The following is a 70,640-nucleotide window of genomic DNA, read 5'->3' as shown; positions in this document are numbered from 1 at the left end:
GTACAGTATACAGGCTCAACGGCCCCTGGGGACTGCCACTGAAAGTAAATCCTGCTGGGGGTTTCTAACCTCCTGGCAGTGTAAAATTGCTTTATTATTAATATTCTTACTTAGTCAGTGATGGGCGAGTGAAAGCAGAGTGCAGTTCACTGTGACCGTACTTCTCACCGATAGAGCTGTGGCAGCGCCGTGAGATGACCTGACAGACGTTGTAACAGTTCCTCAGTGTTAATTAGTGTTATCTGGCCTTGTGTGTCTGTCCCTGTGTGGACAAAATGTACCGACACTAGTATCCATCGACCTGTCCAACAGTGTGGCCACAAGCTATGCAGTTCATGCCCGGCGGTATGGAAGGACCGGAGCTTTGATGAACTCTCTCGCCATCGGGGTTGGGTACTGTTCACACTAGCTGCCAGTACCCTGTACTTTACTCTGTGTAATAAAAAGTATAGCACTCATGGCCGCCGTCAGCCCTCTGTCGCCCTGACCGAGCTGCAGGGGTGACGTTCTCTCAGCTGACCTCCAGCCAAATGAGCTGTTTGGATTTTCATGTAAGGTTTGCTGTCTTTTAGGATGGAGATGGGCAGACACGCTTTAGATTCAAGGAACTTCATTTGTCATACCGTCACACGTTTACACATGGGGAGGTACGAAATTACTTTCTCAGGTCCCGTTTTCAGCCAAGATGGATATCAATATAACAAATGTTGTTGTTGTTGTCCCTTTTGGGGGGGGGGCATGGGATCTACAGAGCACCACCAGAGTTCAGCAGTCTCAGCCTGGTGGTCTTGCTCCGGATGCTCCGGAGAGGGTGAGGAGAGGGTCGAAGAGAGTGTGTGCAGGGTGGGTGGGCTCCTTCATGATGCAGATTTTCTTGCTTCTGCTGGTGTACATGTCCGTGGCGGCGGTGGACAAGTGTCTCCTGTTCACCTGTTGAACAGCTTTGTGTTTGCTTTGACACTCAAACATATGTTAATGTGTGAACGCTGTTGGTTCCTGTGCACGGATGAGTAATTCGTGAACAAAAATCATGAACGTGTGCATGCTGACTATTTATTCAGAGCCACAGTTTACTTATTTGTTGTTGCTGTTTTTGAGAGTCTGGAAGAATAATCAAGCTACTATGTTTAGTTAGCTCTGTACACTGCTGGACTAACAGGATATTTGTCCTGAGGCACTCTAACCGCCTTTGTAGCTGCGTCAGAGCTATCAAGTTCCTGCTCTACTGTGGTCGACGTTAATTATTCTACTGATTTATTAAAATGTTGCACAATCTCACTTTAAATATTAATGGGTGTCATTTCAGTGTGGGTGTCATGTTTGTGTGTGTGTACACAAGGTGGGGTTCCTCTGACTCTCCCGCTGTCACACAGGGAGCCTGGGGTGAATTTAGAGCCGCCGGCAGGTCAGCCCGAGCGGCAACCTGAGCTTTCGTGAACATGTCCTCCTGTGCTGATCCCTCACTTCCTCTTCCTCTCTGAGTTACCTTTGCCACTGCTCCAGAACATTACAGCGCTCCTGATTTAGCCCCCCCCCCCTCAGTGATGTCCACATAAGAGGCTTCCTCTTTCTCGCTGTATTTCCTCTGTGAGATGAAATGAGGTTATTTGAGTTCACTGAACTTCAATAACCTCAGTCTCAGTGACTGTTAAGCAAAATCTGTTTTTTGCTGAAGAGCAGTTGATCTGCCCTCAGGTGTTAAAAGTAAAGAACAGCACTCTGTGTGGACAGAAAGATAAGAAGCGAATCAGAGGCTGGCTTGTGATCACAGCAATAACTCAAATGTGCAGTATCATACCGATGTGAGTACACCCATAGATAGACACCCATAGGTGCCTATATTGTGTTGTAAAGGCTAGCTTCTGTTCCACTAGGCCCTGTTTATCTTTTCCTTTTCAGAAACATTCACTGTGATATAGTTTTAACATAGAGTAGGAATTATGGAAAATAGTAACAAAATTGTTTGCAAAAAAAAAAAAAAAACTCCATTATTGGTATATTTTTATCAAAATAACAAAAAACTGGCTGTTCCTCCGGGGGGAGGGGGACTAAAATTACAATCCACATTTATATCCCTGCCAAATAATCTGGTGTCTGTGCGTAGTGCTGACAAAATGTTCTCTCTGTTTTATGTCGCAGTTCTGTGTGGAGTTAAACCAAGGAACCCTGGCCAGCGTACGGAGGTGGAAGTGGCCACGAGGGCTGTGGAAAAGTGCTGTGTCTGAAAAACCCGCCGGACGCTCCAGCAAGGTACAGCAGCTATCTTTGATGGTGCTTCGTCTGAAACGTACATTTACACTGAATGTGGTGGGACAGACATCTGCTGCTGTGTTTACCTTTGGACACTTGGTTCAGAGTTATTAGTGTGAAGTCCCCAAAGATTTAGTCACAAATAACACTAACAAAAATAACATAAACGGTACATATTTCCATATCTGGGGATGACATAATATGTCCAACCCTGGCCACCAATCCAGGCTCGCCATGGGAGTGACATGTCATGACCAAAAGAGGTGATGTCGTTCCCTCCGATAGCTGTGTTTGTTCACAGTGACAACCTGAGCTGGGTCAGCTGCATGTTAGTGGCCTCTGTCTCGTAAGATTACGACAAGATTACAACAGCTGTCTATCTGCCAGCATGAAAGCGTGTCATGTTAGTACTTAAGGGTTATCGTGGTTTTCATTCAGCCAGTCAAACATTTCTCCATAGTGTTCTTGAAAAGGGAACGAATTAATGACCTGCGTTATTTAAATCTGTATTCTAATTCTGCATCCTAAGTGTTGAGTTTCCCCCACAGAGATCTCTTCAGGATAGTCTCACCTCAGTGAATGTTTTCTATCACCAAACTGTCGTCTTTAATAGCAGTTTGATAACTGTGGCTTAGCTGATCTTTCACCTCCGTGTCTGAAATGAGGCCCTCCTACACAGCGTGCTCCCACAGCGCTGTAGAAAAGACTCCATGAAACATTTGCATTGACAGTGGTTGTAGCTCGTCTCTGTGGCCGACTGATACTCACCACTCAGCTCAGAATTTAGTAGGTCACATACTGTCATAACATTTATTGGTGCTGCTTATGGGGCTATAAACAGCATCCCCTGCACTCCTGAGTGATACAGTGAACTGCACGTTAATAAGTGGTCATTCAGCAGTAATGGTTTTGAGGCTATTTAAGTAGGGCAGTGTGAAGAGTTTGAAAAAAATAAATAAATAAAAATATCTGACTCAATTTCTCATGATCCGCTTTTCCCAGGGAGTGAGCTACTCCGGCTTTCTGTGGGACAGTTCATCTGGTATTGACCTGAGGGATGCTGCAGTCCTGAATTCTCCTGTTGTCAATGGCAACGGGAATCATGCACACCCTCAACTCTACCTGGCTCACTTTACTGTAAGTGAAAAATAAGACCCAGATTATGACCATCTGTTTTATTCTAAACTGTTCACCAAACGCTCATGCGCACATATTTCCCCCGACGCTGACTGGCTTTTCCCATCAGGTTGGTTCATACGAGCTGACGGTGGTGAACGTCCACATGCAGGGCACAGCTGCATCAGGAGAGTCCAACGGAAAGAGCCACAGCACAGACGAAGCCAAGTGTCAGCGCCTCTCTCCCAGCATCCAGGAAACACTCAAAGGTCAGTCTGTCAGGTCAGACCAGCCGCCTCCCACACATCACACCACACGTCAGACGCTGAAGTGACAGACAGATCGTAACCTCCGGTGCCCCCCCCCCCCCCCCGTATGTCTCTCCGTAGGTGAGAAGGAGCTGGTGGTGCTGGGAGACTTTGGCTGTCCTCCTCAGAGCTCAGAGCTGGACATGCTGAGAAAGGAGAAGCTCTGTGCCCTGGTACCATCCACCCAGTTCACCAACATCAGCACCCGCTCCCCGCAGGGCACCCGCTGCCTGGACAACATCTGGGTGAGCCGCTCCCTCAAGAAGATCTATTCCGGTAGGTGCACACGTGGCTGCTCTCAGACAGTCGTAATCACTTGTGGAATCAAGTCCCAGATGAACATTTCACACTTCACACGCACAGTCATGGAAATCTTTTGTTCAATTCACACAGATGCGTCTGTGTAACAGATGCACACGTGTGTCCGTTGGACCACCTGGCATGAATTTGCATTGACTTTGTTTCGTCTACGATTGGTCTGAATGCACCTCATCCCATTTGTCCAAGTCAGTTATCACAAGTTAGAGTCGAGTCTATCAGATATTCAAGTCAAGTTTAAGTAAAGTCTGCAAACTAAGTGCAAGTCAATTGTAGATTCAAGATATTCAAGATAAGTCCAAGCCAACTAAAACACATCTCATCCAAGTCCTCAGCCATTTGAGATGACTCAGCCAAGTCTCAAGTCAGTCAGTGCAGTTATTTGAGACGTCAAGTCAGACGTCTTTAAAAATCAAATTACAAATCCCAAATGAAGAAGTGAGACTTTCAGGATTGTGAGAGTTAAGATGACGGGGCATGAGAATGATTTCAAAGCCAAGTACTTTTGATGCACAGGCCTGATAATTAAATATTCAAGCCCTGCTATTTATTTTTCTATCGTCCATGTGTGATGACTTTTAGACTTTTGTCTGACTCGACTCGATTGTTCTGCAATGACCAGTGACTGTTCAGTTTTAACCCACATGTAGTGATACGAGGCACCTGGTTCCCCCTTTTTTTTTTTTTTAAATCTAAGATGAGTGAAGTCCAGTGGCCATTTCAAGCAGAGCTCAATCAGACTTCTTCTTGCTACGATCTTACATTCAGTCTGTGTTCAGTGCATCCGGTCCCACGTGTCTGCTGACATACCGTCTCTCCGCGCCTTTTCCTCCGACAGGCCACTGCATGGTGGTGCGGGAGGGCTTGACCAACCCCTGGATCCCGGACAACTGGTCGTGGGGCGGCGTGGCATCGGACCACTGCCCCGTGGTGGCTGAGTTTTATGCAGACGTAACCCAGAAGGAGCTGAGCAGGCCTGGTATGGCAGTGGTGGACAGAGGAGACATTATGCCCAAACACGAGCGGTGACGACATCCACCGTCACAGCGAAGATGAGCACGGATGACATCAGACTCTCAGTCATGCCTGGATCCTTCTGGGTGTTGGTCAGTTGTGGAGCAAAGTTTCCTGATGAATGTGAAGAAGTGCCAAGATTGCCTTTTTGGGTTTTAGTTTATCAATGTATGATAGTAACCGGTAAGTGATAGAGCCATAAAAATGTTTCAAAATATGTATAATGTACTTTAAAAAGAAATGTGCCAAACATTTTCTATATGTATATAAAATAAAGAGAAATTGACAGATGTTCCTGCCGTGTGTGAATTTTCATCAATGCAAATAAGTGCAGCATCCGCTCCCCCTGTCCAAATGACCCAGCTCTTCAGAGGCTGTGCTGTAACGCTCATCTGCTCTGACAGCTGAGAGGATGATAAGATCTCAGCTGTAAAGCTCATGAAGGCTGCGCTCTTGAATTATGTAAGCCAGGCCTCTGTGTTGCTCGTATGAGCTGCCATCTTCCTCTACTGATGGACATGAGGTGCCGGGGCACGGTGCTGCTGCCTCGGCTGCTCCACAGTGACGCTTTTAAAAGGGGGCTGAAACAGAACGGAGTCCTTGTTTGGTGTAGTAATCAGATCAGATCCACATTACAACGCCAACGTCATGTGGAAAAAAACGTACTTCCTGTCACAGATCGAGTTTGTTGGTCATTTTGTGGAGAATAGAGATCCATCGAGAGCCACAACAAGAGACCGTGAGCTGGTGACTTCACGTTTGGTTGAAAGAAAATTAATCACTGCATTCAGCTGCACATGCATAACTATACAAACCTCTATTATTCCCTTGGTTGGAAGATCATGCACTACATAATCGGGGGAGTTAACACTGGATTTGGGGGGGGCCATGGGACCAACTACCTGACTGTAAGTAAGTCATGTTCACCCACCTTTTTAACTCTGTTTTGGTCTTCACCAGTTCTACCACTTGTTCGAGCTTTTTCACTAAAACCAGGTGACTGCTGCTGCCGGGGGAAGTGAAAGTGCAGTCTGTGGGTCATAAAAAACAAAACAAGGAGCTGATAGAGGCTAAAATGCTCTGTGCGGTGGGAGGGGAGGGGAGGGGAGGGGAGACCGTGGGTGCGACGCCACGAGCAAAACCGTTCACATTAAACCCGACCTCACAGAAACATTTGAGATGGCCGAGACACTGCATGACATGGTGGAGGCATGTCACGCGGTTTGGTTAGGTATAGGTTTAAATGAACATCTCACCTAAGTTAAGTTGCATTATGAACATAACTTATGTCACATTCCATACGTGATGTAAGTCTGTTGCTCTTTATACTGCGTCACCTGTCTACCCCCACCCAGTGCGTGATGTTGTTGAACCAGGGATCCTAATTGACTTCCTATGGTGCCGGCAGAATCACAATCAGAATTCCTTTAATAATAATCCCCAGGGGGAAATTGCTTTTGTTACACACAGCTCCAAAAAGAATAAGAATAAACTAGTAAAAATATAAATATATAAAAGAATAATGACACCAGTGGAGCAGCTGTCAGCATCTTGATTTTGGGTCCAGAAGTAGCCCACGAGGTTTCCCCCTGCCTGATTGGTTAGGCTGAGGCCTGGCCCATCTCTGATTGGTTAGTCACCAGGTAGTCGCGGTCATTTCATGTATTTCAGTGCGATCAGTCTGTTTGTGTGAATCACTGTCAGTTTCAGCTCTGAGGTCACGATTATTTCTGTCACGGTGACACCTGCCCCCTCCCTCTATCCTCTTCCCTCTAGTCTAGTCCCTCTGTTGGACGCTCATTTTCCACCAGATGCCATCAGAGTTTCCCTCCCTTGCCCAGTCACCTAATCCTGCTCTCCCCTGCACACCTGTCCCTCACTGACCCCCTCATGCCCTCCTGTGCCCCGACACGACACATACCCGCTCTTAAGCCCCAGCACCTCAGTTAGATCATATATGTTGCGTCCTTGCCTATATTCCCTTCCTGCCTGTCAGGATCCTGTCCTGTCCCTGATCTGGAAACCACAAGCTGTCACCCGTGTCCAGCCATGCTGCTTCCACTAGCCCTCAAACGTTACATCGATATTTATTATATTCAATGATATATTCCACATTTAGACCAAATACTTATCAGAATGCAATAGAAACAGAGTAGAAACAGAGACAGTGTAGGTATATTTTGACATATCTGACATATCACATTATTGTTGAATTATGTTGTCTCATATTCTGCATTGTAAATATTTCTATTTCTATTTTCATTAGTGTTTCTTGATTATGCACCAATATATCAAGGCTCTCACCTAAAACAAGAGGGGGGGGGGCTTCATAAATATGATTGAATAAAACAGCAATAAATATAAGCCATTACTTTTACATAACTTCCTGTTCATTTAATGTATGATTTAAACGATGCTGCCTCCTAAAACAGATGGTTTTCCTATCTGAGTATCTTACATAGTAACAGAACTTTAAAATATTCTAACTAAACATCACATGTGATGCTTTGTTGTCCCTGCGAGCTGCATACTGTAGCTCTGATTCATACTGTGCATTCCTATATTAGGAAACATGCATTACATTTTCATAATAGTTCTCAGGTATGATCAAATTAAAATGCCACATGTAAAATACATGTTTCCATGTTGAATATATGTGTTTATATTGCACAGTATATTCAAACATGTATTAGAAATATGTGAATGCCTTTAATATTAGTACTGCACATTGAATAAGCAGATATTGGATATTTGTTCATATACATGAACAGTTATGGTCCATAACTGAATCAGTACTTGATGTGTCCTGCTTTCAGCTGGCAGTGACATGCTGTCTGACGTTTCCAGTGATTATTTAGTGGATTTTAAGATTGTTGGTATTTCAAGATTTCTCTGGATTGTTCCTGCAGTCACTTCTACAAAATGTATTGCGTGCTGCTGTCATCTAGTGGAATAGTGGCTCCATTGCACAGTCACTACTTCAGACGTGTCCTCATCTGATGGAAAAGGAACGTTCAGCAGGACAGGCTGTCTTAAATAACAAGCTCAAAGTTTATTGCATCCTCATGAACCTTTTGACCTCAGCAACAAAAAAAACAAACATCTGCAGCATTTCGGCATTAGTCAAATGACTCGATCACGCAGGAAGATCAAATGTGGACTCTATCACATGACCCATGTGGCAGGCTCCAATGGTCTACAATGGTCAGGCTCCATTATGTCTTAAAGAGATCATAGTACCGTACTACCCCACAAGTGCACTGCGCTCCCAGAATGCAGGCCCACTGGTGGTTCCTAAACTATCAATCAATCTTCAATCTTTTATTTATATAGCAACATAAAGTGGAGACAAGCCTCCTGGAACTGATGCAGGATGACTCCAGAAGGAAAAACAATTGAGCATGCATTTCACTTGCTGAAGACAAAACTGAAGGGAAAAGGCCCCAAGAACAAGCAGGAACTGAAGACAGCTGCAGTAGAGGCCTGGCAGAGCATCACCAGGGACGAACCCCAGCGTCTGGTGATGTCTATGGGTTCCACACTTCAGGCTGTCATTGACTGCAAAGGATTTGCAACCAAATATTAAAAGTGACAGTTTGATTTATGATTATGTTGGTTTGTCCAATTACTTTTGGTCCCTTAAAAAGGTGGAGGGTACATATTAACCCGGCGGTGAGAATTGTCGAGCCTTATCTGCTGTTTTATTCTCAATGCTTGGGAGCTGAGACAGATGAGACCTTACGGCTGTGAAATATGACTGCAACCAAGAGGATGTATTTTATAGCCCAAACTGGAGTAGGGCTAATGTGTCTGGATTGGCCAGACACATGAAATGGATAACATGAATATGCAAAACTGCCAAACCGGGCTAGCAGTTCTAGTGAAGTCTATATCTGATGTCCCAGTCTTTTTAGTGTGAGGCCCTTTTTGATAGCTTGAGCTATCTAAGAGTATATTATAAATGAGTATGATATTAAATTATATTTGTATGATATTAGATCAAGAAGGAGTGTCACTTTGGCAAACCCACAGATGATTATCCCGTCTTTTAAAGGGTTCATTAGCATTTTTGAGCTTGCTGTTTTGGTTCAGTCTTAACAGCTGTAGCAGTAACAGCCATGGATTCAGTGAAAAAGCTGAAGGACTAAAGACACATCACATCGCTGGGTGTTTGAACTTGATAAATTGAACACAGGAGTGTTAAGTGCAGATCCTTATGATTAGAAGTTCGGTTGCCAGCCATCTATCACTAATAGTTCACTGCTTATCCTTCGGGGCCGCGGGGACGCTCAGGACCCTTTGTGCCCACAGTAGCAAGCGCTTAGCAAATTTTAAATAAACAGGCTCACTTGAGACAATAAAGTGTAAAGTTAATCTCCAGGACTGTAACATTTATTCTAAGTTAATTTGACTCCAAATTCATCATATGCTGACATCAATCAGACATTCTGATGGTAACGCCTCAGCTTAAAGGCTAAAAGAGACGAGACAAAGGCACCACAAATGATAGCAGCAGCCCTCATTAAGAAAGCTGGAAGAGTGTTGGATGTTGTATTGAGTGCTTATAATGCTGCTTATCTTGTTAAAATCCTTACTTTTGTTCTCCTGAAGCACGGTCAGTACAAGCTAAAATTCAGTCATTGTTTCTGCCTCACTGAGGGAGTGATCCTAGGGAGTGATCTGAGGTTAAATAAAAAAAAAAAAATGGTGATGATTGCCACGAAAATACTAAATTAATTACACAGCGCTTCCTTATTTAGCAAGTGAATTTAGTTTCTCTCAATACACTTAGAGCCCAATTGAAATGATCTACAGTGCATGGCCCAGAGTGCAATTAGGGCATGTTGGACTTGGAGGTGCTTATGTGGTACATGGTAAATAGTTATGTGGATTCAATGTGCCTTGATGTGTTAGTAATGCCTTGGGGCTCCAGCAGGGGGCGAACGCGGACTTTTCCCCTCACTAAATACAGTCGAGTGAGCGGACAAGCAGCGTGTTGTGCTTCATCACCCTTCTCCCCTCGCTATTCCCCTTTTCAAGGTATTTTGTGCCAAACACAAAACGGTGTTAAACTAAAACATGTTTATGACATATTTCCTATGTCTTAGCTTGTACAAGAGTTTATGTTTTGTAATCTTCTGCACTATCTGAAGAGTCTACAGAAACGTGGTGGATAAGCTAACTATTAGCAACCTCGTGGTCCCTGTTTGAAGTTTGATTGTATTGCTAGTCATGTTACTAGGTCATGTTTATAGTCATATGCGCAGTGTAAAACTCATATGCTAATTAGTTTATATATGTTTTTGTTTTCAATGTATTTGCTAAAAACTGTAGAGTTTTCCAGTGTAAACTAAATACAGTCGAGTGAGCGGACAAGCAGCGTGTTGTGCTTCATCACCCTTCTCCCCTCGCTATTCCCCTTTTCAAGGACACAACATTTGGAGGCACCGCTGGGATGATTGGCTTGAGGACTGTCCCTGAGCTGTAAGTGGAATCCTCCTGTCGACCATCCCTTCAAATTACCCAGGCATCAGCGGAAAGGTGGCAGTGGCAAAGTGGTCTTCAGACCGATGGTGGTAACCTGTATCCTGAAGTGAGCAAAGTGACCACTAGGGAGCAGCAACAGCCAACTAAGTCAAGTAGACACTCGCTTTTGTCTATTTCCTGCTGATGGAAGAAATGGAGTCTGAATTAGAGAAACTGAAGCTTGAAACTACAGGAGCATTATACAAACTGACTCTGGGGCAACTTGTTAAAATTTGTGATGCACTCCAGATCTGAGGACCTGTCAAGGAATATGTGACTGGTAAAACCCGCAGCCAGCTGATTTCTCACGTTATAAAGAACATTGAACGAGAAGAGCTAGCTGACCTAGAGGATGAGGGCATGTCATACCTACTTAGTGTTCAGGACATAGTGACTAATGTACAAATGACGTTAGAAACAAGTGAAGGTGAAATCCCAGACCAAACTGGCCAACAGGAGAATCTTCAGAAAGAGGTAGGGGCACTCAGGGTGACAGTACAAGCGACAGAAAATGCAGTGCAAGACCGAGTGAGCGGTAGCAGGAACTCCATGGCAAGCGTCAGAACTTCAGTAAATAATATGACCCCAGTATCGAATGATTTGTGGCGCAAAGATTTTAAGATATCTGGCCAGATAGGTGAACCTGGACAAAAAGACAAGCTAACCTTTTCTAGCCTGGCCAGGCAAATTGAAAGTGGACTCAGCAAAGGCTACCCAGAGGCAGACATCACCGATACCGTAATTCGTGCCATCACACCAGGTTTGCAATTAAGAAGTTACCTTGAAGGGAAAGGAAACCTTACACTGCCTGCTCTTCGCAGGATTCTCAGATCACACTACCAAGAGAGAAGTGCCACAGAATTATACAAACAACTTACCACCGAAGTTCAGAACAGTAAAGAGTCTCCTCAGAATTTCCTGATAAGAGCAATGGACCTGCGGCAGAAAATACTGTTCGCTTCTCAGGAGGCAGAATCAAGTGTGAAATATGACCCAGCCCTAGTCCAGAGCTTATTCATGCACACTGTCCTGACTGGTTTACACAATGACAACATTAAAAGTGACCTGCAACCCTACCTCCTACAGATGAATAGCACAGATGAGTTGTTGCTGGAGAAAGTGAATACTGCATGTACCAACGAAAAGGAGAGACAGGACAAAAAGAGACATGCAGCTCCATCACGAGTGACTAATGTGAGTACTGTTCAGTCCAGTGAGGCATCAGTGGACAGGAAGAACACCACACAGCGAAGCACACCTTCTCCGTCCTGTGATCTTTTGTCGGAGATTAAAGAAATACGCTCTGACATGGGCATGCTGAAAGATCTGAGGGCTGAAGTCTCTCAACTCAGGGAAACTATCCACCGGGCCACGCCTACGCCAAATGCAGAATTAAAAGAGATGCCTGCTTCTTGTCCAATGTATCCACCCCCGCAGTCCTCCCCCTATAGGGCCGACCCCAATGCCATGCCATTTTACCTGCAACAACCAGCAGCAGTGCAGAAATATCAGCTACCATCTGGCCCTGGACAGCTGAGGGAAACGGCTTAGTTCCAGCAAAGGTTTGCACCACAGCGATATTATCCGGCACCTCGTCCCCGCCCCAGGTGCTTTGCCTGTATCCAAATTGGCGAAGAGTACTGTCAACATTGCTTCAAGTGTGGCAGCACAGAACATTTCAGAGCAGGTTGTAAGATGGAGAAATTGACTAGAGCAGCTGGCAGGAGTCCTTTAAACTAAGAGAGGTTGCCCTCTGGGCATTGGGCACGGGGCAACCAGGAAAACACATAAGTCCCAGTTTTGTGCAAGCTGTGGGAAAGAGGAGAGAGACGAGACACTAAAATGTTGCTCAGTTTGCAAAACTACATTATACTGTTCTAAAGAATGCCAGGGAAGTCACTGGCCCATACACAAAAGAGACTGTAGGTCATACACATGTTCAGGTGTTAAGAAGCAAAAAAATCAGCCACGTGAAAAGTCAAGGCCCAAGAAAAAGAACACAACAGAGAAAACGTGTACAGTAAGGGAGTTAGTTGGGAAGAAGTGCCTTATCAGATGTTTCCTACACAAACAGAAAACCCAGGCACTTTGGGACACAGGATCACAAGTTTGTGCCATAGATGAGGTGTGGAAAGAAAACCACTTACCAGATGTGCAGCTAAGAGATGTGAAAGAGCTGATTGGCCCTTCTGATCCCTTACAGATAGAGGCAGCCAATGGGACAGAAATGCCATATGTGGGTTGGCTTGAAGTGACTTTTAAACTTGCTGCCAGTGATGATGAAATGCTGATCCCTATGTTAGTGCTAAAAGGTAACCAACAACAGTGTCCTATAATTGGCTTTAATGTCATTGAACGCATCGTGCTGGACAGCCTAGGAGATCCAGTCAAGCATGGGGGCCAAGACAGGCTTGTGAATGCAGTTAAAGTTGCATTTCCTCATCTTAGGAAATCTAAAGCAAGTACCTTCATCAATGCTGTGAGTATTGGACAGATGTGTGAGCACAACGTGCGGACGGTGAATGCAAGGGTCAGTGTACCGAAACGCAGCTCCCTTCAGATTGAGTGTCGAATACAGGCTCCACCCTTCAGAGAGGACAACACGCTGATCTTCGAACCCCATGAGAACCCGCAGTGGCCGGAAGGACTGGAGTTCTACGACACCCTTGTGTCTGTAAAAGCAGGACTGGTCCCCCAAGAATTATTGTAAGTGTACAAAACTCCACTAGTCACGACATCACACTCCCAGGAAGGACAGTCATTGGAACTGTACAGTCAGTGAAGTCAGTATACCCAGTAAACACATTCAACACAGATCGTCCACCTACTAAATCTGTTCATCACGTCCAGGCCCAAAGCTCCAGGGAAAGCACTACTGCTCACGAACAATGGGACCCTCCTGTTGACTTAAGTCATCTTAATGAACAGCAGAAACAAATAGCCAGTCAGATGTTAAGAGAAGAGTCAGAGCATTCTCCAGGTCTGATGATGACATCGGCTGTGTTGAAAACTTGCAAATGGACATTACATTAAGAGACAACGAGCCAGTGTCAAAAACGTATCGTTCTGTGCCAAAGCCACTGTATAAAGAGATGAAGGACTATTTACAGGATTTGATAGCACAGGGATGGGTTGAAAAATCCAGATCTTCCTACTCCTCCCCTGTTGTCTGTGTGAGAAAAAAAGATGGTAGTCTGCGCCTATGCATCTACTACAGGGAACTCAACAGAAAGACACAGCCCGATCGCCACCCCATCCCCAGAGTACAGGACATAATGGACAATCTGGGAGGACACACACTCTTTTCATTGCTAGACCAGGGAAAGGCTTACCACCAGGGATTCATGGCCAAGGACAGCAGGCATTTAACAGCCTTTGTGACACCCTGGGGTCTATATGAGTGGGTGCGAATCCCATTTGGACTCATGAATGCACCTGCAGCATTCCAGCGCTGCATGGAGGAATGCTTAGAGGGCTTGAGGGATGAGATATGTGTGCCGTATCTAGATGACGTTCTTGTGTTCAGTAGGACATATGAGGACCATGTCAGCCATGTCAGAACAGTGCTGCAGCGACTGAAAGAACATGGGATCAAACTGAAACCCAGAAAGTGTGAACTGTTCAAAACGGGAGTGCGATACCTTGGAAGGATTGTGTCGGCTGAAGGGAGTAGGATGGATCCTGCTGATACTGCTGCAGTGACAGCCCTGAAACAGAAGCCACCAAGTAATGTTGGTGAGTTAAGAGCAATCTTGGGACTGTTGAGCTATTACAGACAGTATATCAAAGACTTCTCGCGCATCGCAAGTCCCTTATATGACCTGCTCAAGGCACCTACAGAAACTGGGATATTACCAAAAAAGAAACAAAAGTGGCAGACAAAAAGATGCAGCAAAGGAGTGCCGTCCAGCACACACATTGAATGGGCTGAAAAACATCAGTCAATCCTGGAACAGCTGATAGACTGTCTAACTCAACCTCCAGTCCTGGGTTTCCCAGAATTCACCCAGCCATTTATTCTCCACACAGCTATGCAAGCGGTGGAAAATCAGGATGAATCAAGTGTGTTATGGTCCATGGGTGTCTCAGCCACATCTGCAACTACTGACACATTAATCAGCCCATTAACAACAGGAAAAATCAAGGATGACCAAAGAAATGATCCGACAGTGGGACCACTGATCCAGCACAAGCTGGCAGGAAACAAACCATCCAGCCAACAACTGAAACAACTTGGTCCACAGGCGGCATGCATCTTCAGAGAATGGGACAAGATGGAGCTTGATGAGAACGGAAACAGGAAAACACCAAACAGGAAACAGTTGGTGCTGCCTGAGAGACATAGAAATATAGTAGTAAAGGAACTGCATGATGAGATGGGCCATCAAGGTGTCGATAGGACCCTGTCATTGATTCGGGACCGGTTTTACTGGCCTTACATGCAAAAGGAAATAGAGGACTATGTCATGAGATGTGTGTGTCTTAAACAGAAGAAGCCATGTTGCGAAACACGAGCACCATTAACAAATATTGTTACCACTCAGCCATTCGAGCTTGTCTCAGTTGATTTCCTGCATCTTGAAAAATGTAAGGGTGGCTATGAGTATATCCTGGTGATCGTTGATCATTTCACACGTTTTGCACAGGCTTATGCCACAACTTCCAAATCAGGCAGGACAGCCGCGGACAAAATCTTCAATGACTATGCACTGAGGTTTGGATTCCCAACAAGAATACACCACGATCAGGGTGGAGAATTTCAGAACCAACTCTTCACACAAATCACACAATAGCGAAGTGACTGGGTTCTCACCCTTCCATCTGCTGTATGGACGCTCTCCACGATTACCAGTTGATGTGCTTTTCAGTCTGACTCCAGAGCAGGGTGACAGTAATTTGCAGAGCTACATGGAAAAGTGGAAGCAGGGCATGGAAGAAGCACATGAGATTGCAAGGGAAAATGCCCAGAAAAGTGCAATAAGAAATAAGCGTCGTTATGACAGTGGGGCGAAAAGTTCAGTACTACAGCCCGGTGATCGTGTCTTAATCAGGAATATGACGCCTCGTGGAGGCCCCGGAAAACTGAGAAATCACTGGGAGGATACTGTCCACACAGTTGTGCGTCAAGTGAGTAAAGATATTCCTGTTTATGAGCTCAGACCTGAGAAAGGTAAAAAAGGACTGAGGATCATGCATCGCAACCTTCTTCTCCCATGCGATTCCCTGCCACTGGAAATCCCAGTACAGCCACAACCAAGGAAAGGAAATGTGGAAAAGAACAAGGGAGCGGAGCAATCAGAGGAAGACGACGACGATGATGAATACTATCCAGTGCCATTCCAGCACTAACCTGAACAGTGCCCACTTGACATTGAAAACCCTGTTTGCACTGATGCAAGGAAAGACATGACACCTGAGTTGGAAGATGAGCAAGAAGCAACGGGTGCAGCAGAGTACCCCTCAGAGACAGAGGACAGTCATGTTGGGGACCAGCCTGTGGAAAACATTGCCCATCTACCTGCTCCAAGCGATTTCTGTGGGGATGAACCACAGCGGCCTAAACGATCACATAGACGGCCTAAGTTTTTCACATATGATAGACTTGGCCACCCAACCTGTCACTACATGAGAACTTCACCACATCAAATTAACTTTGAGGTGCCATGGGCACACCCCTCATATTCACACTACATCCCCCAGTACTGTGTATGCAGGGGGTAGAGACATGGAACAGCACACATCACCAAGATTAGTACGTACATCACGTTGAAACACAATGGACTGTGAATGCAGAATTCATATTCTGACAGACTGTTGGACGGGAGGAGCAATTAGAGACTATACACAGTCCACACACACATTTGAGACAATGATGGACTGCAGTTATGCTAGATGATAACATGGACAATACTGGGTATACACCCATCAAAGAAAAATGTATGGAAAGAGTTCCAGTCTGTCAATAGATAAGACAAGATGGTGTAATAAGAGTTTGAAATGTTATGATCCTGATGTGTTTCATGCATTTTTTGTGATATTGTATAGCTTATTCCCCTGCACTAGTGGCTAAAGGTCAGGATGTTGGGGACAACATCTGTTTTGAGGGGGGGTATGTGGTACATGGTAAATAGTTATGTGGATTCAATGTGCCTTGATGTGTTGGTAATGCCTTGGGGCTCCAGCAGGGGGCGAACGCGGACTTTTCCCCTCACTAAATACAGTCGAGTGAGCGGACAAGCAGCGTGTTGTGCTTCATCACCCTTCTCCCCTCGCTATTCCCCTTTTCAAGGTATTTTGTGCCAAACACAAAACGGTGTTAAACTAAAACATGTTTATGACATATTTCCTATGTCTTAGCTTGTACAAGAGTTTATGTTTTGTAATTATCTATCACTATCTGAAGAGTCTACAGAAACGTGGTGGATAAGCTAACTATTAGCAACCTCGTGGTCCCTGTTTGAAGTTTGATTGTATTGCTAGTCATGTTACTAGGTCATGTTTATAGTCATGCGCAGTGTAAAACTCATATGCTAATTAGTTTATATATGTTTTTGTTTTCAATGTATTTGCTAAAAACTGTAGAGTTTTCCAGTGTAAACTAAATACAGTCGAGTGAGCGGACAAGCAGCGTGTTGTACTTCATCACCCTTCTCCCCTCGCTATTCCCCTTTTCAAGGGCACAACACTTAATCTGGACGCAAAGTCTCTTATTTCATCGTGCAAAAGTGAGAGACAGAGAGTTTATGCATGTTGTGAAGCCAGCGATATATGTGCATCTTTGTTGCTGTAGTTTTGTTGGTTGTTGTAGTTTTTGTTGGTCAATAGCACAATAGCTTTCTGCTGCCTCAAGATAGCAAAGTGCCAACGATGCAGCTGACCACACCTCATTTTATGGCCAACACGCCAATGAGCGCAAGTACATCTGCTGCTTATACAATGCTGGGCATGAAAATATTAACTGTGTCTGTTGGAAACTAGCAAAGACACGTGCGCTGCACTGTATGCCACTTTTTGAGTAATTTCCTGACAAAAATTGGATTCCTTTTATAAACATCAGTTGTAAAACTGTCACCGCTCCTGGCTCCTGGTCTCTACCCTGCTGCAGCTTACCTTTCTAATTCTTTCTATTCTTTTTTTTTTAAATGTAAATCATCTCTAATGACTCATGTTGCTGTTCACATATTTATTTTGTTGATTTTGTTCATTGATGTTGTCTTTCTTGTTGTTAAATGTCATGCTTGTAAAGCCTGTAGAAGTGAATTGAACTGAACTGACAATAGTCAACCAGTTGTCATGGCAAATGTTTTGTTTTGAATTTTTTTTCTTTGTTGGTTTTCAAAGTGAAAGTCAGAATTCAATTTTGGCTTTGCTCTCCTAGAACTGCATGACATCATGCATGATGCCTTAAAGACATGTTCTAGAATCAGAATCAGAATCAGAATTACTTTAGAAGAAGTTATATATAGCCAAGCTGGTCAGACACCTGTTACCTTCAGAGTAAAAACCTGATCGTAAACTGTACTGCGTTTGGAAAAGATTTGGAAGCATTTGAAGACAACTCCCCAACTTCTGATTTGGCCTTAATTACAAACAGATCTACAATGGTCCAGAGGTCTGATATCCTCCCTGGCGAGTCCACCCGCTACAAGGTGATGGACTTTATGGGTGAGGGAAATTTTGGCAAAGTTGCCAAGTGTGTCGATATGACAACAAACAACTTGGTAGCAGTTAAGATCCTCAACAACAGGGATGACTGCAGTTGGGAAGTGGAGATGCTAAAAGCAATCGGCCGTCTTGACCCAGAAAAGACAAACATAGTAAGATTCATTGAAAGTTTCAGGTACCGCAGATTCTCCTGCCTGGCCTTCGAGATGCTGGACAGGAGCCTTTGGGACCTGCTGAACGAAAGAAGAGCGCCATTGAATCTTAATGAAATTCGCCTTGTGATGCAGCAGCTATTCGTAGCATTTGACGCCCTGAAAAGTGTCGACATCGTACATGCGGACGTGAAACCTGACAACATAATGCTCGTCAACCACAGAGATCAGCCATTCAGGGTGAAGCTCATCGACTTCGGTTTGGCCCTTCCAGTCAACAAATTATACACTGGGATCGCCATACAGGTTCAACCATACAGGGCTCCAGAGTTGACAATGGGCCTTCCCCTGTCCGAGGCTGTTGACATGTGGTCATTGGGATGCGTCATGTCCTTCCTGTATTTTGGCGGCGACATCTTCGATGGAGACTGTGACTATCATAGGATGAAGGCTATGGTACACATGCTGGGTCAACCAGAAGATATCCTGGTGAGTGCTGGCAAGTACACCTCCTCGTTTTTCAGCAGAGAGGAGGGCTCCAACGGTCCAGGGTGGAGACTGAAGTCACCAGAGGAATACAAGCAGGCCACTGGTAAAGAGCCTCAAGTTAACTGGAAGTTTTTCCAGACTTTTGGAAATCTGGACTATGAAGTGATGAAATTCGGAGGGAAAGATAGCGCTCTTGAATATGAAGAAAGGATGTCATTTTTATCCCTCCTAAAATCGATTATGCATATGGACACTAGAGTGAGACTCACACCCAGGGAAGCCCTAGCGCACCCTTTCATCACAAAGGCTTACCTGGCTGAGAACAGCTCGTATGCAAATGCTGCCCTTCAACTGCAGGCCGTTACCCTCTCCCACAGTTTGGATGAGTCAGATAATCCTCTCTCCAACACTGTGGAGCTCAGAGATGACCAAGCTTCTGACTCAAGGGTTGGAGCCTCAGGCAGCCATAGTTCCAGCCATGAGGAGGCAGATCCTGGAGCTCCGAAGTTTTCCTCAGACAGCCCTCCCTCGTGTTCCAGTGACGAAGGCTGGAACAGCGAGCCAGTAGGAGGCACTGCTACTGCCACTGAGGAAGACTCAGGTGCTGCTATTCCTCACAATGACGGCCCGACAAACATGGAGGAGAACAAGGAGACACCTGCCGAACCATTTCAGGTCCAGAGGTGTAATAGCTTCCCTGTCAAGTCCACCCGCTACCTAGTGATGGACTTTGTGGGTGAGGGACGTTTTGGCAAAGTTGCCAAGTGTGTCGATATGACAACAAACAAGTTGGTTGCAGTTAAGATGCTCAACAACAGGGATGACTGCAGTTGGGAAGTAAAGATGCTAAAAGCAATCAGCGGTCTTGATCCAGAAAAGACAAACATAGTAAGATTCATTGAAAGTTTCCCGTACCAGAGCTACTCCTGCCTGGCCTTCGAGATGCTGGACAGGAGCCTTTGGGACCTGCTGAACGAAAGAAGAGCGCCATTGAATCTTAATGAAATTCGCCTTGTGATGCAGCAGCTATTCGTAGCATTAGACGCCCTGAAAAGTATCGACATCGTACATGCGGACCTGAAACCGGACAACATAATGCTCGTCAACCACAGAGATCAGCCATTCAGGGTGAAGCTCATCGACTTCGGTTTGGCCCTTCCAGTCAACAAATTATACACTGGGATCACCATACAGGCCCGTTCATACAGGGCTCCAGAGTTGACAATGGGCCTTCCCCTGTCCGAGGCTGTTGACATGTGGTCATTGGGATGCGTCATGTCCTTCCTGTATTTTGGCGGCGACATCTTCGCTGGAGACTGTGACTATCATAGGATGAAGGCTATGGTACACATGCTGGGTCAACCAGAAGATATCCTGGTGAGTGCTGGCAAGTACACCTCCTCGTTTTTCAGCAGAGAGGAGGGCTCCAACGGTCCAGGGTGGAGACTGAAGTCACCAGAGGAATACAAGCAGGCCACTGGTAAAGAGCCTCAAGTTAACTGGAAGTTTTTCCAGACTTTGGGAAATCTGGACTATGAAGTGATGAAATTCGGAGGGAAAGATAGCGCTCTTGAATATGAAGAAAGGATGTCATTTTTATCCCTCCTAAAATCGATTATGCATATGGACACTAGAGTGAGACTCACACCCAGGGAAGCCCTAGCACACCCTTTCATCACAAAGGCTTACCTGGCTGAGAACAGCTCGTATGCAAATGCTGCCCTTCAACTGCAGACCCTCTCCCACAGTTTGGATGAGTCAGATAATCCTCTCTCCAACACTGTGGAGCTCAGAGATGACCAAGCTTCTGACTCAAGGGCTGGAGCCTCAGGCAGCCATAGTTCCAGCCATGAAAAAGACTCGGAGCGTTTCGCTGATGAACCCTCAGCCACTGAGACTTCCATCACTGGAGAATCACACACTGAGGGTTACAGTGTAACCAATGCTGACATTGACACTTCCTTTAAACAAGACGCAGTACCGGCCACCAGTTGCATCTTTAACGGGCATTCATCATTTCCAAGTTCCAGTGGCAAAGACAATATAATGCCAGCCAGCAGTGTCTCCTCAGACAGCCATCCCACGCATCCCACTGACAAAGGCTGGAACAGCGAGCCAGTAGGAGACACTGCTACTGCCACTGAAGAAGACTCAGGTGCTGCTATTCCTCGCAATGACCGCCCTACAAACACAGATGGCGACAGCAACGAGGGAGCTGCAGCCGCCCATGGACCTACTGATAACGATAACATCAAGAAGAAAAAGAAGAAAAACCTTTTTCAGAGGGCCTGCAAACTTTTTCGTCGAGTGACGAGGAGGGTGGTTTCTGTCTTTCATTGTTGAAAGAAGTGACCTTTGTCCCCTTGGGACTTTTTGATGTGGTTTTCTCCGGGTGCTCCGGTTTCTCCCACACTCAATAAAATTGACAAAATAATCAGAATCAGAATCAGAATTCCTTTAATAATCCCCAGAGGGAAATTGCTTTTTGTTACACACAGCTCCAAAAGAATAAGAATAAACTTTAAACACAAAAGTAAAAAATATAAATATGTAAAAGTATGTATTAAAAATGATGTATCAAAAATTATTATTACAAATTATTACCCAGAGGTAAATTATTGCACAAGTTGAGTCCAGAGTCTCATAATAATAATAATAATACCACTACTAATAATAATAACATAACAACATGTACATTCAGAGTGAGGCCTTATACTATATAATACTAATAATATTACTACCACTACTACTACTACCAACAATAATATAAAACAACATGTACACTCAGAGTGAGGAGCTGTATTATATAATAATAATAATAATGATACAAATAATACCACTACTACTAATAATAATGTATATAACATGTACACTCAGAGTGAGGAGCTGTATTATATTATAATAATAATAACAATAATAATAATAATAATCAGGTGAGTCCAGAGTCCAGGGTCCTCTCCTCTCTGGTGAAACAGTTCACATACTGGGTGAAGTTGGGCAGTGCCTTTGCCATGGTGACATGATTGAAGACAGAGATAACACCACCTGTTGTTCACCAGAACAACAAGCCCCCCTCCTTTCCGTTTACCGCCCCTGGTGCAGTCCCTGTCGGCCCAAACAGTTTGGAAGCCACCAATGGAAACATTGTCGTCGGGAATATCCTGATGCAGCCATGTCTCCAAAAAGCACACCAGACTACGCTCCCGGTGCTCCATCTGACTCCTGGCTAACGCTGTTAGCTCCTCCATCTTGTTTACCAGCGATCTCACGTTGCCCATAGTAACGATGGGGAGACAGGGTTTATATTTCTTTTCCTCCATATGCCTCCGTTGTCTCCTTCTGGTTTCTCTCCTCCGCTGGTTCTTCTTTCCTCTGCAATCTCGATGTGTTTTCCTCCACAATTCTTCTGGAATTCGTGAAGATCTCATGGTCGAGATGCCAGCAGGTTTCAGAGCGATCAGCTGATCACTCGTGTAGCAAAACGGCTACCAACGGCTACCAACGGCCATATGTTTACTGCACCCGGCAGAGTTAAAGTAGTACTTTCACAGCAAAAAGATGACAAGAGCTCTCTCCACCAGCATGTATTGGAGAGGGAACGTCTTACAAACATATTACCAGCAAAAAAGGAAAACAAATAGTTAAAAAGATAGTTAAAAGTAAGAAAAAATAAGAAAACGAGCAGGAGCAATCATAACAGGCAGCATATACTTCAGCACATGCGCACTGGAACATGTCTCATAAGATTGCAGACTACAAAAGGGTATATAATGCAGTATATTCATCCTGCTATGTAGTTGTTACCTTGTGTAAATTGTGTTTATATGTGATTATTCATTCGAGTAAAGTTTTCAGGGGCGTAACATTATCATTGGTGAATGATGAAAAACACACTTTCTGTCATGACAATGTCGGTTTATATTTCATTCTGTGTTCGAGTAGCATTTTTTTTATTTGGACAATTTGGGGGTGTGGGCGGAGCCTCAGGGCCTTATATGCAAGTTTGTTTGAGACAGCTGCCTGGGTTTGCCATTGTACATTAGTGAATAAGCTAACACAAAATGTAGATTACTACATGTGTTTTAGGTTTAGAACAAAGTGTGTGAAATAAAAGAGCGACGGCCTGCTCTTTTTGATGCAGCTCAGGTCAAAAAAATGTTCATAAAATGGTTTGAGATTTGTATTTGTTACAGTCCAGACTTTAGGCATCCTCATCCTTCAATCTTGTTTTCTGAGCATTTATTTATTAAGGCCATTATCAGTTAAAGGCTGTGTGCTGGAGCCCCTGGAGACATCAGTCTCATAATCAGCCACATCCAGGTGAGGCTGGTGGTCTGATGTGACCACTCCATGTCAGCCCGTCAGCAACAGAAGCCTTCATCAGCACAGAGCTCTTTTTTCTTAAAACTCCACCACTATCTTTAGTCTCTGAGCAAAGTGGATTTCTTAATGAGTATAACTTCTGTGGGTTACAATTTAAATCTTTTAATTTTACTGCTTGGCAACTCATGTTTTGGATCATGATTTGCAATCTCCTAAAGGACTCCATGTTTGTGACAATTTTATATGACTTGACAACGTCATGAGCGTGTCTATAAAATTCTGTACACTAAAACCTAAAAGTCCTTAAGAGTGCATTTTCCTGTTTTGTGCAGATTCCCTTCATCACACTAGAGTAAAGGGTGACGAGGTGGACGTGTGAGGCCATGGACTCCTATTGTCCAACGTGCTTGTAGCTGTCAGTCACAGCTCAGGCCCTCAGTGGTTTCCAGTTTCCCAGTGAAACCAGAGGCTGATGAATGGGAAGCGTGACACCTCTGGACAGGGCTCGGACAGTGTGGGGGGGACAGATTTGGTTACTGTGGTTCAGCACGGAGACTCTCAGGAGACTCTCCTCAGTGATTACTGACACTGAGATGAGCTATACATTCTTAGCCTAGATTCTGTTAGCATAGCACTGGAGCTCAGTGTAGCGGCTAACATTAGTCCAGGGGTGTCCAAACTACGGCCAACTGCGGCCCGTGCTGCAATTTTCATTGGCCCGCAGGAAATTCTAAAACTGTATTGGAATACGGCCCACACATGGAACCTGCGCTGGACTGGATTGTACTTCTTAGTCTCACCGCTAGGGGGAGTAACGATCTTGAACGAGGCAGCTTCTTACGGTGGCCGGGAGGTGCCAAACAATTTTACAATACGAGAAACACTTTTACAAAGCTGGAGAGAAATTTACATTTTAGAAAACATTTTTACAAATCAGAAAACAAAATTACATTGCCATAACACATTTACAAGTCCTGAGACAAATTTACATTTGAGAAAACAAATTTACAAGACGTGAAACACCGAAAGACCGCTTGACTGTCGTCCATCGTGGGTCGCCATGAACTCCTTATCACTTCCGGTTATACTTGACAGTTGGTACATTCCCTTTCCGGTTGAAAAAGTTACTTGTAAAAGTGTTTCGTCACTTGTAAATTTGTCTCTGCGTTTGTAAAAGTGTTTCACGTCTTGTAAATTTGTTTTCTCAAATGTAAATTTGTCTCAGGACTTGTAAATGTGTTATGGCAATGTAATTTTGTTTTCTGATTTGCAAAAATGTTTTCTAAAATGTAAATTTGTCTTCAGCTTTGTAAAAGTGTTTCTCGTATTGTATAATTGTTTTGCACCTCCCGGCCACCATAGATTCTCTATAAAATGAGTAATAGAAGAAGAAATGTGCTACAGGTGACCCAAGATGGCAGAATTAAGGAAACGTAAGAGAGCAAGTGAGTGTAGAACGTTTCAGACGTGGTGTGCGATGAGAGCACAGCTAATAACTAATGACAATCACTTCTGCATTACGGAGGAGCTGCTGGATGTTAGCAGTCTAAAGAGCAGTTGCACGATCGGAGTTAAATGGGACGAGCTGTGTGGAGGTACGACGGATGGGGCTCGGGGGGGGGCGGCGCGCGGGGGTGTGCTCTACGATTCTCATGTATGCTGGCTAAGTCGTGGCTCTGTGCTGCAGCGGTTTTATTCCCTGAGATCAGAAATGGAGCAGTTTTGAAGAGAGAAGGACCTCTTCATGAGCTCAGTGACCCTCTCTGGTTGGCATGTTTAGTGGATCTCACTGATCACCTGAACACACTGAACAAGAGCCTACAAGGCAAAGAGCAGCATCATATTCAGTTATCAAGCAGAATTTACCTGCATTTGATTGATTTTGCCAACTTTAATCCACTAGAGGTGAGGAGATATACATCACCTCTAGTGGATGTTTGTCTGTATGTGGCCCTCAGTGAAAAAAGTTTGGACACCCCTGCATTAGTCCATTGTTTCTCCATTGGATAGAGAGAAGGCAATTATTATATTAAACAATTATTTACTTCACTCAATTTTATCATTTTACTATTTTACTACAATCCATTTATTTTTTGTATTTCTTTTCTTTATAGTTATTTGTATTGCCCGCATTATTTTTTACTCTTTACTTTTTTTTTTTACTATCTTCATTCCTTTTTATTGCATCAGTCCATTTTCAACATGTTATGTAAATGAAGTTTGATAGTTTGACAGCGGACACAGTCAGTGACATGGCAGAGAGAAAAGCGTGACATTCAGCAGCTAAAGAACCAATGAGATATGTCCCTCCGAAGTTGGTGGAGACCAAAGCAGAGCTAAAAGGAGAGGAAATACTGGACTTACAGTCCTCCTGTGGTCAAAAACACGACTCTAAATGCATGTTAACTCTGTTTTGACCACAGCATGTTCCACTGCCCCCAAGTGGTCGAATCAATCTGTAACGCTTTATGCTATTTTGTGGGAAGTTTCTCGAGGGTTTCTTGAATCAGCTTCTCCATTTGATCAATATTCTTATTGGAAAATTAAGTCTTTTTTTCTGGCACACAGATTTTTGCATTTTCAGCTGACCTGCTGCTGACCACCGACTGAAAGTTAAGTCATCACAGTGAAGCAGACAGGAAACAAAGAGAGACGAGCTCCAAAGGTCCTCATTCAGAATCAGACCAGGGTCGTAGCACTGGTATGTCTTAGCCACTAGATCACAGAACACCTGCATGTGATGTAGTTCAGTGCAGGAAACTTGCAGGAAATTTCAGACATACAGAATAAAGTAGTAGCTTTAAATAAATTAAAAAAAAAAACAATGCTGTTGGGCTCAATCAAGGGGAGTTCTTCCTGCCACTGTTTCCTAATATAATATCTGATGCTGCTCATGTGGGGATTCTTGAATCCTTAATGTTGAATTCCTGAATCGTTGGGTCTCTCTCTAATGAAAGAGTTTAGTCTAGACCTGCTCTTTATGGAAAGAGTCTGGAGATAACGCTGTTATGAATTGAATGTGCTTTGGAAGTTTAGGTTCAAAAAGATTAAAGGTAGTCTCATACAGACTGGTTTCAAATATTCTGGAAATGTAGAGGATACTCTTTTATTCTCTGTTGGCGTCCAACATCCAAGTTCTGGATCTGGAAGATTCAGGACCCTATTTTTGTGGTAGTATTAGGGTTAGGGTTAGTATTGACTTTTTGTTATATCGGGGACTGAAATTGCAAGTAAAACTCTTCTGATGTTATCCCCAACGATCCAATCATGCAATCATACATGGAATCAAAATGGCCTATCATGAGCAACCAGCGTGGTTCTGATCATTCCTTTGACGAACAAAAATACAGCATATAACCCACCAGCATCTCATCAAGCTGCTATGAATGGAATTGCAACACTCTCAAAAAAACAGGAAAAGAACTTGGGAGATACAAGCAAAGAGCTCATTTTCAAGGAGTCCACTTTATTTGAAGATTCTATCACAAAAAAAGTCATTCCAATAGAAAACATCACATAGAAATGCCATGTTATTAAACTGTACCATTTAAGGGGTCTTTGAGGAAGCAGGGTAGTACACATGCTCCCGACAGTAGTCATTCTTGGTAGTAATGACACTAAAATTCATCAGGTATCACAGTAAAACCACAAGGCATTTGGTTTGCTTTGTAAAACACAAATATATCAGCGTGTAGAAATGACACCAACACAGTAACTGCCCACAGCAGTGCGGCTGGAAAGGTAGATCAAAGGTTACAAAGTGCAAATAGTCAAACAGGGCTTCAAGTCAGTGCACTTGGACCACTAGGGCATCATAGAGCACGATAAGGAACACACCTTCAGAATGTCATACACAGTATCACGAGTGGCTTTCACATTTCAGGGACTGTTTCCTCTCAGCAGAACACCGCTGACAGGCTCAGCTTTAATTAGCAGGCCTGTTTGTGACAACGCCTGTTTGAGCCATCCTGCTTTCATCTTTCCCCTTCGGCAACAGCACTCCTCCTCCCGTAATGCCTAACGTCTGTACTACCATAGTCATCTGAAGGTCTAGAGGTATCTAGAGGAAACAAAGTGCAAGAAAGTGTCCATCTTTCACTAAAGAGAAAAAGGAAATAAAATACAAGATAAAGTACACAAGGTAAGTACACTTAGATCGTAGGTGCATGAGAGAAAGACAGAGACTTTTTATATTAGAGCTGGATGAATAATGCTTTGATGGCTTATGTTAAAACTAATGGTCTATATTCATGCACTGTTCAAGACTCCACAGAAAAAAGCATTCAGGTATTCTCCTCAGGTTGACATTAACTCCCTTAAGATTAGAGCCTGATGGATACATCTTTGCGCCCAATGTCATTGTCTCTGATATATTGGTATCAAGACTACTGCTACTTTAAAGCCTAGCACATGATCTGCTTGACATTTTAGCCTAATCTTATGTTATGTTGAAGAACTAAAGTCGTGGTGCCACTATGGCCTCATTAAGTGACAAACTAACGTTACTGTAAAGTCAACAAACAGCTTCACCTGTATCCAGATGTTCCATCTATTATATTAATTCCAAAATGTTTCCTCATATTACTTCTCTTTTGGTGCAATGATCGTAATGATTATCCTGTCAGCGTTTCGTTGCTAGTTTTCTCTATTTAACGTTAGCAAACAAAGTCCCTCCAAACCAAAGACTGGGCATCACACCACAAACTGAACTGAGTACCACAAACTGTCAAGCAAAAAATAGTTGGCACTAAGTGCTTGGTAAATGTTACAGAAAAGTAAAGTAAGGTATTGAAAAAGTATCATTTTTTAATTGATACAGCAATCCAAGTATTGTATTGGCACTGCCTTGGAACATCCAGCCCTGAACACAACACACTGAAACTATTCTGTGGGTGATTCCCTCTGTATCAGTGGAGAAATGACTGGGAAATAACAGAGCAATTAAAAGCAAATACAGATCAGTGTATCTGTCTAACACAACTCAACATGCAAAACAACACGCTTCACAAGTCACACACTCTGCTACTATGCATTACGATGGTGTTGGTGTTGAGGCATGCGGGCCATAGCTGGCAGTGGTGTTTATTCAGGTGTGATCAGGTTTGTGCAGGAGAGGGGGGGTGGGCTCATATGATGGTCTTGAGTTCCTCGTCAGTCAGCTCGTTGACGGCCATGATCTTTGTCAGCTGCTCAGCATACTTCGCCTGGTCCTGCATGAAGTGTGGGATGCGGACGTTCTCCATCTGAGCCAGTGGTTTCAGGCGGTCCACATCTTCAAATGACACCTGAGCCCACAGAATCATAGAGGAGACAAACTTAGCAACCTGCTGCCCTCAAATAAACTGATTTAAACCAGCCTGAGAGTATACAGCCATGCTAGCAGCTCTGTTAGCTCACTTTGAGCGCAATGCTAATGGCAGCATGCTAACATGCCCTCAATTACAAATGCTGACATACTGACGTTAAACATGGACTGATTACAACTGTTCCCATTTTAGTTTACTGTGTTATCATGATAACATTACCATCGGTACAAAGTACGACCGAGGCTGATGGGAATGTCGTTAGCTTGCAGGTATTCCGCTGGACAAAGCGCTAGAGGAAAAGTCAGCAGGGCATGCAGTCATTGAGATATTTTAGTCTGAGCTGGAGTGGTGGACGGGCTGGCTGACTGGCATTGCCCTAGAGCCACAATAATACCTTTAAATACAAAATGAAGGGACATTTGTATGAAGTGAAAAGGTGAGTGATAACGTGGATTTTCACACTCAAGTACGTTTTTGATTAATTTCATCACTTGATGACAGATGTTTTCTGTATTCCGTCCTCTAACCACTGCTCAACATCTCCAGCTGGAATGAGCACCTGGTTTAATAACCAGCGCCTCTGAGGCAGAACGCGGTCTGTTCCCTCCTTAGAGAGGTTATTACATAAGCCTCATTCAGCCCTGCTTTCCATTCATTTTACTCTGTGTCTGAACTGTAACCATCTTCTGTGTAGTTAGTTACATTTCATGTGACTGAATGTCACAAATCATAATGTTCTCCTGTAACTTTCTACTATAGTGGAGTCAGAGAGGACATATCATTGGAGACACAACACCACTGACAGGAAAGCCATGCCATTAGAGGGCCTTTTAATGGAAGCTAACTGAGTGGGTTAGATAAAGAATGGATTCTCCTTCCTGCAGGACACTGTCAGTATCTAAAAGCAGTGCATCCAGGAAAGATGGAAGGAGTGCCGGGAAGTGGAGGCTGTCAAGGAAACAAGTTCACTACTAGTATTTACTGCTTTGAAGGCTGTTGCAGAAAAGGCAATGGAGCGTGAGAATGACAGGCACATTGGTGGAGTAAGGAAGAAACTAAGTTGAAGGTGCAGTTCTTGACTTGACCAATCGATCTATGCTTCAACCCCCTTCTACAGTTTGGTCATAAGCTTTGGGTAATGACCGGAGGAATGAGGTTGCACAAGCAAGCAGCTTTAATGAGTTTTCTTTGCAGGGTGTCTGGGCTGCTTATCTATAAAGATACTGCTGCTACTTCACATTGAACAGTCGAGGGAGTCGGAGCATTTGTTTAGGATGCCTCCTGGACACCTCCCTCGCTACCCTGCTCAGCCTGCTGCCATTAAGACGAGGATAAGTTGTGGAAAATAGATGGAAGTACAAATTCAGCATTTGTTTTGGTCTCTGCGAAGCAAGAACTCAAAAATATTAAGTAGGTGAAACTTTGTCTCATTTGGGGAGGAAGCAACGGCTCAGCCCCCAAGGCTGTGTGGACACTATCACACATGTCTGCAAGGGCCAAGAGTCCTGAGAGTGGACATGTGGATTCAGCCGGTGACTGTAGTTAAAGAGGAGGAAGTAGTGGCAGAGATGATCAGACCTGGTGTAGGTCTGGTCAAGCTGCTTATTTCAGGTTGTGAAAGACAGCACCGGAACATCTAATGAAAACGCTCTCACCTGTGGAGAAGCCAGGAAGCCAGTGCCTCTGCTGCTGAGTGAATGTGTTGCCTCACCTTTCCTAGAGCCATCAGCAGTGGGAAGTTGATCTTGTCTCTGTATCTCAGAATCTTCAGGATTCCATCCAGGTAGACCTGGTCTTTACTGAAGCATCCTGCCAAAGAAATATGATAAGTATGACCTTTAAACGGCTGATATAAATATTCTGAATGTTATTTTGAATCCATCACATGTGAATACAATCAGGTTAAGACAACCAGTGTTGGAATGTCTGACTTTTGTGACATAGAGACCTGGCTGTGCGGTATCAGTCTGGCCCCTCTTGGCTCGGACGCAGTAGTCCCAGCGGGTGTTGGGGTCCTGGACGAAGCGTCCCAGGTTGTGGAAGAGCTGAGAGAAGGACATGCGGCTGGCCTGGTAGACGGTGTAGTAGAGCAGGGCGGCACGCCACAGTGTGGGGTCTTTCCTGAACAGGACACTGTGGATGCTGGCCAAGCCCTCCTCTGTGGGGTTCAGAGGCTTCAGGTTGTGCCTCTTCCTGCCCACACTGCTGCTCCATGGCTGGTGGCAGTTGTTGATGCCACGGAAATAATGTGTGCCTGGTGGGCAGAGACAACGATTATCTATCTAGCTGAGTTCACATTCAAGCCAACTTCATTAGTGGCAACATCAATTAGATCCATGCAATAGTCTACTGATGCAGTGTATAAATATCAAAAACACTCTCTTAGTAGACATGGGATGACAGAAGTCCTTTTTCATTCTTCATTACAGTTGAATCTACATGATTTATTTAGCTGGCTACCTCCGAGCAGTAAGAATACAACATAATCCCTGTATGAGAGCTGCTGTTCCCACCGATTTCATGCCTCAGCATGCCTTCCAGCCAGTGCTCTCTGGCGGTGGCGGTGTTGATGGTCAGTGTGGGTCTGCTGTTCACCACCGTCATGGAGGCTCTGGACAGGAGGTCATCTGTCACCTGGACAACAATCTGTCAACACAGACACAAGTCATTGTTATTTATTTGATGTTTATGATGAATGTGCATTTTCCATGAACCTGTGTGATCTACTTCCACCTAATTACCAACATTATAGATTTATTGATATTAGTGACATTAGACACACAGCACTAAAGGACAAGCAGAATGATTGAATAGCTGTTGCATTATCTTCCATTAGATCTGTTCATTTCTTGGAGTCCTCAGCATTTGTAGCTGGACACAACAAAATTGTCTGATAAATGCATGTATGAGTTTTTGGCTGGATTTCTCTTTTAATGCAATCCTCTCCCTTGTATCTTTACACTTGCAAGTCACAACCCATTAGGACTTTGCCAAGTGTATACAAGGTGAGTGTATATGTGGTATAATGTGTTCATTGGAGGATTGTTAACTTGGTGATGTAACATGTATTTGTTGATGGTTACATAAAAGTTACACAGCTTTGCACAAGCACACTGCAGAGTGACTTCAGTGAAGTGGTGGCTTTTTGCAAGGCCGTGCTTTTCCCTGGAGCTCATTCACTTTGATGCCCTGCTGTCAGCTGCTGTGTAATGATGTACAAATCCAGCATGGCACAGGCTGCAGAGTGCTTCCACAGAAAAATACCAGCCTTCAATTTACAGCCTCTTAATGACTTTTTTTTACTGTACATTAAATGCTCTACTGTGGAAAACGTCAGAACTGTGCTGTGTCTGTCTGGTGTGTGAATAAATGCAACAGCAATGAATCTCCTTGATGATTAAATAAGCCTGAGTCGTGTGTCCTCTTACCTCCCCAAAGCAGCCTTCCTTCTCCATGTATTTCTTGACATTGTGGCAGATGCGACTCTTGGTGAGGAGGTTGCCCCCAGTGACCTGTTCAAACTTCTCATAGCTGCCATATCGTTGCAGGGCGAGCTCCATGATGTGCACTGCCTGCGTGACAAAACTGCATGTGACTAATGACTATTGACTAACGTCTCCGAGGCCCTGTTGTTTTTGGTTCTTTGGACAAACACTGCTTGGCAACCTTTCACTTTGGTGCTCTAAAGTGGTATCAAGAAATAACTGTGACTACATTGCCACCAGTTAGCAAAACAACTTATCTAGGAAAGAAAATTAAGAACATTAAAATCCTTCACTGCCAGATAACTACCGGCAGTGATGTGGTGGTGCGCATAGGTGAGTGTGAACGTGAGTGATTGTCTGTGACTGGCAACCAGTCCAGGGTGCAACCCGGCTCTCGCCCAGTGTCAGCTGGGATTGGCTCCAGCCCTCCTGCAACCCTTAAGGATAAGTGGTATAGAAAATGGATGAACTATGGGATGCAGAGAAGCTGGTGTTCACTGGCAAATCCTCTTCATCCTATGGGAATCCCCAAGGTTCTATACTTGGTCCTGGTCCAATCCTTTTCTCTATTTATATACTCCTGTTAAGTCTCACTAACAAAAGAACATAATATCTCTTTTCACAGCCACAGTTGTTAATAGTTAACAGTTAATAGCTACAGCCTGAGTGATGCTGGACTTATGTTGCCCATACTGATATCAATATCTGAAAAAAAAATCCCATCCCAATATCTCAGCCAGTAGTAATGTTGCAACCAAAACACACACTGATCAGAACATTTGCAGCTACAGTGCTCTCTGGGGGACAAGCTATGTAATGGCGACACTGTTTCTAAAAGGCTGCACACCAGGCACCTCTGTTTTGCAATTTCTTGTTACCTATTGGCCAACATATACCAATATATCTGCAATAAGCTAATATCAGCCATCAGTGTAGCTCTTCTGATAATTACAATAAAAGTTTTCAGTGATGAAGAAAATCACAAGGATGGTGATTCTGACTTTCTCTGAATTACTTTTTGCCTTTCAAGAGCCGGGCGTATAGAAAAGAATTCTTGCCTCCCACCACTTTGTGCTTCTCTATTGTACAGTCTTGCCTTACATTGAATAAATTAATGTGGAATATTAATGTATGCTCCATTTTCACAAATTATAACTCTAGTGAGAACTAGTGTCCTCCATTTTCCCTGACAAATGCCATAAAAATCACATGTAAGAAAAATGTGATTCAACTGACAGTCTACATAAGAAGTTCAACACAGAGAAAGAAAAGAAGACGAACTAGGGCAGACTCCAGGAAAAATAACACAAGCATCCTCTGCAGGATCGTTTTACTGCATTTCCTGCTGAGCTCATTCACTCTTTCCTTGTCTTGTACTCGTGTTACTAAAATAGCCTGCAACAGAACACCACAGGGCTGTTTTCCTGTTCAGTAGAAACACATCTGATCTTACACCCTTATCAGTTCATTTCTGGGTCAATTCATGGGAGCAGGAATTTGAATTTCTACAGAACAAACCTTGGTTTTTAAAACACTATGTGTGATTCTTCGACAGCTTCAGTGCTGCTCATCGACATGTACTCATACATATAATGATGTTTTAATACAACCACTTTAAAGTAAGCTTCCTGTGCTTGCTAAAAACATCTTGGGCATTTCATCTCTGAAGTGATTCATCCCAGCCACTTTCACTTGACAGCGAACTCGCCCTGCAGCAGCTCTGATCGGCCCTGGTGCTAAACAGCTTTGGCAGCAGGTTTCTGTGATCACAGTGTCCAACTTGACTGCTGCCATGTGGAGGTTGGTGATCTCAAACTGGCCAGCTCGGCAACAAACTTCTGCTCTAGGGACACCGTTGTAGATGTGATGAATGGCCTGTCACTGCCTCTAGGCCACAAACTGGTGGACTTTTGCTTTTATTGACTAAGTGTACTTTCTTTTTTTGTCTGCATGCAAGCAACCAAGATTCAGACGTCCTCAATCCCATTTTTTACTTGATACCTGAATACCTTCATAGCAGTACAGGGATAAACCTGTGTTTGAGATTGGTCAGAATGGATTCCAAAGTGACCTTAACCTGACCTTCTTACCTCAGTATAACAATTTAAGCAAGTGTGACACAGAAGAATAAAAGGTGAATGGCTTTTCCTAAACAAGTTCCATGGTGCTATTACTGTTTGTTATTGGTGAAGACTTCTAACCCTCTAAATACTGCTTTTTATAATCACAAGCAGGGCCGCAGCCAGGATGTTAAAAAATCCTGAGGTCCTAAGTCCAAATCCCCCAGCACCCACTGTCCCATCAACCTTCGGAGAGTCTGACCCGACACTAAGAGGAAAGTTTCTATAATCATATAAGGCTAATATAAAAGTTTCTAAAAACTGGATTTTTCATATTGTATCTATTCAGTTAGCTGTATTCATGCGTCATGTAATATATAACATGAAGGTCTAAATGCTGTTTCCACACTAATTAGAATGTAAAATTTGAAAGTTGCATTCATAAAATGTTACAACGCAGTGAACATGATGTGTTGGATGAATGCAAATCTAGCTAGTTGCTAACTTTGTCTGTGTGCTGTTTGCACAGTGGGTTTATCAGCTTCTGGACACCAAGCTCATGAGAGCGCTGACAGACAAAACATTAAACTTTCAAAAACAATGAGCTTTAAAAAAAATTCTAGTGTACAATGACATTGAGTTTTTTTGGTGTGATAACATGTACAATTTGTTTTCTAATGTTTGTCTTGTCCTCACTATCCTCTACTGCCAGGTATTCCAATAATTAGTCACTGCCAATTATCAGAAAACAATAATTATTTGTTTTATCTGAGGTTCTTTGCTTGTTTATAGGCCCAAATGACCACATAGCTGCTTGTACGGAAGACTGTCAAGAAACACAGTATTAGGAATTACAATATAGGTTACTTGTTGGCCAAATGAACCAAACCAAAACGCACCCTTACCTGTGTCAGGAAGCGATCGGAGGCATTGTTATGCCGTGCCAGGACAAGCGGAGTGACTGGGTTGCTGTACTCAAATTGTGGATTGTAGTTGAAGTCAGACTTTAAAAACTTGGCCTTCTCTCTCTCGACATTAGATGGCTTGATGGCTGTAAGGATGCAGAGCTTCTTGGCATTTTCCACTTCACGTGTGATTGCTGCTTTGTGCAACGAGGGAAGTTTAGTGCGAGGGGAATTGGGGATGCACGTCTTCCTGAGCTGTGGAACTGTACGAGGGTTTAGGCCCATGGTGCTACCCACGACTGCGATGTTCCGTGCTGGTTTGGGGAGATTAGAGTTGCCTGAGGAGACACGAATTGTCTGTGCAGGTTTACCGCCACCTTCTGGAGCAGGCATCTTTTTCGGAGACAAGCCGTGCAAACGGTGTCTTTTCCCAAATGTGGCACCACATTTCACTGATGTTTTTGGCCTCTTGTAAGGGGACTGCTTTGGGCTCTTCTTCTCCTCCTCCTCCTCGGCCTGCAGCAGGACATTGTAGCTGCTAGAGCCCATGCTAAAGAGGTCTTTGAGGACACCTGAGGAAATCTTCTCCAGGTATACTTGGCTTGGGCTCAGTGCTTTGTCAGAAGAGTTTAAGATGTACTTTTTAGACATTTCTACCTCTGGCCAGCGGAGTCTTTCTGAAAGAAGTAAGATGAGAGGCCAGTAAGGGAGGACAGTGAATCTGTTCGCTGCTTACTTTAGAATCACCTTCACGTGCCGACTTTTTATAGATAGCTTGACAGATTAATCCTCTTATTGAGACAGGATAGAATTAGATCTATTCTGATGCCAAACAAGGAATAAGGTAATAAATACATGGACAAGACACCTAGTAATTAATGTGATGAACAATGTCTTTACATCTCTGTAAGCAATCACCTGTCTGCCACTTTTCAGTGCTTTTTTTTTTACATCATCATGATAGTGAGGTCTGACTGATAAATCCAGTTTGACTTTTCTTGGACCGTTGTTATATCAGCAGTTCACGCTTGTGCACCATTCAGTTTCAGTATCCTGTTATCACAGAGGAAATTATTCTCATCATGTCTCCAAGGACTGGCAGTACAGCTCAGTGATTTCCAGTAAGGTGCAGCTGAACAGCATCACAGTAAGAGCAGGCTCTGTTAGGACAGGAGCACCGAGGCAGACACAAACTAATGAACTCAGCAGTACAGTAATGATTGGAAGAGGGAAATGTACAAATTGGAGCTTGGCTTGCTTGTTACGTGCTCAGCCACCAAATCAAATACTATTACCTAACACATCAGCTGGGCATCTCACCAGCCAGTTTCACCTAATGTGTTGGGCTATTATCCCAGCATTCCTAACTGGTGCATCCATAGTGAACATTCATTTAAGCTATTTTCAGCGTTTACAAAATCAAAATAGCAAAACGAACCAACGCTCAAGCATCTCCATCTCATCCACCACCATTCATGAAAATACCAAAGCACTAATATTAATCTAAAGCATATAAATAACGATAATTAGCATGATTCAGCACTAAGTATCAGACTGCCACAGTCCAAATGTGTCGGACACAGTAAGGCAAGCACTATAGAATACAGTGTAGGCTATATATAATACAGTATAAACACTATTTAATGAATAAATGTGTTTGTTAATGTTTCTGTAGTAGTAATAAGTTTATTAAAAGCTACCTGGCGCTCACATTTCAACTTAGTTACTTGCTTTAACTAAGCTAGCTCCCACTTAGAACAGTTTGAAGTTAGCATTTTAAGGTATTATATTCAGGTCCTAATATTCCTGCTGTTATCATTATCTAGCTTTAAATGGAGTCTCTCCTAGCTAGTCACAGAAAAACAAGAGGAACACGAGAGAAATGCAACATTACCTGTTACTTTTATTGACTCCAGCATCCTCTGTTAAGGTCTTTGTAAACCTAAAATACCTGCGCTCTTCGAAGAATACAAACGTTAATTAGCACTCTAGCTTCATTAGCCGGCCAATGTCGTCCAATTAAAAAGGAGACAGCGAGATACCTTTAGTGACTACGTCTTAGGACGCGTAGAAATCATTGTCAGAGCATCTGAATAGCAATGAACTGAGCTGACAAGAACCGTGCCGCCTACACTGAGCCCGGCCAAAATGACTAGAAAGAGCCGAGCTGGCTGTGTGGCTCAGGCTGCATTCGCTGACCTGTTTCCATGGTTTCGTTGGTAAGTACGTACGCAATACACATGGAGGCTCATGGGAAATGAAGTCCCTCTGAGACTAGATTAGGGCGCTCATGAGGCAAGATCATGTTTTGGTCTCATTAATAGTCTGGGGTTTGAGCAGAATTTGAAATTCAGCGCCAATCTTTAATTAGTGGTTTGAATTCAGCGCTCATATTATTCAAACTCAGACATTTGTTGCCATTAGGCGCCACGATTGTAGTTTTCTGCGAACTGGTTAAACCGGCGAACTTGAATATGATATTGTATCTTTGATTTAAATCCCATTAAAATAACATTAAAGATGTCATCTTTCACAAAGGTTCAGTCCAGTGTCAAAGATAAACTAAAGACCCGGCCGGTAGTTTCGTCCTGTTGGCATGTGTAAGATAAGATCCAGATTTTATTTATCAGAAGGCACACCTGTACACTACCTATAATTGAAATATATGAGAAAATTAAAGATAGCATAACACACACACACATTATTCTATAGGCTTACTATACTAGGCACATGTGTACACTACTCTTAATTCAAATAAATGAAAATGTATGATGAAAATAAGGTAGCATAAAACATATAAATACAATTCTATAGGCTTATACTTACTGTACTCTACTATAGCAGTCTGAGAGGATAAGCTGTCACAGGTTTATGAGTGTTAGAATAGGTCTTTTATTTGAGTTTTAGAGATGGATGATGCTGATTCCTCCAGGTAATCTTTGGAGTCCAAAAATAGGATATGACCTGTTAAAGTTAAAAATAAATACAAACTTTGCAACAACACTGTGACTGTTGTGTTATTTATAGAATGATAGAGGAAAAACTACTCAAAAGATTTTAGTGGCCAACATACTGTACGTTCAGTTTAGCTATAAAACGTGATGTTTAATGAAATATGATGTAAAAAGCAATCAAACGTATTTTCTAAATTTATATTGCTGTAATCAGGGAGCGGATTATATCAACTGAATCTACGTTATAGGTCAACGGCACGTTTAACCGCTTGTTTCAGCGTTTGAATGCACAGATGACTGATTCATTTAAAACGGGAAGTGCATGCTGGAGTGAGTCATGTGTACTGCTGTCTCAGGTCTGGGCGGCGCCCATGTGCCTGGTTGTAAACAGGCAACTGTTTTCTCCGGCTGTGATTGGCTGAACGGGAGCAGAGCACGGCTCGCTCATTCTTATTGGCTGTCAAGGACTTCGCGCAACTGTTGGAGTCTGCGCAGTAGGCGCAGCGCTGAAATTCAAATTTGAACAGTAGCGTTAGTTGTTTTGTGCAACGAGAAGAGGAGCCGAGAGGAGAGAAGAGTAGCTGAGAGCCGCTCAGCTTTCCTCACTACGCCCTATTTGTGTACACACAGCTGTGTACCAGACTTTGAAAATACTCAGTTGTCGAGGAAGTGCTCACTGAAGGATAAACTGTCAAATATGGATCCATTTACTGAGGTGAGTCAGCGAGCTAACTTGTTAGCTAACGTCACATAATATTAGCTAACGTGAGGTTGGGTCTAAATAGTGGCGTTAACGTTACCTACTAATGCTAACCTACCTAAAGTAACACTTCCTGTTTGTATAATGCCATTAGACATGCTAGATATACCAGGAGACCAACTTGTTTAGTTCCGTCAGTACTTTAACGTATGCTAACGCTGCCATACAGAGATACCTGGTCATACTTGAAACATGTCACGTGTTGTTTCTTTGTCCTGCCAGTCGTCACTAACCACAGATCTGAGATAAAAATAACAACTAGCTGCCACCATAATCCTCTAACAGCTATATGTGCATATTTCGCCATCCGTATAACTCAGTGCTCTTCAAATGAAACAGCTTTGTGTCCATTTAAGGTAAGGGTTCGTGTCAGCTCTGGAAACTGTCCAACACTTTGCCCTCTTTGCTTGATCTCCCCCCCTCCCTCTTTGCCTGATGCACTCGTGCTGTTGTTGAAAGCTCAAATTATAAATGACTCCTATCTAATGTTTTTGTAACTCCAGTATCCGGGCCAGCAGGGTTTGAAAATTCAAATCCAGGAACTACAAGCAGGAGTGGTTCACTGCTTAGGAATGTTGCTAAATGTGACTTCAGGTTTTCCACACTGCCTGGAGAAACTGAGCTTGCAGTGGAGTGCAGCTGCAGGAATGTGTTGGGGCTTGCACAGTTAACACAGAGCACAGTAAATCAGATTGTGTGGCAGGCCAAGGGAAGGGAATGTCATAAAAAGAGGAAGAAAAGAGGGCAAGCAAACAGAGACCTTTTTATCTCTGGTTCAGAGAGACTGTTGCTTGTCAAATTAGCACATAGAGCTAGACAATGTGCCCTTTTCCACATTAGTAAGTGCAGTAATCCTGCATATTTCGACCTATTTGACCAATTCCAAGTGTCACCGCAACTAGAGCGCAATTATAAAGAGGCCAGAGTCTTGGACTTGGGCTGAATTTATAAGGGAAGTCACAAGCTACCCTGTAGTGCCAAAGCGTACATACGGTTAGACATCCAACTTGGTGGGGGTATTTTTAGTTTAGTAGTGAATAAGTTTGGTAGACAGACAGTTGCTCACAAACATCGGCTCTGTTGAAGATCCATTTCAGAGGCACCATATGGCCTCAGTTTGCCTTGAAGGTGGAGTGAAAAGTCACCTGTCCCAGTGGAATGGTTTAAATATGATGACGGGTCTCTCTCCTGGGAGGCATTCATATTGTTGCACTCAGTTGTTCACATAAAAATATAAGAGAGATAGCTGTATCAAGAGCAAGAAAAGGGGTAGAGAGAAGTTTAAACCCTGGCTCCTCATCTCTGCACAGCTGGCAAATCATGGTGTTAAGCGGGTGTCAAATCGGTGACTTCAGAAACTTACGGAAACTCGCCTGTTCAACCATCCAACAAGCATAGTGGCCACTGGACTTTGTAGATGTGGTGATTGGGGCGTCAATACACCTGACTGTTTGTGTAACTCATCTAACAACTAAAATTGTTGTTTTAATGTTTCAATTTGTGTGCAGATGAACCTAACAACATGCAGGGTGTGTATTAGGGGGCTTTAGAGGTGTTGGTAGGTTTGGTTTTAAACTTTAAACGGAGCCAGGTTAGCTGTTTGCCCTAGCTTTCAGTGTTTATGCTAAGCTCGGCTAATGGTGTCCTATCTCCACTTCCTAAGTTAGGGGGATATATAGATTTACTTGGATGCAACACATCATTGTGTCCATAGCCCACTGCTACTCTATATCATATAGTACATTAAATGATTTTAGTGTGACTAGAATTAAAAGCATGACACTTTTTGTCTAGTGTTGCAGTGATTGCATTGGCAAGGGAAATCCAGTGCTGGACGATGTCTGCCATCAACCCTTTACAGCAGCTGTAACACAGGCACGAGACTGGTATTGTTCGGAAAGACAAATAAACATATTTCCCAAAATGTTGAATTATTCCTCTAAGGATATATAGGGCATCAACTATAGCCTAGAGAACATTTCATATTTACTCGTGGCTGGTTTTACCTGTCAAATCCTTTAGTTAATCCTGCTGATGTAACAAAAGGGCAGATTCCCTGCATTACTAAAATACTATTGACATTTGACTTGCTGTGGGAGCACTTAGCTGTGAGGGGACACTACAAAATATTTAACACACTCGTGGTTGTAAAAATCCCATGGCTTGGATAAAAACATGCCTGATATACACATAGGATGGACATAATAAAAGTAACAATATAATGCAATTATATATATCAAAACAAAAGCTCTGCTATAAACTCATAGCTTAGCATGTTAAAACTGTCAATTCTTTGTAATGTTTGAGGGTTTAGTTAGTGGTGGTGTATTGTATGATACAATAAACCATTGTACAGAGGATGATTTTATTCTGTCCATCCTCTATGCATGAAGCAGCCACTGAAGTAACTTTTTTTTTTGTCAAACCAGAAACTGCTGGAGCGGACCCGTGCTCGCAGAGAAAACCTGCAGAAGAAAATGGCAGAGAGACCAAATGCAGCAAACAGACAGATGGTTAAAAGGCCCAGAGAGCCACTGGCTGACACCAATAGTGTTACCAGTGAGCCAGTCATTGATAAAGGTATGGAGACATTTGTTGAACTGCTGTCTGCTGAGACTTGTCCATTCAGTTTTCCCAGGGATCTGAGTTGCAGCCCTGCTCTCTGTTTATACTGCCCCATCTCTTCCTCCCAGTTCCACAGGTGTCCTCCAAGCCCTCTCCCTCCAAGCGCAGGTGCTCAGAGGAAAATGTCCAGTCTACAGCTGATGAGGAGAACCAGGAGCCAGTGATGATGCGACCTGTGCCCCCCATGCTCCCAGATCCCCCTACAGACAAGAAGCCACCTGTGGGCCCCGCCAGTGTCCGATCTTTCTCCTCCTCCCTGGAGAGGACTGCTACCCGACCTGCTGTCGAGTCTCAGCCAGGACAGCTTAAAACTGCACAGCCAGACAGGATTGCTATCACCCCTGCTCCTGATCCTCCAAGCAGCAGAGAAGCAGAGATGGTGCCTGCCAGTTCAGCCCTGCGGAGGAGCGACGAGGACTTGGTGGAAGATCCCGCTCCATCTGCTGTCGGCATGAAGTCTCGTCTGCAGAGGCTAGCAGAGCAGAGAAAGTGCTGGGATGGCAGTGGTAAGAATATTCTGTGTGCTGTTGGAGGTGATTTCATTTATTTTAGCTGTTCAAATAAATTAATTGAATGGCATTCAGTATTTAAAGACACAATCCATGATCAAGGTGCAAACAAGAGAAGCTTCATGCCAAAACACAGGGCTAAAATCTGTTAAATGGACTTTATAGTAAACGGCAACCAAATCAGTCTTATGAGTAGTGTACATCTTTCTTATTGCTGCAATAAGTTTCTAGTTACTGTGAAAGTTGTGAGTAATTTCCTTTTTTTAAAGCATACACTTGTGCAACTCTAAATAGACGGGTGTTTGTCTAGTGCACTGGTCTACAAGCCTTGAGTCACTTAATGTATTGATGATTTTATTGATCAAAACAAATTCAGACTGAATTCCCCTGCCAGTCGTCAGTCTGGCAATGCCTGTTACAGTAGTAGGAGTCAGATGTCAATTTAAAAACCACAATTTGACAACAGGAAAATGCTCGACCTGTTTATTCAGGTTCATACCTGCTTATGTTTAGTCTTGTATGTTCTGTTTATGACATAAGAGGTTGTTCACTTGGTTTTTTTAGGACTGCAAAGTTTGTGAATGCTAATTGTAAAGGGTCTGATGCCCACTGCTCAGATGTTTGCCAGTCATCTATCTGGTCCCTGTCCAAATTTAACACAATAATACCTTTTCAGGGACATCTGATGCAGTTCCAGACTGCATTCCCCTGTCCTTGTTGAGCAGACAGGCTGAGGTCCCACCAGCTGCAGTGCCCTCCACCGTGTCCTCCGGAACTCCACTGGGGAGGAAAGGCAGACTGGCCAACCTCGCTGCTACTATTGGATCCTGGGAAGATGACCTAAGCCATGCTAACATTCCCAAGGAGAATGCAGAACAGAAGCCTGGTCCCAATTTGGCAGCCAGAAATGCTACTGTGGCTGCCAGCACTAAACCAAGTGCTGCAAGCCACATGGTGGCTGCTAGCAGCAAGTCTACATCCAGCTCTGATCAGGTAGGTTTACCTAGAGTCGACTTCTTCGACAGCAGAATCCGTTTTTTTCCCCTGATAATACATGAACTGTCAGCATAATTGGCTGGTTTTTTTTTCATTTAATGTGTGGAAGATTTTCTGGCTGTTAAAAGGATCCTGAAAAGGACTCACAGTACTCGCAGCCGCTTTATTAATTTCAATGCATCTACTTTACCACAATGCAATGCAGGGTCATCTGTCAAGACACTGCAATAGTCACCGTGATAACTGATAACCAATGCAGCCACTTGCAATTTATTATATTTTGGGGGGGGGGGTTCCGAATGCCCAGTTAGACCCCTACACCCTCAGGATGTCCCAGCGTGTGTTTTTGAGTATGCCTTTATAAATAAAGAGACTACTGGATGTTTTTTTGCAGGCGCTGTATTCTCCAGTAAAGTCGAGCAGAGTGGTTTTGCCAAGCCCCCAGAAGGCTGACATTCCTGCAGCCATGCCAGCACTTGAGTCTGTAACTTCTCAGAAGAACTCTCGCCAGGGGGTGACCGTCCCCTCCACTACCCAGAAGAGCTCTGTCCAGGGGACAGCCCTCCCATCCAGTCCCCAGAAGAGCTCCATTCAGAGGACAGCCCTCCCATCCAGTCCCCAGAAGAGCTCCATTCAGGGGACAGCCCTCCCATCCAGTCCCCAGAAGAGCTCCATTCAGGGGACAGCCCTCCCATCCAGTCCCCAGAGGGCTGGCCCTGCCTCTTCAACCTCAAGTCACCTGAAGAATCAGGCCCTCTCTAGGGGTCTCAACCCCACCTCAAGCCCCCAGAAACCAGAACTCCGTGCCAAGCCCACTGTTGATGGTTCCTCTTTTCCCCTGGAAAAGGCCACTGCTGGGGCACCTGGTGAGTCATGTTGCTGTTCATTTTGGAATAATTTGATAGAGCGACGATCATGTTCTTCCACGCCAGTTATCTGATGTGGAATTGAACAAAAGAAATGTGTGCCATCAGAGCTACAGTTCAGTTTATGGTATTGCCTGTCAACATGATACATGATTAAATAAAGGCCACAGTGTTTTACTCTTGCAGCAATGTCTTATCAAGGCTTTTCTGCTCATCAACCACTGTATTTAACCATGTGCCAGGAGCACCCTCCTGAGTGCTCCCTGTGCTGTGTTTCATATCATCTGGCCTGTTTATAGAGAGAACTGCAAACTTTGCTGTTTTGTGGCCAAATATGATGATAGTTTCCCTCAATTTCTATTTACCAAATCTTTATTTTTAATCATATGTACTAACCAGTAATGTTATGGCTAGGTTTGTTTAGTGTTGTCTAATGTTGCCATTAGTTTCCTCCACATGTATTAATAAATATGATAAATGATTACATAGGGGTAAAATCTTTCCTGGAGCGCTTTGGAGAGAGGTGCCAGGAGCGTACCAACCAGAAGTCCCCAGCAGGGGCCACTGCCCAGTCCAAGACTCCCACTGGAACTGCTTCATCAGGCACACCAAACACCAGACTGGTACAGGAGAGGCTCAGAGCTGCCCAGGCTGCAAACACAAGTACTGCTGATCTCACCCAAAGACAGAAGCTGGTAGGTTAATGTTGACATAGAGATACTGTAGCCTGTCCACTTATTGTCATTTTGTTTGAGATCACAATGAGCCAAAAATGCCCCTCATTTCAGGAGCGGGAGTCTGAGCTGGCTCAGATTCGCAATCGCTTTCAGAAGGGGAACAATATGTGGCAGAACAAAGATGGACCAGCTGAAACCAATAAAAACACAGACAGCAAGGTTGGTCTAATTAGCATCTAACAAACAATTGTCACGGAATAGTACAATTTTAATAGCATAGGCATGATTATATTTGATAAATGATGTGACTTTTAATTACAGCTTCACAAGCCTGTGGAGGCTGAAGTTGCCTCATGTGAGCCACAGGATAAACCCACGGTGCCGTCTGCTGAGCAAACGGCTACACCCACAAAGTGCCCTCCCCCAGGTATTCAGTAATATTTCTGTTTGATGACTGAATGTGATTGTGTCTGGAAATTTGACTGATCAGTTAATAGCATGGCAGTTCTTTCATCCATTAAGCTCTGTCACACAAATCTCCCCTCACTTGAAAAGAAGTGCCGGCTCTAAGCCTTGAGTTACCATCAATGTGTGTTCCTCACTGATAAGTTTGATTTGCTTGCATAACTTTTGCTAATCAGTGGCTGTAGCTAACTGTTGTGTTTTACATACAATTAGAGTGTACTCATTTCATGATATAATGGCATACTGGCAGGTAATTATTTGGTCAAGTTTTAAGATAAACATCATAAACTTTAATGACAGTGCAGCAACAGAAACAGGTGTTCACACAAACTGAATGTCTCCGTGGGAAAATGGGATGTTTTCTAACAGATGATGTTAAAATGGCAGGTCATGGGCTAGTGGTCTCACCTCCAGCCTCAACATCCAGTCCTCTGAAGACGGTTGCCCCTATCGTAGAGAAAACCCAAGAACAAGCGGTGGTCGGTGAGGTTGAGATGAATGTGGACCAGTCCATCAACTCTGCAGTCATCAACGAGTTGTTTGATGGAATCCTGGAGCAGAGTGAAGATCAGAATGACGAGGAGGAAGATGAGGAGGAAGATGCTTTGAATATCTCCTCCATGTCCCTCCTCACTCCCCTAGCAGAGACTGTGGCTGCTGTGGTGAAGAGTCCAGAGAGAAGAATGATGGTAGGCTCCAACATGATGTCTGTTTCACCCACCTACACGTACTTCGTGTTAAGTTACTGACTGTTCTCGTTGAGGCAAACATGAAAAGAAGTAGCCAAAACTCATTGTCTTCATGTCTTTGTGCAGACTTCAACTCCAGCCAGCTCATTCATCGTAAAGAGCAACACTCCAGACAAACCTAGTAAGTTCCAGAGAACGAATATGATCCGGACTGCCTCCTCAGACAGCATTGAGGCCTCAGAGGAGGACCACAAACTGCCTTATAGGTAAGTGCTCCCATGTAGAACTTGGATGTAATAAAGTGGCAGTAAATGGGTATCTTACAGCGTGTCTATATCTCTTTGGTTCTGTGTGTGTTAGCATTGATGCATATAGGTCCACCAGGGTGAAGGAGACCGAGAGGCCCCATGTGAAACAGATGATTGTGAGGAAAGAGGATGTTTCTCACAGAGCAGAGGAACCCAGAGGATCCAGTCTCTTCAGTATCAAACAGAGAATGAAGGTTTGGGATCAATGCTTTGAACTTTGATTCATGCCAGACTAAAGTATGAGTGTAAAGTTTTCATGTGAACTCTATTATGCACTTAGGACTTGATTTATGCACATGTGGTGGTGGGGGGGGGGGGAAGAAACGGGGCACATTTGTTGAAAACCTACATGATTCTAGTGGCAGACTGTCCGAAACACATTTCAAACAGCTTAGTTTATGACACAGAGGTCAAGCTTTACTATTGCTCTGTTGTACGTTTCCTTAGATTCTGACAAATGAGCTGAACCTGCAGCAGACGGTCATTCATCAGGCCAGCCAGGCACTCAACTGCTGCACAGATGAAGAGCATGGCAAAGGATCCCAGGTGGAGGCTGAGGCAGAGAGGCTGCTGCTAGTGGCAAGTGAGTAGATCCAGACGATGCTCGACTTATGCAGGGCACGTGTGCATATGGCTTCAGAGGTTATTTACTTCATGTTGAGGTTTTTTGCTTAATTAAATTGTCACCAATTAGCTGCATTTTGAATGTGAAGACGAAGGTTTGAGACTGCGCAATAGTACAAAATGATGAATGTTATTACATACAAGGAGCTTCCAGGCTTTGTGTAAATGAGGCTTAAAGACGTGCCTTGTATAAATAATAGTCATCGTACAACAGCACCACTATGGCCTGTCCATATACTGGAGATGTTACTGTCCCCACATGTAGGATCTGATGACTCCGTGGTATTGTCTTAGTGTGGTGATGATGTGTTTGTTTTCTTTAACTGTCTTAGCCGAGAGGAGGGAGGCATTGAAGACAGAGCTGGACCATCTGAAAGCAGACCCAACGGGGCAGAAAAAGGCCCATGCGGCCCCAGAACCTGCTGGCATGTCTGCCTCCAAGGGCTCCATCACCATGCAGGAGTTACGCCTGCCTCTCAAGGCAGACTTTGTTTGCTCCACCGCCAACAAGCCAGGTAGATTCAAAATGCATGAAACCACATTTAGGGCAATTATTTACGCGCACGCTGTTGTTCAAAATTTTCTCCAGAGGTCATTTGTCATTAATACTGCAATATTCTTGTGGTGTCTTAAATGGAATGCTCTTGACATTAGTGCAATAGGAGTCACAACAATGAAAACCACTCGGTTCTCTTCAGATTGTTGTTAGTCCCATGATCAAAAATCCATGAAAGTTGATCTGGATTTACACTACATGAGTACTTATTTTTCTTTTCTCTATTGATTATTTCAGAGTCGACCAAACATTCCTTCTTCGTCATGATTCGTGCTGGAGCAGAGAATACGGTGGCCACCCCGTTAGCCAGCACACATCGCGGCCTCAGTGGGGACACCCTCGCCTTCCCTACCAAGTTCTCCATGTAAATCCCACACTCCTCCTCCTGCTCATATAAAAGAATACGCACTATTTGATAATGACAGATGATTGAGTTGGATTTGCATGTTGTTGTTTTCCTTCAACATGATGATTATTGTAGATTTAACCCAAAAAGTTTGTATCGGTCTATGTTGAACAGGCTTCGAGCTAACTGTTGATTTTGGTACGTTGTGATGAGATTCCACACTAGTGTACGTGAATATGATTGTGTGGATCATAATGTTGAGTATTGACAATAAATACCCCTCTCCCTCTTCACTTTCAGACCCGATGTGTCCAGTAACTTTGAGATTGATATTGAGGTCTATGGCCTGGTGAGTATTTACATCATGGCTTACAGATGTCAAAAGAGTGATAGTCTGTGTGCATAGAATGGTTCTTATAGGGTACCAATAACGTCTGGAAGACAAAAATCCATCGCTTCTTTGTCGGTAGTATTGATAGTATATCAGTATTGTGAGGCTACGTAGAGGTACTGACTGCCACAATCATGTGCCTTATCTCATGCCATCCCCAGGTGCAGAAGCGTGAGGTCTGCAGTGACAAGAAGAAAAAACCCAACAAGTCAAAAGTAAATCCTTAGTTTTTTATCAAAACACACTGTCAGGCAATGATGGAACATGCTGTAATACTTCACGTGTGTGTGTCTAGATAATATGGAGACAGGTTCATGAGGCCCATGATCTGTGTATGTCGGTATGAACAGTTTATGTATCAGATCTCTCACATGTTGGTGGGTGTGCAGACTAAAGACTGTCATTACTGAGAGCCTGCTTTTCCTCACAGCTTTGGGTGGTCATTTCACTGAGTGGAGAAGAATGTCGACTGGCCCCCAACATGCTTATATACACGTTGATTGTACTGTAACTCCCATGTTTCCTTATTTGCTGTACTGCTATCTTTCTAGGCTATCACTCCAAAGAGATTTCTTGCCATCACTGTAAGTATTTCACATTTATTTTCTGCTGTCCAACAAACACTTTTTTTCCTCAAGAACTTAGTGTAACTTTTCATCTGCATGACATTTGTTTCTCATCTTTTTTTTCGTCTTGCAGAAAAGTGCCCAGACACCAGGTATGTCCAACTCTAAAATGAATCTAAAGAAACAATTTGTACACAAAGACCCCCAGGTTCAAACCTGGAACCCTCTTGCTGTTTGGTGCTAACCACCGCACCACCATGCTTCCCCTCTTCTCCAAGCAAACACTGTAAAAGTAAAGCTCTTTATCACCAAGAGTGGGTGCTACGCTTCAGACTTTCCTCTTATGAATAAGTAGGCTCCAAGCTAAAGCTGAAGTCAGAAAAAAAATTCTCAGACATGAAATTATACAACAGTTTTCACTTGCTGAATACTCCCTAGGCATGTAAACTAATCTTTGATGTGTAAAATAAATGAAGTGCTGCTTTGAAGCTTCATATGAGCTCTTAATGATTGGTTCCTTCCTCCTGTGTGTAGTTGTGGCCAGTCCAGGGGGCCCCAACGCTGTTCGCACCAGTCATTTCGTCCTGGTTGGATCGCACAAGCTCACCCTGTCTTCTATTGGGAAGAACAAATTTCCTTTGCAGAAGGTATAAAAGCCGCTATGACACCCTTTCACATTCTCCTTGTGCCCCCCCCCCCACTCACACTATTCTGCATTTCATGTATGGCTTGGCCTTTGTCTGAAGACAGTATCCATGCTGTATGTATGACGCCAACAAGCAGCCCCCTTGAAAACCAGATGAGACATCTCGAGGGGCTTTTCCTGATGCATATACATTTTCGAGACTTGCATCGTGTCTATATTTATGTGTAAGGGTATGCGATACGATATCAGATCATGAATGATTAAAATGTTTCCATCATCTGCCTTTACACACAGATTGTTAGTTTCATGCTACAGTGCACATTCGCCTCACAGTAACCCTGTATGTTCTCATGGGACACTGCTATGCCCCTCCTCTCATTCACCTGCATTGCTATCTTTCTTTTAGATCAAATATGAAGGATGTGAAAGAGAACTGCTCAGTGGCATGTTTCATACCAAGGTTACTACTTGCCCATTGTACTTTCTTGTGTGTTTGTATGGGAAGGAGGGTGAACGCACTGTGAACAAGGACTGTTCTTAACTACACTGCTATGCTAAAATGATCAGCTTCATGCCAACACAAAGCTCTTCTCATCTCTGTCCGTAATTGTCAGGTGTTTTTTCTTTTGTTGTTAACCATCTTTAACTTCAACTTAAACTCTCACTGTGAGCTTTATTTGTTTGACCCGCACCTATAACATTTTTGAATCGTGAACATGATGTCCAAGCTTTTAACGGAGTGTCTGTACTTTGGATTGAAGGTGCCTTTCTTGTGCCCTCTGGAGGGCCACATCTACCTCAAGATGCAGTGTGAAGTTGGCTCACAGGTGGAGGAGAAGGGCTTCCTGGTGAGTGCAAGCACATCAGATCATCACCACTGATGAGCTCAGGCTGAGGCAGGCATTGGTCTGCTGACACTTTTCCCCACAAAAACAAATGTTCTACTTTAATCCCCCCAGACGATGTTTGAAGATGTTAGTGGATTTGGAGCGTGGCACAGGAGGTGGTGTGTATTATCCGGATACTGCATCTCCTACTGGACTTACCCAGACGATGAGAAGCGCAAGGTAACTGAGCTCCTCTACAGCAAAACTGCTGGTTGTAAAGTTTCTGTATTTTACTCTTTAGTTCTCACTGGCTACTGCTGGATGATGCAGAGACTCTGATCGTGCCTTTTGCTCTGCAAATGGGTCCAAACAGTAGTTAGGAGCCCTTGAGACATCACCTTTTCATAGCCATGTAGTGAGAATGTGAGGTTTGAATCCGAGGTTCTGCCTCCTTGAATCACTGTTTGTATTTTGGTTTTTCTTAAAGTTGTGATCAAGACCTAAAATGACCAGGACATGTTCCAGTGTGAACAGCAACTTGTCATTGCTCTCAGGTGGACAGCCAACATATTGAAGACACTGTTTAACGTATAAATGACGTATAACATCCGTCTGTGGCATTTCTTGTTACTTGATAGCCAACACACACAGACGGCAGTGTGTCTGTGATAAGATGGTAATGGCCGTGCTGATGTAACAGTCCACATTAATGCACAAATCATTGAAGCAAACTTCTGCCCTTATTGTTCCAAATGTCAACCAGAGTAGTCTGTCCCCACCTGCGATGCCTCATTTAGCTTAGCTTCATCTATTTATTTACTTTACTTGCAGAACACCTCTGTAATATTGGAGTAACTGCTGCACTGCGTTTAGCAAGCCTGCACCAGTGTACTGTGTCTGTTAGTGATCAAAGGTATTTGTCAGTGGTGTGTGACAACTGAAAAGCAGTTGAAGTACACTGACTGCACAGAGCCTCTGACACAAGCCCTGTTTTTCCTCTTCTGCCAGAATCCCATTGGTCGCATCAACCTGGCTAACTGCACCAGCAAGAAGGTGGAACCAGCCAACAGAGAGTTCTGTGCCAGACCCCACACATTCGAGCTAATCACAGTCAGACCACAGAGAGAGGACGACAGAGAGACCCTAGTCAGTCAGTGCCAGAACACCATGTGTGTCACCAAGTAAGTCCCCACCACTTCTATGTATACATATGAACAGACACGCACATCTTAACGTGAAAACACTTACCTGTGTGAATAAGAGTGAGCCCCCATTGCTGAGCACCATCTCTGTGTGCAGAAACTGGCTGAGTGCGGACACCAAGGACGAGAGGAATCTGTGGATGAGGAAACTGAACCAGATTCTGGTGGATCTGCGCATGTGGCAACCAGACTCCTGTCACGGGCCCCTGTAATCACAGCACTCTGTCACAGGAAGCCCTTCTCTCTCTTGGACTGTCCGTATCAGTGACGCCTGCGATTACTATGTGCAATACAGTAGAATAATAATGTTTCACTGGAGAAGAGTAATCCTACACATATCTTACAGAGCAGGGGGAAGTAAATAAAGCCATACATATGAAACATTTCAGTATTTTGTCAGGGGTCGGCACTATATCTATTTCCAGACTGCTTTGATACTCTAGTGTTTCGGGGTATCGTTGAGTTGCCACACTATTATATTATTGCCAAGGTTTAGTGTGCGCGACACACAAACAATGCATGGCTTTAAATTATTTGGTTTCAAAGCTGAAATCAATATATTAACGTTCATTTCAATTGAATATTCATTTGAAGCAGCTCAGTTTTCTCCTGCATGACGGCACAGAACAGTTTATATTTTAAACATTAGCTTTTATAACTTTATGCTGGACTTTAACTTTTTTTTTATGTTTTTTTTTTTTTTCTTCGTCATGCACACATTTTTGATACCAGTTATACACCAGCTTTTATTCTATTTGCAATGTTTGTTCAGTGTTTATGTAACTGTTTTAGTGTGGAAGTTGAAGTTTTGGATATCTGAGGGGTAACATTTGTTACATATTCTATGCTTTTACTGATATTGCTTTTTGAGAGTTTAAAAAAATCCAACAGTTACAGTTTGGCCAATATTATTTGTTCTGTGTAAATGCAGAACAAACATCTTTGATAAGGACCTAATTTTTATAATATTCCAGAGTTATGACCAACTGATCTACAAGTCAGAGCATTGTACAGTGTGAATAAAGTTGTCGGTGCTCTCTGGACAAACTGTAATGGCAGCACTGTTTGTAAATGACACACTAATGGCCACCAAAAGTTTTTTTTTGTCTACATTCTGACTGCAACCACAAAGCTTTGAAAATAAGATGTCAGGCTCATTTATCTTCATATAATATTGTCAAAGTTCTTTATTTTTTTTGTAAAGGAAATGGGCTCTTATGTGTAGCAGTAATATGCTACAGGTGCAGCTTCGTAAGTCACAACCCTTGTTGGAGAGCACAACGCTGCAGCTGCTGGGAAACGTGATGTAAGATGTGTCCATTGTATCGGAAGGTATCGCTTTTTCCTCATGCCGATTGTGTAAGTGTGTAATACAAACTTACAAAACTATGTATTGTTTCTCCCTAACTTCTACAGCAGTTTCATCATGAAGCATATGAGAGAGCACGAAATATGTTTGATTTCAACAGATACCTTAACAGACTTCACTTCATCCGTTTGTAGGTATCTGTGGATCCTCAATAAATGCCTGCTTTGACCAAAATGAATCCGGCTGCTGATGCTTTGAGTCCCTTTTAATTGAATTGTAACATTAAATGGAATGCTTTTAAAAGTGGTGAGATATTTTAATGTCACTGGGACTTTGGTGTAGTAGTAAATGAAAGCAACGCCATGTTCAGCTGCTGATTGTGAACTGGACCTGCCTTATATTTTATTGCTGGAGGCTGATCTGCTGGTGTTGTGAGTCTGTTTCCCTGAACCCAACCAGTCTTCCAGGAAACGCTATTTAAAGGAGAACAGGTGTGTCTTTGAATCACTCAGCTGGTAGTACAGGTGCAGGGCCAAATCCACATGTTCGACCACCGTCCATCGTGCGACTTTTGTGGTTATCAGCGGTCTAATTTTAAAGCTGGATGGGTGAATGCACGACTGCTGCCAAAACAACTTTATAAGGTGATAATTTCTAAGGGCAGTAGGGCGGACTAGCGTTGGAAACAGAGGCCTGAGGTGATACCGGAGAAGAAGAGGGGGCTCGTGAAGCGTAATTGCGCTTCTCCGTTACAGTTTTTGCTCGACTTGACTCGACTCTGTTTCGGCCGTTTTCCATTACAATTGCGTACCACCTCAAAGTGGGTGGGGTCGTCATAGCAAGCCGGCCCGAAACCCCAGTGGCGTCATTTGTATGCGACACAGACACAAACACAACTAAGGACACGGAGTGTATGGTTTGGGTGTATCCGTTTACCTCGTTCACAGAAATAATAAAAACGCCCGGTCTCTGTTTCCGGGGTTTTAAAAACGGCGGGTTCGATTCTTGTGAACGAGTCGCTCTCATGACTCATCCAGTGACGTCACTCCCTGGCCAATCGGTGGCCTGCAGTCTGTTAACGTCACATTTCACTGACAACAGATCAGCCAAGGAAGTTAGACACAGCGTGGTGGAGTCACTCCTGGTTTCAGTCTTTTTCAGCTGTCAATTGTAGTACTCCAAAACAAAACAAAAAAAAGCTCAGGATCCAGTTTTCCAATACACCACCACTACAAAATCACAACTATAAAAGTGTTGCTAGCACATATCAAACGTCTCACCAAGTCAAATATTACTCTGACATACTGTGAATGTCTGAACCATAAATATATGGTCAAACTTCAGAGCGCAGAGGGAAAGAAAATCATTTGTCTGACATAATCTCAGTCAATCTTAATGGGAAAAGAGACTGATGCAATAATGCATGTGTGGTGGTAAACTAAGGTACTGAAGCCAAGCAAGAGGAAAAAGCACTCTGATGTGTGATTCATTACAATGAATAGGCACCATCTTGGAACATAATCCACTTATCATATGTGAATGGTCTTGCTGTTTCGGTGACTGGGGAAATACCACAGTAATCATATAAGGAAATCATCTGTAACGAGCGTGCAGTGGTGAGTGATTACGGGGGGGGGGGGGTGCTATTAGCCTTTAGCTAAGCTGATGCAACATTGCATTGAGGAGGCTACAGTGTCATGTTGGCAGAGAAAAGGGCACAGGCCTGTGAACAAAAACCTTCGAAACAAAACCATTTCTACCACAGTAGATGGTAGTAAATAGATTAAATACGTACACACAATAGTACATTCTGTGATACTGTGATAGATTGTCTCCGCTGAGGCGCAACTTCCAGGTGATGCAACAGTACTCACTATTGCAGGCAGCTTTCATTGTAGTCAAGTTGACAAAAAAACACTAATCTCTCTATCGATATAGCCTTCAAAATAAAACTTTTTACTCAACGCTTCAAGTTTTGGAATAGACGCAAAATGCGCACGAACAAAGATAAGACAAGTATGAAACCTAATGCAAATGTAATTATATATAGACTATAGATATAGTCATAGGACTGTGATCAGTCTTTCACATGTATTTTACCTCAGCTAGCATGTAGCTTTAGCAGAAATGATCAGAAAATGATGTCAATGCGGCAAACTACGACTACTTCTATGTCTATTAAGTATTTGTTGAACAGGTGTAGTTTTAACACAGAATCTCGATCGTACAACGCATTTTAATATAATTTTTACCTACAGTGTTGTTACATTCCCCTCATGAGTACGTACTCTTATTTTGAAGGCAGAATCACTTCCTTTCCTTTTCTAGCAGCAGTCAATGCTGTGGCGTCAGAAAGCTCTTAGCCAAGTGAGACTGCTGCTCTGACATCAGTTCAGCTGTCCGGACCGACAGACCAAGGTGAGTTGACTTTCTAGGACAGAACGTCTGTGTGTTTGGAATTTCGCGTTGTGAACAGAAATACTGACTCTAATTTGAATGGGTTTTTTTTTTTTAAACGAATCCTCCTTCAAAAACTTTACTATATTCCATCTAATGTGTTATCAATGAAATGTATACATGGAAAACTAGAGAAAATGACCAATTCAGAATGAGTAGAGTGTTTGTGAAAATTCGGTGTACACACGAGCCACCAGGAAGCATCTTGACTCGGTGAAATCCTAGCAGGTTATTTCATTGACATTGCTAACCTCCGTACGCTCAGGCGCACCCGGCGTGTGCCGGTGGAAAGTGGTGGGGAAAAAAGGATAAGCCATTCTGACGTTATATTCAAATAAATGCCTCTTGGTCAAAGCCGAGTTTAACAATACCACGTATTGATTTACTAGAGCTCAGTAACCATGCTGTTAACTGTTTAAGATATTCGCTAAAGCTGAGCACGTTTTTAATTGGCAAGATTTTAAATGGAGTTCGACGGTAGGCGCTATTACCGCGAGAACGGAACATATGTTAGCTAGGAAATGCATGGGCTGGTGCCGTCGTTACACGTATGCAATCTGCCTTGGGCCACAGTGAATTCGCGTTATGGCTCGTAAGTCTAACGTTACAAGGCCTTGACATAAAGGACTTACATGTATTGTGTAAAATGAATGAATGAATGAATATTAGCATAGCATAGTGGAGTAACATCAGATATGTATTAGCCCAGCACCGACTGTTGCATCATTTATTCAGAACGTGTGTATAAACTATGAACGGGACAAAATGTTCCCAAGTTCTGATAAAACAAAACGTTATTAGGAAGCCACGGTAATCCTTTACAGTGTACTCCCAATTCGCCTCTTCACGTGGTGCTTTCACTGTAGCACATGGCTTGGCTCCAGTTCATTGCAGTTTGCGGGAAGGCACGTTTGACGTCACACAGGGCCGTGCTGCTTTCATATCTATGGGAAATGTTCAGTGGCTGGTTTTCAATGTAAATTAGTTTTTTTTTCAGAATTTGAAAATCCGCAGTGTTGCGTTGTTCTTAAGGAGCCATTCATAGTTTTTAATCTTACCAATTAAAAACAGGACGTAGAGTGTCAGCAACAGGTTCTTTTCCTCATTTGGACACCAAACAGGCGTGGCAGAATACAGCTGTTCTCTCAGTGCAAAATGTGTAATGCATCCCTTGTAATTCACCAACTGTAGAACAGGCAAACACTTCCTGGTGCTGTGACACCTCCTGTGGCTGTTAACTCACAATTAGCTGTTTGTTGGTGTCTGATCTAATTTGGTTGACAGCAGTTCTAAGAGATCCCTACCACCAGACATTTTCCCATTACAAGTATCTCTCAGAAATATTATATTTTTCAACAGATGCTGAAAACAAAATGGTTGGACTTAGTTGTAAACTGAATACTAATCAACATTGTATATGCTTGTCTCTCTCTCTTTTTTTCTATCCATCTCCCACAGCGTTGAAATGTGTGGTATTTGGGCTTTATTTGGGAGCGATGAGTGCCTGTCGACTCAGTGCACCAACGCCATGAAGATCGCACACAGGGGCCCCGATGCCTTTCGCTTTGAAAACGTCAATGGCTTCACCAACTGCTGTTTCGGCTTCCATCGGTTGGCTATTGTGGACCAGCTGTATGGCATGCAGCCCTTGCGCATCAAGAAGTTCCCTTTCTTGTGGCTGTGCTACAACGGAGAGATTTACAACCATCACACAGTAAGGATATGGTAGCTGTTGATCTGTGTTTTCTTCGGTCCTACAGTTGGGCTGTCAGGCTATCGGGATTGGTCAGGATCTTATGGTAAATGACAGTCTGTACTTGCTACACACCAGATGAATAAGCTGTAGCACAGATTTCAAGTTTATCCAGTCAAAACTGAGCTCCATCAACTAAACTGTTTCACTGGTCATTAGCCAGCAGCCCCAGGTTTGATATTAAGGTGTCAGGTCCCTTCATTTATATTAATCATTAAATACCCACGGTCATCACCTAGCAATAGGAAACGTACCTCTCCACAATGCGACGGCTCATTAGCTGTTCACCAACTTCACTTCCAATCCACTTCAGAGCTAATGAGTCCAGTGCTCCACAGTCATTTACATTTTCTTTTTGCTCTCTTAACTTTCCTTGCGTGCGCACAACCCTGCGGTCTCATGCCCTTCATGGTGATTGGCAGGGCATTTACGTATGGTAATTATAGCAACTGGCTTTCAATTTACAAGGACAACGGGATTCATCAACTATAGGAACACAGACGCGAACAGTTCTATTGTTTTAGAAAACATCATGAATCTGACTTTTGTTAGGACCTTTCTTAGGAATAAATTCAATAAAAAAAGGTTATTGGTGAATGGTCATTTCTGAAATGTCTTGTTACTCACCAGCGTACACAGACACCAATACATCTGTGATAAGCTAATATTGGCCAATGTATTGGTCGGGCTCTACGGAACATATTACAATCAAACAAAAAGTTAAAGCCCTCTTGTATAAACTGGATTTCTAGGGACAAAGTGGAATCACTGACACTGGGCACCAGCTTGGAGGGAACACTGTCCTGTTATGCAATCTTTTTGTGTGTGCTCACAAACACTGGCATTGGCAGGGGGCGAAACCTATACCATCACACATTGGCCAATACTAAGGTCTATCACAGGGCTGACGCACACAAGGACGTGTGTGGAAACGCGAGCAGACACTAGGATTACGCTGCCAGCCATTATGTCACGATTTAAGGCCAACATCATTCCATCAGGTGCTCCTTCCAGCTCGTACAGTTTGCTCTATTTTGGATGGACAAACATTGCGAGCAGTGATCTGTATTTAGACTGCATATCTCGTGACTCCGTCTGCTTTGAGCAGCCTTAAAGATAAAATGTATGCTACATGTCAGCATCTGCTACAGGTCTCACAGAGTTTCAACACCCCACAGCTGTCTGCAGCCCAGGGTGGCGTTCAGGATTTTTTCTATACTCGGTTGAAATCTTTATCTTTATTTTTCATTATCAGCATGTAGCTTCTTAGCTAGGCTGATCACTTGTCGTTGTCACTTGGCAGCAACTGGGACTACATCGGTGGGCCGCTGGAGAGTTCTGTCTGCCTGTCAGACTGTCAGTGTACTAACACAACCTAAGTGGCAGTTGCTAAGGCTATGCGAGTTAGAATGTGACTTTGTACAGACTTTCACTAACTTTGTAGCCACTCTAGGGACTCCACCACTCAGGTCCAGACTGAAACATCGTACATGTTTTGGATGGACTGCCTTGAAATTTTAAATCAAGCGTTTTGCTTTTATGAGAAGAAACCAGAGAACGTAAAATAATCCTGTCTGTGCTGTTTTTGTGTTTTTCTTTCAGCTAAAGAAGCAGTTTGACTTTGATTACCAGACTAAAATGGATGGTGAGATTCTGCTTCATCTGTATGACCGCTTTGGTGTCCAGAAGATGGCTTCTCTCCTGGATGGTGTCTTTGCTTTCATTCTGCTGGACACCGCCAACAGAAAAGTCTGTCTGGGAAGAGATACGTACGGCGTCCGGCCTTTGTTCAAACTCCAGACAGACAATGGATTCCTCGCCGTTTGCTCAGAAGCCAAAGGTAATGGGATAGTTTATTGCCCCCCAACAGTTCAGGGCATGAAGTGATGAAGTGAGTGTTTGATTCCATTATTGAACTTGTTGTTGTTCTGTTCTCAGGCCTCACTGACATTACTAAGTCCAAAGAGTCCGTCGAAATCGTCCCCTTCCCCCCCGGGCACTTCCAGGTGTTTGACTTGAAGCTGAACGGCAAAGTTGAGTCCCTTCAAATGGATCAGTTTCATTGCTGCACAAAGGAGCCTGCTCATGCCATCTACGACTCAGTGGAGAGTCTGCCTACAAGTATGAGGCTGTGTTTTCTTCACTAGTGTAAATTTGGTCATTTGGTAAACATTTTTCAAAAGGACATTTTTCTAAAACTGCTTTCTCCGCAGGTTTTGATGAGGAAACGGTAAAAAGCAACATCAGAACCCTGTTTGAGAGTGCCGTAAGGAAACGGCTCATGGCTCACAGGAGAATTGGCTGTCTTCTGTCAGGTAATCTAGAATCCTCCCATCTGTGTACTGAAACCACAGCCTGTATGTTAAGATGGATGACGCATCTCCACTTCCTCCCACTGTGCAAAAACTCATCCGACATGTACTTTGTTTAGTTTGGCCCATGTCCCATCTATGAACATGGAGGGGGCGGGGTTTATGACCTTATGATCTACCAGAAGCTTGGGCAGATTCACTTTTTGGGAACTGTCTTGTCATCCATCTTTACATACAGTCTACTGCGTTTGAAAGAATTTGGATTCAGTAAAATACTGTCCAACCCTAATCCTAGCTGGAGGCATGGTGTGTAGTGACTATCCACAGGGCCAGCTCAAAATGTCACCGTTAAAAATGGTGCTGCAGCCAGCACTGTGGCTAACTGTCAAGATCCAAGACTGTGATGTGGCTATACTAATGTTCAACACATCCAGTAAACGTGACAAATATTGGTATGAGCCTCTAAAATACAGATTAGTTACAGTTACCAGTTATATTAGCTTATTTTCAATATGTTACTAACATGTCAGTGTCAGCTCATTCCAAACATGTCCAACATTTGCTCTCCTTCTGAAGAGCGAGCTGCACGTGTCCCCCTCCCGCAGCCCAGTTGCTTCATCAGTATTGAGCACGGTGTCGTCAGCTTAGCCTGAGTCTAATTGTTTCGGGAGGCGTTGTTGATGAAACGGGTGGAGATTGACGTGGGTTGTGTTGATGACCCTCACTCAGGTGGTCTGGACTCCAGTTTGGTGGCGGCTACACTGGTGAAGCTGGCCAAGGAGGAGAAGCTGAAGTATCCTATTCAGACATTTGCAATCGGGTCCGAGGACAGCCCGGACATCCTAGCTGCTCGCAAGGTCTGTTCCTCCGATGAAAGGCTTTCAGACCATGTTGATTGCAATTTTTCTGTCTACAGTTTTTTTTTTTTTTGTACAGTTCTTGGTTTTTTTTTAGTCTCTTGGTTTGTGTTTGTCAGGTTGCAGCTCACATTGGGAGTGAACACCACGAAGTGAACTTCACCGCGGAAGAAGGCATCCAAGCTGTAGAGGATGTCATCTTTCACCTTGAGTCCTACGACATCACCACCATTCGTGCCTCTGTTGGTGAGTGTGGGGTTTACAGCGCCAGGAAAACCAGCGATAGGCACAGTTTGTAACGTGGCTTCCATACCGCCAGGTTAGGCCAGTTAAGCAGCAGTTAAATGCTCTTTTGAACATGGCAAATGTGCAAACATACATTTGCTCTAATGAGTATAAAGCGGCCACCATTGTTTACAGTACACCAGGTGCAACGAGCACAGCTCAGAATACACTTCTGGTTGTTTTAGAGAGTGGAGAGAGAAAAGGAACTGATGATCATCGATCAACTCTATGAGCGACCTACAGGACATATACTGTGCCATAACCCATCACCACATCATCATTATCATATTGATGATAAAAAATATAATGGCCACAACCCAACAATCTTCAACATCTTTAAATAACAAATGACCCAAATAAAAAAATATTTTCTCAGCTGTTGGAAAAAGATGTCAAAGATGAAGTTATTAGTGACAGATGTGACCATATGTTTCTCTGAGGATTTGATACTGTCATTATTTATTTATGTCCAACTTTTGGCATAGAAAATACTCTGTTAGTAATGTTCAGCTCTTCATCACCAGTATGAGACCCAAATGTTATAAGTCACCAAGGGATTTGTTTTTATTGATAGGTATTCCTATTTTGATTTGACGGTTTGGTGTTTCATCTCCTTAATGTAATAAAAACCCTCCTCTCTTGTTTGTCCCACTGTAGGGATGTACTTGGTTTCAAAGTACATCAGAGAGAAGTCAGACAGCGTGGTGATCTTCTCCGGAGAGGGTTCTGATGAGCTGACTCAGGGATACATTTACTTCCACAAGGCAAGTCCTGCAGAAAGCACTCCCACGACTGAATGAGTCTCACTAAAGTGTCCCGTGACCCGTGGCACAGCCGCCTATCTCAAAGAGGCTTCCTAAAAAAAGAGAAGCATATTTAAAAGCAGCTGCTGCCGCTACAGTCCAAGGCTGCAATTCCATTACGACATACTATTGGTACACCATCCCCCCGCCCTCGGTTTAAATGACACATATTATACTAGAGTGTGTAACACCACATTATTTCCACCCTTTGTTGGTACTACCAGCTTGCCAGTCGAACCAAAAATCACCCATTTTCTGTAGTAGTAGCTGTGTAAGCTATCTTTAGCTAGCCCTCTAGAACTATCTAGTGCCATGTTGTAAAGCTCCAGGTAGCCAACACCACCATTATCACTGTTTTCAATTTACCGCCTAAAAGTCAGTGTTCTGAACGTTTGCGGGCAGAGCGAAGCCTGTGGCCGTATGTGGACGGCAACCGCTTCATACATCTACGCGGTAATCGAAAGCACCCCCCCTCTACTGCTGTCCCCTCATTGAAATTACTGGAGGCGGCGAGTTACTGCATAGAAGTGTGAAAGCCACATCAGGTTCGAGTAATGTATTGCTTTGTTTTGCAAGGCAAGCATTTTGTGTTAATGTGAACACATAGTATATTGAGAATGTTAGTAGATGTTGTAGAAACCATGCTGTAGAAGTGAGTAGGGACATCTCCTCTGGGTTCCACGAGGAAGCAGTTACACTAAATGTTTGACTTTAGCTGTATTGTTTGGGAACCACTGCTCTAAATCAATGGAAGGGAAAGAACTGGAAGTAAGTAACAATATGTTGAACTATGTGACCCTACTAAACTCCCTGAAGAGAGTCTGCTGACAGCATGCAAAACAGCATCACACAACAGGAGCTGCAAACCCTGTCTCTGTTGACCACCAGTGGCTGAACCTCTCACTGTGTGGAAGAGAAAGGATCAGACAACACCAGGCTTTACTAACTTTGTAAAACACATAGATATATAGATATAAACACACTTGTATATTATTATAAAAAATGGTGGACCAGCAACTTGGTAAAAATATTTTAAAAGTAGCAGGAATTCCAGGTCAGATTAGAAGGTCAGATAACGTGCGGCAGCAGATTGTCTGTCTGATTTATGACTTATCGGCTGTCCTAGCTGGTTTTGCCGGTTGCACCGGTTATTTAACAGTCTGATCACAGTGAGGTTAATGGTCTGCTGCTGACGCATGACACGCACGACATAGTTGAAGATCCAGCTATTCGAGTCATTGTCAGACAGATATCCAGTACCGGTGTTGGTGTCTGTGTTTCCCTAAGTGCACGTTGAAGAGGAGCAGGGAGAGAAGCCGTGTTACCTGTGTGGTCCTTAGACTGCTTGTTTTCAGGAGAAGACTGTATCATGTTGGTCCGACCCAGTCGCTGTTTTTATGTTGCGTATGAATGGTTGAAATGAAAATGAAAAGTATTGGGAGCGACAGTGAGTCCAACCACTGTGGTGGCTCTTCAGCTCCAGTCACACTGGGAGGGGGAAATATTTATAGACCGTTCCGATGTGAGAAGCATGTGCTTGTTTGAAAGGAGCTTTAATTAGGGCTGTGGACCCCCCCCCCCATGGTGATTTATGGTGGCTCAACAGCACAATATGTGGTTGTGGCGTATGTTGATTTGAGCTCAGTTCTCTACAGATAAGCTTTATAGTTCGGCCTTTAGTGGGTGTAAAAGATGTCAACAATAGATGAGACTGTTTTAAGCGGATACATCAGATCTTTTTGTAGCTGTACTTAAAGTAGACTAGGAGCTCCTCACACAGCTGCCCTCCACGTGTTTCATGACCTCCCCACCCCCACTGTGCATCCCTGCCGGCTGCAGCGGCAGAGGGCACGCTCTCTCATCATCGCACCAGTCACACGGTGAAGTGCTGGAAAGACTGGCTGCGGCCGCTGGTTATCGTGACAGCGATAATGTAATGTAGGTGCTGACAGAGCTGTGTTTTCCCCCTTCAGGCTCCAACTGCTAAAGAAGCCGCAGAGGACAGCGTTCGGTTGATGAAGGAGCTCTATATGTTTGATGTCCTCCGCGCTGACCGCACCACTGCTGCACACGGGTAACACCTTTCGCTTCATTATCCACCACCGTCTTTATCACTAACACTCCGTTAGTACAATGACCCTGCAGTGTGTCCATAAAACAGAAAAACCTCTATGCAAGAAAATGCTGTCTTTTAAACTCTGGAAACCCTCTGATTAAACAATTTTCTTCGAATAACGTGGGATACTTCGTCTTTGCATGCTGGAGGCAACAGTGGAGTTTCTCCATCTTTTCAAACATTTAATCACATTTTTGTTTTTAAGTGAAAGAAATCATCTGTCCTGCCTACATCCTTGTATTCAAAACTAGAGAATGCTACATCAGTGTTCTTATGTTTATTAGATAAGCCCGTCATTATTTGAAAAGAAAAGCACAGACACTCTGACATTGCTCTAATTGATGTTGTGCAACAGCTTATTTAGAAATGTTTCTTTTCTGTGATGATGAAATTACCTGAAAGCTTTTAAGATCTTGTTGTATTTGGACCATTAAAAGTGAACTCTTTCACGAGAGGAAAAGGATAAAACGGTTAACAGCAGCATGATCAAAGACCATCAGCAGTCAAGTGAATGATTCATCATAATTGGTGCAAAATGGGATTAACTGAACCTTGATAATGAGCCTGATCATCGGCAGGAGCGAAAGCCATCAACGCTAATTAGGTAGTAACTGATTGTGGTGCAAGTAAATGAATTAAAAATGAAACTTTGAACTAAGTCCTGCAGTCCTCCTGCTTCCCCATTCGTTGTCATATATTTACTTGTTTCTTTGGTCTAAGCTCATCAGATCTATTCCTTCTCTTTCAGTCTGGAGCTCAGAGTGCCTTTCCTGGACCACAGATTCACAGCATACTATCTCTCTCTGCCTCACGAGATGAGGGTACCTAAGGTCAGTTGATGTGGTGTTTATTTCACTGCTGAAAACACAAAGTCATGTTTGGAGGCCCTGCTTAATAACCATCGTCCTATGTCCCGTGTGAGCAGAACGGAGTGGAGAAGCATCTTCTGAGAGAGTCCTTCAAAGGTCTCAACTTGATCCCTGATGACATCCTGTGGAGGCGCAAAGAGGCCTTCAGTGACGGTGTGATGTCTATGAAGAAGTCCTGGTACACCTGCCTGCAGGAGCACATAGAGTCAATGGTATGTGTTGCTTTAGGACCGACACCTGCACGACTAGTGACTTCTCTTTTGTTCAGTAGTGTCCACTTTAATGATGCACCCTCTTTGATAGTAGAAACCTCTAAGAATGATGGCTAAAACCACAGAAAGTACGGTTATGTGTTCTCATGATCGTAAGAAACCAAAAGTTTCCTTTAGGTCTCTTCAAACTGGTCTTTGTTCGTTAAATCAAGGAGAGATTTTTGGTATGAAGAGACCTGTTGAGGTTCTGGCCTAAGCGTTGCTGATGAATAACATTTGTTCAGGCTGAACCCATAATGCAATGAGTCAGTTCTTGTTGGCCTTAAAAACCAGCACACTGGACCACCTGCGTTACTCCCAACAAGTGGACGGGTGTGTTGCAGCAGACTGTGCTGAGTTGTGGGACACACCTGGCTCTGAATACTGTCCGTGTTCGGCTAAGTCGTCGTGTACTGTGTTTTCACAGAGGTTGATTGAGATGCACAATAGACAAAGAAAATTCAACACGAGACAGAAAACTATTATTTGCACGTTTTCTTATCCACTTGGCGGAACGGAGGAAGCTCTGTGAGAGCCTCTATGATGCCACAGCGTCTGAAGTGCCCTGTGTCTTCCCAGGTGAACGATGATCAGATGGAGAAGGCGCCAAAGACGTTCTCTCACAACCCCCCATGCTCCAAAGAGTCCTACTACTTCAGACAGGTGTTTGAGAAGCACTACCCGGGCCGAGCCGAGTGGATCTCCCATTACTGGATGCCGCGCTGGATCAACAACGCCACCGACCCGTCAGCCCGAACCTTGTGTATCTACAAGCCCGATAAAGACGAAGCATAAGCTCCTGAAGCAGCTGTGTCCGTCAGTCATGTTGGCCTTAGAACTTTCTACATCTGTCCTGACTGTAGCTTGACTTCATTAAAGATGAAATTGACTTTATTTGGAAATGGTTATACTGTGCTTGTCTTGCCCTACATGGAGTTTGTCACTTTAGCGGTACTAGTCAGACCCACTGTTTAGGCAGGTAGTAGCAACGGAGGTACAACTAGCACTGATCAGATAATATTCGGCCTTACCTGTTGCAAGTGTTTGTAGTGGACAACCCAAACACAGACCCTGATATTGCTCTTCCTATTCAGGTTGCAGCTGTACTCTAAATGGAGGTACGTTGTGCTGCGCTCATATAAACACCGTCCAGATGTCCTTTTGGCTTTGTGCAAATTGTGCAAATGACCGCATTGTGCACCATTGATTTGTGATGACAGCCACAAAAGCCTGTGGTGGCCAGAAGAAGAGTTAGAGCGATCTAACCCGAAAGCTTTTTTTTTTTTTTTTTTTTTGGATGGGGACGGGGGGGGACGGGGGCAGCTGACCACTGAACCTGATCAGCAAATATTTTGTCAGTCAGGGCGATGCGTGCTGGAGCATAATTCAGTCAAACATTACTCATCACGACTCGTAGTGCGCTTCTGCGAAACGGCTCCTGATCTTACTTGAATCTTATTCCAGCTGGAGGTGCATCGTATGCCCTCAGCACAAACATCCAAGACGCTTTACTGCATGCGCCAATGCGCTTTGAATTTGTACCAGTAGTCACAAAGGTCTGTGTGGTAGCCAAAACAGTCTAACCTGAAAGCAAACTGTACAGCTACATCTGACAAACTCCATCACAGCGTGACAAAGACCAGTTCATACTGCTGGAAAGGTCACTGTAGACTGTCAGGTCTATATCTGCATTGTGTATAAAGGACCAGGCTTTTTTTATTTTTATGTTTTAACCCATGTAGATACAGTGGCCTCATGAAACTATAATTTATTTGATGAATAACTCCAATAACTAATACCAACAAAGTCGAATAAATCTATTCAAATAGCTTCAGACTATCACATGACCTCATATTTGTCAGGTGGAATAACTGTGTGTTTTAGGTGCTAATCTGGAGAAGGACCTCAGTATTTTTTTTTTCATATGTTTCCATGTTGGTTTTAGGGTTTAACCTCAGTCGGATTATTTGGAATGGCAAACACTAAAAGGGCTCCAGCTGCTTGCTATATTATGCAGTTTGTATACGGGACATCTTCCTGTTTTCTCGTGGATAGAGTGACTCATGAACGTTGTCGGGGAAGTTCTGAGAGTCGAGTCTTCCTGCAAGTGTGTATGTGTGTGTTAAATAATGTTGAAGTTAGGGTCAGGGCTGATATGATGCATATTTGTAAACTATTAAATATAAAAATTTCAATGTGACCAAGTACCTTTTGCCAATAATTGACATTGCCAGAAAATGTATTCTATCATGATTAGAGTTAAATGTGGCGTATTGGAAGATTGTATCCACATCTGTTGCTCCTGGTTCGCCTGACAATACTGTAATTTCATAACCATTAACTGCAGCATGAAAATAGTAAGTTTCATATCTCTGACAATAATTTATTGCAAGGCTGCTGGATTGAATTCTGTAGTTTTGTCAACCTCCTATATCATTTTCATTTCCAGCCTTGACCTGCTTCCTTCCTCTCGTGGATTGTGCCTATTGCTGCTAAAATAAATTCCACTGAGCACCCGAGACATGCCGTGTGCCCTGTGCTTCGTGTAAAAACCCGCGCCGTCCACCAGAGCGTGCCCTCGCCTCACTCTTTCACGCGTCACAAAGGAATTCACGACCAGCAACGGTTGAAGTTGAACCAGTAAAGAAAATAACTTTAATTTTTGTTGAGCCACTGGAACGCACAGGTCACATCACACCATGCGTCCGCGTGGAGAACATGACGGCTCCTCCAAAGCCAAAATGAGAACCCGTCCCGGCGTGTATTTCTAGAACAATCAGTTGCAGTTAAACAGTTATGAGGCACTATACAGTGACTTTGGCAGTGCACTTTTCAGCATACCCTGGGTATAGCTTTGCTTTGATGATCCACAACAACATTTAGTCTTTGCAGCGCGGCAGATGGAGGATGAACGCTCACAGAAAAACACTCACATTGATAATGATGCCGTTTCCCCTCTGACCCTCGTCTACCTTCTGCCGGGACAAATGAAACTGGCACAGGCACGGCACTGCTACATCACTACAATGTGGAAACGGAATCATTTTATTTTCGACTAACAGCTACACACAGTTTGGAGAAAACAAAAGCGGCGTCGGGCAGGCCCCCCTCCTGTGGCCGAGGGAACGGCTTGGAGGAGAAGCAGGCAGGGAGGGGGGGAGAGAGGCGGCCGGCTGTTCAGCGGCGCCTGTCGTACGTCTGTATTGTGCTCCACTCGTAGGACTCTGCAGGGGGGAGACGGCCTGTTAGCTTCAGCACACACCTGACCCTGGTGAATCACTCCTCTGAGGAAAGTGACCAGCTGGGAACTCACCCGGATCCTCCTGGCTCCTTTTACCCATCAGGCCGACAAAAGAATTGACTTTATGCCCTGCAAAGAAGAAGACAGTCCGATGTCATCAAGTCCTCTTGGACCAGTTTGTATGGTTTAGCAGACTTCCACCAGTGGTGTGACCAAGATTATAGAAATACCCCCCCCCACTAGCCACTGAAGGAAGGTCTGTGAACATATTTATTGACTGATTTAAAAATCTCATTTTATCCATTCATTTAACTGTTCACTTATATTTTCTGTAGATTCTAACATTTCATTTCATGTCACATTTTTTAACAACCACTAACATTTTCAGACGTTCGTGCTAGTGGCTCTGAACCTTTTGGACCCGCGACCTGTGAAAACAAAAGCTTTGCCGAGTTGGAGCCACTTACCAAAGGCTGCGTACTGTATGTGTGGGACCACTTTAACCTGAAGAGGTACTTCTTCACCGGGTGAAGAGGTAGATTGAACAAAAAGTCTATTTCACTGCTTTGACTTCAGTTGTGTGGAACTAACGCAGGTTTGTACGGAGGTGAGCTGAGCTCCAGTGAGCCTCGGGGCCCTGGCAGGTCTGTACTGGTGACAGGGCCCCTGTCAATCACAGTAATGGACGGTAATACGATCATGAGAGGGGTGGGGGGGGGTATGTTGGACTGGACCAGAGGGAATATATCTCATTACGAATATCAATATTTGCATTAGACTGATGAGAGATTCAAGGTAGGCTCACACTTTTGGGCTCTCTGTGGAGGAGCTGACTGTGAGGATGGAAGGCATCCTGGTTGGAAGTGAAGTGTGACACGCATAGCTCCATCCATCCATCCATCCATCCATCCTACCAACAATCCAATTAAACTCTCAGATGTCCTTGGGGCATTGATCCCAGCACTCTCCCTCTCACTAAGGATGAGTGACTTCTCGTCGTGCCCGCATAAGAGGAATAAATTCGATGTATACTTACTTATGCTGAGCTGTGCTGCATCACTGAGTGGGTGACTAATTTAGACAAAAAGCCCCTGACAGAGAAAAAAAGGGAAAATCCCCTCCTCCTCATTCCTTTTTCTCCTCTGCGCTCTTTATCTCCTTCCTCGCCGACAAATTAACGCAGTTCAAACGCAAAGTGAAAAGCGTACAGAATAGCATGTGGTCGTTGTCAGTTAATTAAACCCTGTTGCTCTCCCTCTGCTCTCTCAACATACTGGCACGAATGTGTATATTCAACTCAATTAGCAGCCTTGTGAGTGAAAATATGAGAGGATCTGCTGTTTCCCATCCGGCTTACACTCCTCTGTCTTTGTGGGAGTGAGCATCAGGGTGCACCCATTCAGCTTTTAGTGTCTGCGGTGATACGTTCAGGAGCATATCTACTTTACACTCCTAACTAACTAACTAACTAACTAACTAACTAGCACTACCCCTGCTGGCTCCATGGTTCTCATTTTGTTTACTGTCTGATTTTGATCAGAATCAGAATTACTTTAATAATCTATGCTAAATAATAATAATAATACTAATTCTTCATGATAAACATGATGAACTTAGTCTCTCTGGTCTATGACGCAGTAGTGCTCTTAGGGCGTCGTCATCAACAGGATCGTTTTGTGACAAAGCACGTGACGTCACCGAAGTGAATTTTTAAAAAGTTTATTTCCAGCACGAGGCTGCAGCGGAGGCGTGGCCACCGCTGACGTCACAGCTGCCACTCCTGTGGTTATTATTCTGGAAATGTTTTGGAACAACTCTACCATCCCAAACCTCCACACGGAGGGTAGTTCGTGGATTGATTGTAGTATTTGTGATGAGTTTTTGGGCAAACAAAAACGAGAAGGAGGGACAGGAGGGACTCATTGTTTCTAAAACTGTCCTGCACGGGAGGATTTTCAGAATAAAAGAGCCTTTCAATTCTTCCGTTTATCTGGTGACAGGCGACTGATGACGCAGCCATTATGAGCATGTTCATATTTCTATTTACTTTGTCCCAGTCCACATTTAAATGTGCACATGCAAGCAGCTGCAGGGACACTGGAGGCTCAGGGGGGGGGGGGGGTCACCCTTCATACTGAGTGTAGGGGAAAAAGACATAACAAGTGAATGTGGTACCGTACTTACTTTTGTGGGTGATCTGTGGATTTGCTGGTGGGGGGGCAGGGAGAGAGAGAGAGAGAGAGAGAGGACAATGTTTAAAAACGGTTCACAGGGTAAACTAGAACTGTGTGGTGTGATGAGCTCTCACCCATGGAGCGTTTCCCCATCAGACCGATGAACTGATGCGGCCGAGGCTTTCTCGTCATCCTCAGGAGGATTTCTCTGAATGGGTTGTTGGGGAGCCAGCCGTCCTGAGGGGAAAGGAGAAAGTCTCAATGAGGGTTCATGGAGACACCAAACGGTGTATAGTCCCCGTATCGAATGTCATTTCCCAGCAACATGTTACAACCTCTGCATGAAGACATTCAGCCAGTATTTCTTCTGTTGAGTGAAAAGGCATTTTCATCTGGTCAGAGTTTGAAATGATTCAAATTAAGTCAACAAAATGTAATGTGACATTGTTTGTCTATTATAATAGGGTCTAATAGATCAGTGTATTACCTAACCCCCCCCCCCCTACCAAGAGCTACACTCAGTACTGATGCATACAAGACTTTCATTAAGCGTTCCTATTTCCATCTCAGGACAGATGTCTACAGTGTGCATTAGTGTAACTGGGTTCTAATGCTTCACCGTGGGCTCATTCATCTGCTGAATGGCCCTATGGTTTAGACTACTGGCACGTTTCCAGCTCACAATGTCAAACACCGGACGTGCGCTTCATGTCAATGGAGATCTTTGGGGCTTCAGCTCCTACTACACTCAGCACTTAAGGCTTTACTTCGTTTGCCATTGGCTGCTCCATCTTCCATCCCCACGTCCTGAGATCTTCTTTTCTTTAAAGCAAGATAAGATTGTTTCACCTGTTTCTGACACAAATCAGCTTGTTTCCACACTTAATTCTTTCTACAAATGACTTTGATCACCTCTCCACTAGGAACAGGTCCTGTTTCTAGCTTCCAGCCCTGAAGTTTTATTTCACAGTGTGACTCTGTGCATGTGTTAGTAGTCTGGTTAGTACTAGTTAACCAGAGTCTATGCACCATCAGTCGGTTAAAAGGATGCAATGCAAGAAATGAGTTAAAGTGACAAAAAGCCATCAGACCACATTGTTTAAAATCCAGACAGGAAAGAAATGGATCTAAGAAGCTGCTGTTCTAGATCTACAGCCTCATCCTTTATGCCACATCATCTCATTACCATCCTCTGCTCTATATTGTGGGACTCCAGTTGAAAGAATCCCTCTGACCTTTGCGCTCTGTCACATTTGGATTAAACAAACGCAGCTACAGCAGAGAAACAG

At 43.7% G+C, this 70,640-nt stretch overlaps 5 protein-coding genes across 5 annotated transcripts in view; 3 read left to right on the top strand and 2 right to left on the bottom strand.

Annotated features, from left to right (window-relative positions):
• eepd1 (endonuclease/exonuclease/phosphatase family domain containing 1) overlaps positions 1–5,297 on the top strand; it is a 25,277-nt gene extending 19,980 nt beyond the window's left edge. The window contains exons 3-7 of the mRNA XM_070847090.1: positions 2,140–2,250; positions 3,253–3,387; positions 3,497–3,635; positions 3,756–3,950; positions 4,831–5,297. Coding sequence (XP_070703191.1) covers positions 2,140–2,250; positions 3,253–3,387; positions 3,497–3,635; positions 3,756–3,950; positions 4,831–5,021 — 771 coding nt within the window. The 3' untranslated portion in view covers positions 5,022–5,297. The remainder of the gene's footprint in view (positions 1–2,139; positions 2,251–3,252; positions 3,388–3,496; positions 3,636–3,755; positions 3,951–4,830) is intronic.
• A 22,990-nt stretch (positions 5,298–28,287) lies between these two features.
• On the bottom strand, positions 28,288–36,836 carry matcap2 (microtubule associated tyrosine carboxypeptidase 2). The gene is made up of 7 exons (XM_070847026.1): positions 36,812–36,836; positions 34,918–35,594; positions 31,896–32,039; positions 30,981–31,113; positions 30,416–30,721; positions 30,179–30,276; positions 28,288–28,446 (listed from the first exon to the last, which is right to left on the bottom strand). The coding sequence occupies exons 1-7, from the start codon at positions 36,834–36,836 to the stop codon at positions 28,288–28,290; spliced, it is 1,542 nt and encodes a 513-aa protein (XP_070703127.1).
• A 1,608-nt stretch (positions 36,837–38,444) lies between these two features.
• On the top strand, positions 38,445–52,456 carry anln (anillin, actin binding protein). The gene is made up of 24 exons (XM_070847049.1): positions 38,445–38,586; positions 41,061–41,211; positions 41,325–41,762; positions 42,442–42,758; positions 43,156–43,627; positions 44,117–44,322; positions 44,416–44,523; positions 44,626–44,731; positions 45,157–45,458; positions 45,585–45,724; positions 45,819–45,960; positions 46,214–46,349; positions 46,723–46,905; positions 47,184–47,310; positions 47,593–47,641; positions 47,845–47,898; positions 48,235–48,267; positions 48,383–48,401; positions 48,784–48,896; positions 49,302–49,355; positions 49,657–49,743; positions 49,855–49,962; positions 50,731–50,903; positions 51,022–52,456. The coding sequence occupies exons 1-24, from the start codon at positions 38,569–38,571 to the stop codon at positions 51,134–51,136; spliced, it is 3,651 nt and encodes a 1,216-aa protein (XP_070703150.1). The 5' UTR covers positions 38,445–38,568; the 3' UTR covers positions 51,137–52,456.
• Positions 52,457–54,607: 2,151 nt separating this feature from the next.
• On the top strand, positions 54,608–64,830 carry asns (asparagine synthetase). The gene is made up of 12 exons (XM_070846939.1): positions 54,608–54,651; positions 56,149–56,404; positions 58,046–58,283; positions 58,382–58,564; positions 58,657–58,758; positions 59,485–59,612; positions 59,732–59,858; positions 60,555–60,661; positions 62,674–62,774; positions 63,565–63,646; positions 63,742–63,897; positions 64,516–64,830. The coding sequence occupies exons 2-12, from the start codon at positions 56,156–56,158 to the stop codon at positions 64,729–64,731; spliced, it is 1,689 nt and encodes a 562-aa protein (XP_070703040.1). The 5' UTR covers positions 54,608–54,651; positions 56,149–56,155; the 3' UTR covers positions 64,732–64,830.
• Positions 64,831–67,074: 2,244 nt separating this feature from the next.
• The window catches only part of tac1 (tachykinin precursor 1), a 3,883-nt gene continuing 317 nt past the window's right edge, over positions 67,075–70,640 (bottom strand). Inside the window, exons 2-5 of the mRNA XM_070846670.1 lie at positions 69,486–69,588; positions 69,362–69,385; positions 67,250–67,306; positions 67,075–67,160 (exon numbers count right to left, since the gene is read on the bottom strand). Of these exons, the coding sequence (XP_070702771.1) occupies positions 67,114–67,160; positions 67,250–67,306; positions 69,362–69,385; positions 69,486–69,588 (231 nt within the window). The 3' untranslated portion in view covers positions 67,075–67,113. The remainder of the gene's footprint in view (positions 67,161–67,249; positions 67,307–69,361; positions 69,386–69,485; positions 69,589–70,640) is intronic.

This window comes from Pempheris klunzingeri, chromosome 16, assembly GCF_042242105.1.
Source record: "Pempheris klunzingeri isolate RE-2024b chromosome 16, fPemKlu1.hap1, whole genome shotgun sequence".
NCBI lineage: Eukaryota > Metazoa > Chordata > Actinopteri > Acropomatiformes > Pempheridae > Pempheris > Pempheris klunzingeri.
This window is presented reverse-complemented; position numbering and strand designations above follow the sequence as displayed.

What these genes read in the sequence shown, in the direction of transcription:
- matcap2 (XM_070847026.1), bottom strand. Translation starts at nt 36,836, where the DNA reads ATGCTGGAGTCAATAAAAGTAACAG. An exon ending in GGAGTCAATAAAAGTAACAG is followed by an intron (nt 35,595 to 36,811) that starts GTAATGTTGCAT and finishes TACTTCTTTCAG; the next exon opens with AAAGACTCCGCTGGCCAGAG. An exon ending in CATGCTGAGGCATGAAATCG is followed by an intron (nt 30,722 to 30,980) that starts GTGGGAACAGCA and finishes TCTGCCCACCAG; the next exon opens with GCACACATTATTTCCGTGGC.
- anln (XM_070847049.1), top strand. An exon ending in TCACCCAAAGACAGAAGCTG is followed by an intron (nt 44,323 to 44,415) that starts GTAGGTTAATGT and finishes CCCTCATTTCAG; the next exon opens with GAGCGGGAGTCTGAGCTGGC. An exon ending in GACCACAAACTGCCTTATAG is followed by an intron (nt 45,725 to 45,818) that starts GTAAGTGCTCCC and finishes TGTGTGTGTTAG; the next exon opens with CATTGATGCATATAGGTCCA.
- asns (XM_070846939.1), top strand. Translation starts at nt 56,156, where the DNA reads ATGTGTGGTATTTGGGCTTTATTTGGGAGCGATGAGTGCCTGTCGACT. An exon ending in AATTGGCTGTCTTCTGTCAG is followed by an intron (nt 58,759 to 59,484) that starts GTAATCTAGAAT and finishes ACCCTCACTCAG; the next exon opens with GTGGTCTGGACTCCAGTTTG. An exon ending in ACGAGATGAGGGTACCTAAG is followed by an intron (nt 63,647 to 63,741) that starts GTCAGTTGATGT and finishes CCGTGTGAGCAG; the next exon opens with AACGGAGTGGAGAAGCATCT.